We start from the raw sequence: 72,089 nt of genomic DNA, 5'->3' as shown, positions 1-72,089 counted from the left end.
AAACAGCTGCAAAACCTGTTTTCCCAGCATGGAGACCTTGAGTTCTATAAGATAAAGCCATAAACATGTGTATCCGAGTCTTCTATCAAAAGTTACAGCTATTTATATGAAGTTGTACAAAATAGCTTTCTTTCGCCAAGACAGTGCGTTTCTCACTGTTACATGCATTTGAATGGAGAACTCGACCGAAACAAAGTATAGGTTTTCATTATGTGAATAACTTGGAAATCTTAGCTCAAACAGCTGCAAAACCTGTTTGCCCAGCACGGGAACCTTGAGTTCTATAAGATAAAGCCATAAACATGTGTATCCGAGGCTTCTATCAAAAGTTACAGCTATTTATATGAAGTTGTACAAAAACGCTTTCTTTCGCCAAGACAGTGCGTTTCTCACTGTTACATGCATTTGAATGGGGAACTCGACCGAAACAAAGTATAGGTTTTCATTATGTGAATAACTTGGAAATCTTAGCTCAAACAGCTGCAAAGCCTGTTTGCCAAGCACGGGAACCTTGAGTTCTATAAGATAAAGCCATAAACATGTGTATCCGAGGCTTCTATCAAAAGTTACAGCTATTCATATGAAGTTGTACAAAAACGCTTTCTTTCGCCAAGACAGTGCGTTTCTCACTGTTACATGCATTTGAATGGGGAACTCGACCGAAACAAAGTATAGGTTTTCATTATGTGAATAACTTGGAAATCTTAGCTCAAACAGCTGCAAAACCTGTTTGCCCAGCACGGGAACCTTGAGTTCTATAAGATAAAGCCATAAACATGTGTATCCGAGGCTTCTATCAAAAGTTACAGCTATTCATATGAAGTTGTACAAAAACGCTTTCTTTCGCCAAGACAGTGCGTTTCTCACTGTTACATGCATTTGAATGGGGAACTCGACCGAAACAAAGTATAGGTTTTCATTATGTGAATAATTTGGAAATCTTAGCTCAAACAGCTGCAAAACCTGTTTGCCCAGCACGGAGACCTTGAGTTCTATAAGATAAAGCCATAAACATGTGTATCCGAGGCTTCTATCAAAAGTTACAGCTATTCATATGAAGTTGTACAAAAACGCTTTCTTTCGCCAAGACAGTGCGTTTCTCACTGTTACATGCATTTGAATGGGGAACTCGAACGAAGCAAAGTATAGGTTTTCATTATGTGAATAACTTGGAAATCTTAGCTCAAACAGCTGCAAAACCTGTTTTCCCAGCACGGAGACCTTGAGTTCTATAAGATAAAGCCATAAACATGTTTGTCTGAGTCTTCTATCAAAAGTTACAGCTATTTCTATGAAGTTGTACAAAAACGCTTTCTTTCGCCAAGACAGTGCGTTTCTCACTGTTACATGCATTTGAATGGGGAACTCGACCGAAACAAAGTATAGGTTTTCATTATGTGAATAACTTGGAAATCTTAGCTCAAACAGCTGCAAAACCTGTTTGCCCAGCACGGGAACCTTGAGTTCTATAAGATAAAGCCATAAACATGTGTATCCGAGTCTTCTATCAAAAGTTACAGCTATTTATATGAAGTTGTACAAAAACGCTTTCTTTCGCCAAGACAGTGCGTTTCTCACTGTTACATGCATTTGAATGGGGAACTCCACCGAAACAAAGTATAGGTTTTCATTATGTGAATAACTTGGAAATCTTAGCTCAAACAGCTGCAAAGCCTGTTTGCCCAGCACGGGAACCTTGAGTTCTATAAGATAAAGCCATAAACATGTGTATCCGAGGCTTCTATCAAAAGTTACAGCTATTCATATGAAGTTGTACAAAAACGCTTTCTTTCGCCAAGACAGTGCGTTTCTCACTGTTACATGCATTTGAATGGGGAACTCGACCGAAACAAAGTATAGGTTTTCATTATGTGAATAACTTGGAAATCTTAGCTCAAACAGCTGCAAAACCTGTTTTCCCAGCACGGAGACCTTGAGTTCTATAATATAAGGCCATAAACATGTTTGTCTGAGTCTTCTATCAAAAGTTACAGCTATTTCTATGAAGTTGTACAAAAACGCTTTCTTTCGCCAAGACAGTGCGTTTCTCACTGTTACATGCATTTGAATGGGGAACTCGACCGAAACAAAGTATAGGTTTTCATTATGTGAATAACTTGGAAATCTTAGCTCAAACAGCTGCAAAACCTGTTTGCCCAGCACGGGAACCTTGAGTTCTATAAGATAAAGCCATAAACATGTGTATCCGAGGCTTCTATCAAAAGTTACAGCTATTCATATGAAGTTGTACAAAAACGCTTTCTTTCGCCAAGACAGTGCGTTTCTCACTGTTACATGCATTTGAATGGGGAACTCGACCGAAACAAAGTATAGGTTTTCATTATGTGAATAACTTGGAAATCTTAGCTCAAACAGCTGCAAAACCTGTTTGCCCAGCACGGGAACCTTGAGTTCTATAAGATAAAGCCATAAACATGTGTATCCGAGGCTTCTATCAAAAGTTACAGCTATTCATATGAAGTTGTACAAAAACGCTTTCTTTCGCCAAGACAGTGCGTTTCTCACTGTTACATGCATTTGAATGGGGAACTCGACCGAAACAAAGTATAGGTTTTCATTATGTGAATAACTTGGAAATCTTAGCTCAAACAGCTGCAAAACCTGTTTTCCCAGCACGGAGAGCTTGAGTTCTATAATATAAGGCCATAAACATGTTTGTCTGAGTCTTCTATCAAAAGTTACAGCTATTTCTATGAAGTTGTACAAAAACGCTTTCTTTCGCCAAGACAGTGCGTTTCTCACTGTTACATGCATTTGAATGGGGAACTCGACCGAAACAAAGTATAGGTTTTCATTATGTGAATAACTTGGAAATCTTAGCTCAAACAGCTGCAAAACCTGTTTTCCCAGCACGGAGACCTTGAGTTCTATAATATAAGGCCATAAACATGTTTGTCTGAGTCTTCTATCAAAAGTTACAGCTATTTCTATGAAGTTGTACAAAAACGCTTTCTTTCGCCAAGACAGTGCGTTTCTCACTGTTACATGCATTTGAATGAGGAACGCGACCGAAACAAAGTATAGGTTTTCATTATGTGAATAACTTGGAAATCTTAGCTCAAACAGCTGCAAAACCTGTTTGCCCAGCACGGGAACCTTGAGTTCTATAAGATAAAGCCATAAACATGTGTATCCGAGGCTTCTATCAAAAGTTACAGCTATTCATATGAAGTTGTACAAAAACGCTTTCTTTCGCCAAGACAGTGCGTTTCTCACTGTTACATGCATTTGAATGGGGAACTCGACCGAAACAAAGTATAGGTTTTCATTATGTGAATAACTTGGAAATCTTAGCTCAAACAGCTGCAAAACCTGTTTGCCCAGCACGGGTACCTTGAGTTCTATAAGATAAAGCCATAAACATGTGTATCCGAGGCTTCTATCAAAAGTTACAGCTATTCATATGAAGTTGTACAAAAACGCTTTCTTTCGCCAAGACAGTGCGTTTCTCACTGTTACATGCATTTGAATGGGGAACTCGACCGAAACAAAGTATAGGTTTTCATTATGTGAATAACTTGGAAATCTTAGCTCAAACAGCTGCAAAACCTGTTTGCCCAGCACGGGAACCTTGAGTTCTATAAGATAAAGCCATAAACATGTGTATCCGAGGCTTCTATCAAAAGTTACAGCTATTCATATGAAGTTGTACAAAAACGCTTTCTTTCGCCAAGACAGTGCGTTTCTCACTGTTACATGCATTTGAATGGGGAACTCGACCGAAACAAAGTATAGGTTTTCATTATGTGAATAATTTGGAAATCTTAGCTCAAACAGCTGCAAAACCTGTTTGCCCAGCACGGAGACCTTGAGTTCTATAAGATAAAGCCATAAACATGTGTATCCGAGGCTTCTATCAAAAGTTACAGCTATTCATATGAAGTTGTACAAAAACGCTTTCTTTCGCCAAGACAGTGCGTTTCTCACTGTTACATGCATTTGAATGGGGAACTCGACCGAAACAAAGTATAGGTTTTCATTATGTGAATAACTTGGAAATCTTAGCTCAAACAGCTGCAAAACCTGTTTGCCCAGCACGGGAACCTTGAGTTCTATAAGATAAAGCCATAAACATGTGTATCCGAGGTTTCTATCAAAAGTTACAGCTATTCATATGAAGTTGTACAAAAACGCTTTCTTTCGCCAAGACAGTGCGTTTCTCACTGTTACATGCATTTGAATGGGGAACTCGACCGAAACAAAGTATAGGTTTTCATTATGTGAATAACTTGGAAATCTTAGCTCAAACAGCTGCAAAACCTGTTTGCCCAGCACGGGAACCTTGAGTTCTATAAGATAAAGCCATAAACATGTGTATCCGAGGCTTCTATCAAAAGTTACAGCTATTCATATGAAGTTGTACAAAAACGCTTTCTTTCGCCAAGACAGTGCGTTTCTCACTGTTACATGCATTTGAATAGGGAACTCGACCGAAACAAAGTATAGGTTTTCATTATGTGAATAATTTGGAAATCTTAGCTCAAACAGCTGCAAAACCTGTTTGCCCAGCACGGAGACCTTGAGTTCTATAAGATAAAGCCATAAACATGTGTATCCGAGGCTTCTATCAAAAGTTACAGCTATTCATATGAAGTTGTACAAAAACGCTTTCTTTCGCCAAGACAGTGCGTTTCTCACTGTTACATGCATTTGAATGGGGAACTCGACCGAAACAAAGTATAGGTTTTCATTATGTGAATAACTTGGAAATCTTAGCTCAAACAGCTGCAAAACCTGTTTTCCCAGCACGGAGACCTTGAGTTCTATAATATAAGGCCATAAACATGTGTATCCGAGTCTTCTATCAAAAGTTACAGCTATTTCTATGAAGTTGTACAAAAACGCTTTCTTTCGCCAAGACAGTGCGTTTCTCACTGTTACATGCATTTGAATAGGGAACTCGACCGAAACAAAGTATAGGTTTTCATTATGTGAATAATTTGGAAATCTTAGCTCAAACAGCTGCAAAACCTGTTTGCCCAGCACGGAGACCTTGAGTTCTATAAGATAAAGCCATAAACATGTGTATCCGAGGCTTCTATCAAAAGTTACAGCTATTCATATGAAGTTGTACAAAAACGCTTTCTTTCGCCAAGACAGTGCGTTTCTCACTGTTACATGCATTTGAATGGGGAACTCGACCGAAACAAAGTATAGGTTTTCATTATGTGAATAACTTGGAAATCTTAGCTCAAACAGCTGCAAAACCTGTTTTCCCAGCATGGAGACCTTGAGTTCTATAAGATAAAGCCATAAACATGTGTATCCGAGTCTTCTATCAAAAGTTACAGCTATTTATATGAAGTTGTACAAAATAGCTTTCTTTCGCCAAGACAGTGCGTTTCTCACTGTTACATGCATTTGAATGGAGAACTCGACCGAAACAAAGTATAGGTTTTCATTATGTGAATAACTTGGAAATCTTAGCTCAAACAGCTGCAAAACCTGTTTGCCCAGCACGGGAACCTTGAGTTCTATAAGATAAAGCCATAAACATGTGTATCCGAGGCTTCTATCAAAAGTTACAGCTATTTATATGAAGTTGTACAAAAACGCTTTCTTTCGCCAAGACAGTGCGTTTCTCACTGTTACATGCATTTGAATGGGGAACTCGACCGAAACAAAGTATAGGTTTTCATTATGTGAATAACTTGGAAATCTTAGCTCAAACAGCTGCAAAGCCTGTTTGCCAAGCACGGGAACCTTGAGTTCTATAAGATAAAGCCATAAACATGTGTATCCGAGGCTTCTATCAAAAGTTACAGCTATTCATATGAAGTTGTACAAAAACGCTTTCTTTCGCCAAGACAGTGCGTTTCTCACTGTTACATGCATTTGAATGGGGAACTCGACCGAAACAAAGTATAGGTTTTCATTATGTGAATAACTTGGAAATCTTAGCTCAAACAGCTGCAAAACCTGTTTGCCCAGCACGGGAACCTTGAGTTCTATAAGATAAAGCCATAAACATGTGTATCCGAGGCTTCTATCAAAAGTTACAGCTATTCATATGAAGTTGTACAAAAACGCTTTCTTTCGCCAAGACAGTGCGTTTCTCACTGTTACATGCATTTGAATGGGGAACTCGACCGAAACAAAGTATAGGTTTTCATTATGTGAATAATTTGGAAATCTTAGCTCAAACAGCTGCAAAACCTGTTTGCCCAGCACGGAGACCTTGAGTTCTATAAGATAAAGCCATAAACATGTGTATCCGAGGCTTCTATCAAAAGTTACAGCTATTCATATGAAGTTGTACAAAAACGCTTTCTTTCGCCAAGACAGTGCGTTTCTCACTGTTACATGCATTTGAATGGGGAACTCGAACGAAGCAAAGTATAGGTTTTCATTATGTGAATAACTTGGAAATCTTAGCTCAAACAGCTGCAAAACCTGTTTTCCCAGCACGGAGACCTTGAGTTCTATAAGATAAAGCCATAAACATGTTTGTCTGAGTCTTCTATCAAAAGTTACAGCTATTTCTATGAAGTTGTACAAAAACGCTTTCTTTCGCCAAGACAGTGCGTTTCTCACTGTTACATGCATTTGAATGGGGAACTCGACCGAAACAAAGTATAGGTTTTCATTATGTGAATAACTTGGAAATCTTAGCTCAAACAGCTGCAAAACCTGTTTGCCCAGCACGGGAACCTTGAGTTCTATAAGATAAAGCCATAAACATGTGTATCCGAGTCTTCTATCAAAAGTTACAGCTATTTATATGAAGTTGTACAAAAACGCTTTCTTTCGCCAAGACAGTGCGTTTCTCACTGTTACATGCATTTGAATGGGGAACTCCACCGAAACAAAGTATAGGTTTTCATTATGTGAATAACTTGGAAATCTTAGCTCAAACAGCTGCAAAGCCTGTTTGCCCAGCACGGGAACCTTGAGTTCTATAAGATAAAGCCATAAACATGTGTATCCGAGGCTTCTATCAAAAGTTACAGCTATTCATATGAAGTTGTACAAAAACGCTTTCTTTCGCCAAGACAGTGCGTTTCTCACTGTTACATGCATTTGAATGGGGAACTCGACCGAAACAAAGTATAGGTTTTCATTATGTGAATAACTTGGAAATCTTAGCTCAAACAGCTGCAAAACCTGTTTTCCCAGCACGGAGACCTTGAGTTCTATAATATAAGGCCATAAACATGTTTGTCTGAGTCTTCTATCAAAAGTTACAGCTATTTCTATGAAGTTGTACAAAAACGCTTTCTTTCGCCAAGACAGTGCGTTTCTCACTGTTACATGCATTTGAATGGGGAACTCGACCGAAACAAAGTATAGGTTTTCATTATGTGAATAACTTGGAAATCTTAGCTCAAACAGCTGCAAAACCTGTTTGCCCAGCACGGGAACCTTGAGTTCTATAAGATAAAGCCATAAACATGTGTATCCGAGGCTTCTATCAAAAGTTACAGCTATTCATATGAAGTTGTACAAAAACGCTTTCTTTCGCCAAGACAGTGCGTTTCTCACTGTTACATGCATTTGAATGGGGAACTCGACCGAAACAAAGTATAGGTTTTCATTATGTGAATAACTTGGAAATCTTAGCTCAAACAGCTGCAAAACCTGTTTGCCCAGCACGGGAACCTTGAGTTCTATAAGATAAAGCCATAAACATGTGTATCCGAGGCTTCTATCAAAAGTTACAGCTATTCATATGAAGTTGTACAAAAACGCTTTCTTTCGCCAAGACAGTGCGTTTCTCACTGTTACATGCATTTGAATGGGGAACTCGACCGAAACAAAGTATAGGTTTTCATTATGTGAATAACTTGGAAATCTTAGCTCAAACAGCTGCAAAACCTGTTTTCCCAGCACGGAGACCTTGAGTTCTATAATATAAGGCCATAAACATGTTTGTCTGAGTCTTCTATCAAAAGTTACAGCTATTTCTATGAAGTTGTACAAAAACGCTTTCTTTCGCCAAGACAGTGCGTTTCTCACTGTTACATGCATTTGAATGGGGAACTCGACCGAAACAAAGTATAGGTTTTCATTATGTGAATAACTTGGAAATCTTAGCTCAAACAGCTGCAAAACCTGTTTTCCCAGCACGGAGACCTTGAGTTCTATAATATAAGGCCATAAACATGTTTGTCTGAGTCTTCTATCAAAAGTTACAGCTATTTCTATGAAGTTGTACAAAAACGCTTTCTTTCGCCAAGACAGTGCGTTTCTCACTGTTACATGCATTTGAATGAGGAACGCGACCGAAACAAAGTATAGGTTTTCATTATGTGAATAACTTGGAAATCTTAGCTCAAACAGCTGCAAAACCTGTTTGCCCAGCACGGGAACCTTGAGTTCTATAAGATAAAGCCATAAACATGTGTATCCGAGGCTTCTATCAAAAGTTACAGCTATTCATATGAAGTTGTACAAAAACGCTTTCTTTCGCCAAGACAGTGCGTTTCTCACTGTTACATGCATTTGAATGGGGAACTCGACCGAAACAAAGTATAGGTTTTCATTATGTGAATAACTTGGAAATCTTAGCTCAAACAGCTGCAAAACCTGTTTGCCCAGCACGGGTACCTTGAGTTCTATAAGATAAAGCCATAAACATGTGTATCCGAGGCTTCTATCAAAAGTTACAGCTATTCATATGAAGTTGTACAAAAACGCTTTCTTTCGCCAAGACAGTGCGTTTCTCACTGTTACATGCATTTGAATGGGGAACTCGACCGAAACAAAGTATAGGTTTTCATTATGTGAATAACTTGGAAATCTTAGCTCAAACAGCTGCAAAACCTGTTTGCCCAGCACGGGAACCTTGAGTTCTATAAGATAAAGCCATAAACATGTGTATCCGAGGCTTCTATCAAAAGTTACAGCTATTCATATGAAGTTGTACAAAAACGCTTTCTTTCGCCAAGACAGTGCGTTTCTCACTGTTACATGCATTTGAATGGGGAACTCGACCGAAACAAAGTATAGGTTTTCATTATGTGAATAATTTGGAAATCTTAGCTCAAACAGCTGCAAAACCTGTTTGCCCAGCACGGAGACCTTGAGTTCTATAAGATAAAGCCATAAACATGTGTATCCGAGGCTTCTATCAAAAGTTACAGCTATTCATATGAAGTTGTACAAAAACGCTTTCTTTCGCCAAGACAGTGCGTTTCTCACTGTTACATGCATTTGAATGGGGAACTCGACCGAAACAAAGTATAGGTTTTCATTATGTGAATAACTTGGAAATCTTAGCTCAAACAGCTGCAAAACCTGTTTGCCCAGCACGGGAACCTTGAGTTCTATAAGATAAAGCCATAAACATGTGTATCCGAGGTTTCTATCAAAAGTTACAGCTATTCATATGAAGTTGTACAAAAACGCTTTCTTTCGCCAAGACAGTGCGTTTCTCACTGTTACATGCATTTGAATGGGGAACTCGACCGAAACAAAGTATAGGTTTTCATTATGTGAATAACTTGGAAATCTTAGCTCAAACAGCTGCAAAACCTGTTTGCCCAGCACGGGAACCTTGAGTTCTATAAGATAAAGCCATAAACATGTGTATCCGAGGCTTCTATCAAAAGTTACAGCTATTCATATGAAGTTGTACAAAAACGCTTTCTTTCGCCAAGACAGTGCGTTTCTCACTGTTACATGCATTTGAATAGGGAACTCGACCGAAACAAAGTATAGGTTTTCATTATGTGAATAATTTGGAAATCTTAGCTCAAACAGCTGCAAAACCTGTTTGCCCAGCACGGAGACCTTGAGTTCTATAAGATAAAGCCATAAACATGTGTATCCGAGGCTTCTATCAAAAGTTACAGCTATTCATATGAAGTTGTACAAAAACGCTTTCTTTCGCCAAGACAGTGCGTTTCTCACTGTTACATGCATTTGAATGGGGAACTCGACCGAAACAAAGTATAGGTTTTCATTATGTGAATAACTTGGAAATCTTAGCTCAAACAGCTGCAAAACCTGTTTTCCCAGCACGGAGACCTTGAGTTCTATAATATAAGGCCATAAACATGTGTATCCGAGTCTTCTATCAAAAGTTACAGCTATTTCTATGAAGTTGTACAAAAACGCTTTCTTTCGCCAAGACAGTGCGTTTCTCACTGTTACATGCATTTGAATGGGGAACTCGACCGAAACAAAGTATAGGTTTTCATTATGTGAATAACTTGGAAATCTTAGCTCAAACAGCTGCAAAACCTGTTTTCCCAGCATGGAGACCTTGAGTTCTATAAGATAAAGCCATAAACATGTGTATCCGAGTCTTCTATCAAAAGTTACAGCTATTTATATGAAGTTGTACAAAATAGCTTTCTTTCGCCAAGACAGTGCGTTTCTCACTGTTACATGCATTTGAATGGAGAACTCGACCGAAACAAAGTATAGGTTTTCATTATGTGAATAACTTGGAAATCTTAGCTCAAACAGCTGCAAAACCTGTTTGCCCAGCACGGGAACCTTGAGTTCTATAAGATAAAGCCATAAACATGTGTATCCGAGTCTTCTATCAAAAGTTACAGCTATTTATATGAAGTTGTACAAAAACGCTTTCTTTCGCCAAGACAGTGCGTTTCTCACTGTTACATGCATTTGAATGGGGAACTCGACCGAAACAAAGTATAGGTTTTCATTATGTGAATAACTTGGAAATCTTAGCTCAAACAGCTGCAAAGCCTGTTTGCCCAGCACGGGAACCTTGAGTTCTATAAGATAAAGCCATAAACATGTGTATCCGAGGCTTCTATCAAAAGTTACAGCTATTCATATGAAGTTGTACAAAAACGCTTTCTTTCGCCAAGACAGTGCGTTTCTCACTGTTACATGCATTTGAATGGGGAACTCGACCGAAACAAAGTATAGGTTTTCATTATGTGAATAATTTGGAAATCTTAGCTCAAACAGCTGCAAAACCTGTTTGCCCAGCACGGAGACCTTGAGTTCTATAAGATAAAGCCATAAACATGTGTATCCGAGGCTTCTATCAAAAGTTACAGCTATTCATATGAAGTTGTACAAAAACGCTTTCTTTCGCCAAGACAGTGCGTTTCTCACTGTTACATGCATTTGAATGGGGAACTCGACCGAAACAAAGTATAGGTTTTCATTATGTGAATAACTTGGAAATCTTAGCTCAAACAGCTGCAAAACCTGTTTTCCCAGCACGGAGACCTTGAGTTCTATAATATAAGGCCATAAACATGTTTGTCTGAGTCTTCTATCAAAAGTTACAGCTATTTCTATGAAGTTGTACAAAAACGCTTTCTTTCGCCAAGACAGTGCGTTTCTCACTGTTACATGCATTTGAATGGGGAACTCGACCGAAACAAAGTATAGGTTTTCATTATGTGAATAACTTGGAAATCTTAGCTCAAACAGCTGCAAAACCTGTTTTCCCAGCATGGAGACCTTGAGTTCTATAAGATAAAGCCATAAACATGTGTATCCGAGTCTTCTATCAAAAGTTACAGCTATTTATATGAAGTTGTACAAAATAGCTTTCTTTCGCCAAGACAGTGCGTTTCTCACTGTTACATGCATTTGAATGGAGAACTCGACCGAAACAAAGTATAGGTTTTCATTATGTGAATAACTTGGAAATCTTAGCTCAAACAGCTGCAAAACCTGTTTGCCCAGCACGGGAACCTTGAGTTCTATAAGATAAAGCCATAAACATGTGTATCCGAGTCTTCTATCAAAAGTTACAGCTATTTATATGAAGTTGTACAAAAACGCTTTCTTTCGCCAAGACAGTGCGTTTCTCACTGTTACATGCATTTGAATGGGGAACTCCACCGAAACAAAGTATAGGTTTTCATTATGTGAATAACTTGGAAATCTTAGCTCAAACAGCTGCAAAGCCTGTTTGCCCAGCACGGGAACCTTGAGTTCTATAAGATAAAGCCATAAACATGTGTATCCGAGGCTTCTATCAAAAGTTACAGCTATTCATATGAAGTTGTACAAAAACGCTTTCTTTCGCCAAGACAGTGCGTTTCTCACTGTTACATGCATTTGAATGGGGAACTCGACCGAAACAAAGTATAGGTTTTCATTATGTGAATAATTTGGAAATCTTAGCTCAAACAGCTGCAAAACCTGTTTTCCCAGCACGGAGACCTTGAGTTCTATAATATAAGGCCATAAACATGTTTGTCTGAGTCTTCTATCAAAAGTTACAGCTATTTCTATGAAGTTGTACAAAAACGCTTTCTTTCGCCAAGACAGTGCGTTTCTCACTGTTACATGCATTTGAATGGGGAACTCGACCGAAACAAAGTATAGGTTTTCATTATGTGAATAACTTGGAAATCTTAGCTCAAACAGCTGCAAAGCCTGTTTGCCCAGCACGGGAACCTTGAGTTCTATAAGATAAAGCCATAAACATGTGTATCCGAGGCTTCTATCAAAAGTTACAGCTATTCATATGAAGTTGTACAAAAACGCTTTCTTTCGCCAAGACAGTGCGTTTCTCACTGTTACATGCATTTGAATGGGGAACTCGACCGAAACAAAGTATAGGTTTTCATTATGTGAATAACTTGGAAATCTTAGCTCAAACAGCTGCAAAACCTGTTTTCCCAGCACGGAGACCTTGAGTTCTATAATATAAGGCCATAAACATGTTTGTCTGAGTCTTCTATCAAAAGTTACAGCTATTTCTATGAAGTTGTACAAAAACGCTTTCTTTCGCCAAGACAGTGCGTTTCTCACTGTTACATGCATTTGAATGGGGAACTCGACCGAAACAAAGTATAGGTTTTCATTATGTGAATAACTTGGAAATCTTAGCTCAAACAGCTGCAAAACCTGTTTGCCCAGCACGGGAACCTTGAGTTCTATAAGATAAAGCCATAAACATGTGTATCCGAGGCTTCTATCAAAAGTTGCAGCTATTCATATGAAGTTGTACAAAAACGCTTTCTTTCGCCAAGACAGTGCGTTTCTCACTGTTACATGCATTTGAATGGGGAACTCCACCGAAACAAAGTATAGGTTTTCATTATGTGAATAACTTGGAAATCTTAGCTCAAACAGCTGCAAAACCTGTTTTCCCAGCACGGAGACCTTGAGTTCTATAATATAAGGCCATAAACATGTGTATCCGAGGCTTCTATCAAAAGTTACAGCTATTTCTATGAAGTTGTACAAAAACGCTTTCTTTCGCCAAGACAGTGCGTTTCTCACTGTTACATGCATTTGAATGGGGAACTCGACCGAAACAAAGTATAGGTTTTCATTATGTGAATAACTTGGAAATCTTAGCTCAAACAGCTGCAAAACCTGTTTTCCCAGCACGGGAACCTTGAGTTCTATAAGATAAAGCCATAAACATGTGTATCCGAGGCTTCTATCAAAAGTTACAGCTATTCATATGAAGTTGTACAAAAACGCTTTCTTTCGCCAAGACAGTGCGTTTCTCACTGTTACATGCATTTGAATGGGGAACTCGACCGAAACAAAGTATAGGTTTTCATTATGTGAATAACTTGGAAATCTTAGCTCAAACAGCTGCAAAACCTGTTTTCCCAGCACGGAGACCTTGAGTTCTATAATATAAGGCCATAAACATGTTTGTCTGAGTCTTCTATCAAAAGTTACAGCTATTTCTATGAAGTTGTACAAAAACGCTTTCTTTCGCCAAGACAGTGCGTTTCTCACTGTTACATGCATTTGAATGGGGAACTCGACCGAAACAAAGTATAGGTTTTCATTATGTGAATAACTTGGAAATCTTAGCTCAAACAGCTGCAAAACCTGTTTGCCCAGCACGGGAACCTTGAGTTCTATAAGATAAAGCCATAAACATGTGTATCCGAGGCTTCTATCAAAAGTTACAGCTATTCATATGAAGTTGTACAAAAACGCTTTCTTTCGCCAAGACAGTGCGTTTCTCACTGTTACATGCATTTGAATGGGGAACTCGACCGAAACAAAGTATAGGTTTTCATTATGTGAATAATTTGGAAATCTTAGCTCAAACAGCTGCAAAACCTGTTTGCCCAGCACGGAGACCTTGAGTTCTATAAGATAAAGCCATAAACATGTGTATCCGAGGCTTCTATCAAAAGTTACAGCTATTCATATGAAGTTGTACAAAAACGCTTTCTTTCGCCAAGACAGTGCGTTTCTCACTGTTACATGCATTTGAATGGGGAACTCCACCGAAACAAAGTATAGGTTTTCATTATGTGAATAACTTGGAAATCTTAGCTCAAACAGCTGCAAAACCTGTTTTCCCAGCACGGAGACCTTGAGTTCTATAATATAAGGCCATAAACATGTGTATCCGAGGCTTCTATCAAAAGTTACAGCTATTTCTATGAAGTTGTACAAAAACGCTTTCTTTCGCCAAGACAGTGCGTTTCTCACTGTTACATGCATTTGAATGGGGAACTCGACCGAAACAAAGTATAGGTTTTCATTATGTGAATAACTTGGAAATCTTAGCTCAAACAGCTGCAAAACCTGTTTTCCCAGCACGGGAACCTTGAGTTCTATAAGATAAAGCCATAAACATGTGTATCCGAGGCTTCTATCAAAAGTTACAGCTATTCATATGAAGTTGTACAAAAACGCTTTCTTTCGCCAAGACAGTGCGTTTCTCACTGTTACATGCATTTGAATGGGGAACTCGACCGAAACAAAGTATAGGTTTTCATTATGTGAATAACTTGGAAATCTTAGCTCAAACAGCTGCAAAACCTGTTTTCCCAGCACGGAGACCTTGAGTTCTATAATATAAGGCCATAAACATGTTTGTCTGAGTCTTCTATCAAAAGTTACAGCTATTTCTATGAAGTTGTACAAAAACGCTTTCTTTCGCCAAGACAGTGCGTTTCTCACTGTTACATGCATTTGAATGGGGAACTCGACCGAAACAAAGTATAGGTTTTCATTATGTGAATAACTTGGAAATCTTAGCTCAAACAGCTGCAAAACCTGTTTGCCCAGCACGGGAACCTTGAGTTCTATAAGATAAAGCCATAAACATGTGTATCCGAGGCTTCTATCAAAAGTTACAGCTATTCATATGAAGTTGTACAAAAACGCTTTCTTTCGCCAAGACAGTGCGTTTCTCACTGTTACATGCATTTGAATGGGGAACTCGACCGAAACAAAGTATAGGTTTTCATTATGTGAATAATTTGGAAATCTTAGCTCAAACAGCTGCAAAACCTGTTTGCCCAGCACGGAGACCTTGAGTTCTATAAGATAAAGCCATAAACATGTGTATCCGAGGCTTCTATCAAAAGTTACAGCTATTCATATGAAGTTGTACAAAAACGCTTTCTTTCGCCAAGACAGTGCGTTTCTCACTGTTACATGCATTTGAATGGGGAACTCCACCGAAACAAAGTATAGGTTTTCATTATGTGAATAACTTGGAAATCTTAGCTCAAACAGCTGCAAAACCTGTTTTCCCAGCACGGAGACCTTGAGTTCTATAATATAAGGCCATAAACATGTGTATCCGAGGCTTCTATCAAAAGTTACAGCTATTTCTATGAAGTTGTACAAAAACGCTTTCTTTCGCCAAGACAGTGCGTTTCTCACTGTTACATGCATTTGAATGGGGAACTCGACCGAAACAAAGTATAGGTTTTCATTATGTGAATAACTTGGAAATCTTAGCTCAAACAGCTGCAAAACCTGTTTTCCCAGCACGGAGACCTTGAGTTCTATAATATAAGGCCATAAACATGTTTGTCTGAGTCTTCTATCAAAAGTTACAGCTATTTCTATGAAGTTGTACAAAAACGCTTTCTTTCGCCAAGACAGTGCGTTTCTCACTGTTACATGCATTTGAATGGGGAACTCGACCGAAACAAAGTATAGGTTTTCATTATGTGAATAACTTGGAAATCTTAGCTCAAACAGCTGCAAAGCCTGTTTGCCCAGCACGGGAACCTTGAGTTCTATAAGATAAAGCCATAAACATGTGTATCCGAGGCTTCTATCAAAAGTTACAGCTATTCATATGAAGTTGTACAAAAACGCTTTCTTTCGCCAAGACAGTGCGTTTCTCACTGTTACATGCATTTGAATGGGGAACTCGACCGAAACAAAGTATAGGTTTTCATTATGTGAATAACTTGGAAATCTTAGCTCAAACAGCTGCAAAACCTGTTTGCCCAGCATGGGAACCTTGAGTTCTATAAGATAAAGCCATAAACATGTGTATCCGAGGCTTCTATCAAAAGTTACAGCTATTCATATGAAGTTGTACAAAAACGCTTTCTTTCGCCAAGACAGTGCGTTTCTCACTGTTACATGCATTTGAATGGGGAACTCGACCGAAACAAAGTATAGGTTTTCATTATGTGAATAACTTGGAAATCTTAGCTCAAACAGCTGCAAAACCTGTTTTCCCAGCACGGAGACCTTGAGTTCTATAATATAAGGCCATAAACATGTTTGTCTGAGTCTTCTATCAAAAGTTACAGCTATTTCTATGAAGTTGTACAAAAACGCTTTCTTTCGCCAAGACAGTGCGTTTCTCACTGTTACATGCATTTGAATGGGGAACTCGACCGAAACAAAGTATAGGTTTTCATTATGTGAATAACTTGGAAATCTTAGCTCAAACAGCTGCAAAACCTGTTTGCCCAGCACGGGAACCTTGAGTTCTATAAGATAAAGCCATAAACATGTGTATCCGAGGCTTCTATCAAAAGTTACAGCTATTCATATGAAGTTGTACAAAAACGCTTTCTTTCGCCAAGACAGTGCGTTTCTCACTGTTACATGCATTTGAATGGGGAACTCGACCGAAACAAAGTATAGGTTTTCATTATGTGAATAACTTGGAAATCTTAGCTCAAACAGCTGCAAAACCTGTTTTCCCAGCACGGAGACCTTGAGTTCTATAATATAAGGCCATAAACATGTTTGTCTGAGTCTTCTATCAAAAGTTACAGCTATTTCTATGAAGTTGTACAAAAACGCTTTCTTTCGCCAAGACAGTGCGTTTCTCACTGTTACATGCATTTGAATGGGGAACTCGACCGAAACAAAGTATAGGTTTTCATTATGTGAATAACTTGGAAATCTTAGCTCAAACAGCTGCAAAACCTGTTTGCCCAGCACGGGAACCTTGAGTTCTATAAGATAAAGCCATAAACATGTGTATCCGAGGCTTCTATCAAAAGTTACAGCTATTCATATGAAGTTGTACAAAAACGCTTTCTTTCGCCAAGACAGTGCGTTTCTCACTGTTACATGCATTTGAATGGGGAACTCGACCGAAACAAAGTATAGGTTTTCATTATGTGAATAACTTGGAAATCTTAGCTCAAACAGCTGCAAAACCTGTTTGCCCAGCACGGGAACCTTGAGTTCTATAAGATAAAGCCATAAACATGTGTATCCGAGGCTTCTATCAAAAGTTACAGCTATTCATATGAAGTTGTACAAAAACGCTTTCTTTCGCCAAGACAGTGCGTTTCTCACTGTTACATGCATTTGAATGGGGAACTCGACCGAAACAAAGTATAGGTTTTCATTATGTGAATAACTTGGAAATCTTAGCTCAAACAGCTGCAAAACCTGTTTTCCCAGCACGGAGACCTTGAGTTCTATAATATAAGGCCATAAACATGTTTGTCTGAGTCTTCTATCAAAAGTTACAGCTATTTCTATGAAGTTGTACAAAAACGCTTTCTTTCGCCAAGACAGTGCGTTTCTCACTGTTACATGCATTTGAATGGGGAACTCGACCGAAACAAAGTATAGGTTTTCATTATGTGAATAACTTGGAAATCTTAGCTCAAACAGCTGCAAAACCTGTTTGCCCAGCACGGGAACCTTGAGTTCTATAAGATAAAGCCATAAACATGTGTATCCGAGGCTTCTATCAAAAGTTACAGCTATTCATATGAAGTTGTACAAAAACGCTTTCTTTCGCCAAGACAGTGCGTTTCTCACTGTTACATGCATTTGAATGGGGAACTCGACCGAAACAAAGTATAGGTTTTCATTATGTGAATAACTTGGAAATCTTAGCTCAAACAGCTGCAAAACCTGTTTTCCCAGCACGGAGACCTTGAGTTCTATAATATAAGGCCATAAACATGTTTGTCTGAGTCTTCTATCAAAAGTTACAGCTATTTCTATGAAGTTGTACAAAAACGCTTTCTTTCGCCAAGACAGTGCGTTTCTCACTGTTACATGCATTTGAATGGGGAACTCGACCGAAACAAAGTATAGGTTTTCATTATGTGAATAACTTGGAAATCTTAGCTCAAACAGCTGCAAAACCTGTTTTCCCAGCACGGAGACCTTGAGTTCTATAATATAAGGCCATAAACATGTTTGTCTGAGTCTTCTATCAAAAGTTACAGCTATTTCTATGAAGTTGTACAAAAACGCTTTCTTTCGCCAAGACAGTGCGTTTCTCACTGTTACATGCATTTGAATGGGGAACTCGACCGAAACAAAGTATAGGTTTTCATTATGTGAATAACTTGGAAATCTTAGCTCAAACAGCTGCAAAACCTGTTTGCCCAGCACGGGAACCTTGAGTTCTATAAGATAAAGCCATAAACATGTGTATCCGAGGCTTCTATCAAAAGTTACAGCTATTCATATGAAGTTGTACAAAAACGCTTTCTTTCGCCAAGACAGTGCGTTTCTCACTGTTACATGCATTTGAATGGGGAACTCGACCGAAACAAAGTATAGGTTTTCATTATGTGAATAATTTGGAAATCTTAGCTCAAACAGCTGCAAAACCTGTTTGCCCAGCACGGAGACCTTGAGTTCTATAAGATAAAGCCATAAACATGTGTATCCGAGGCTTCTATCAAAAGTTACAGCTATTCATATGAAGTTGTACAAAAACGCTTTCTTTCGCCAAGACAGTGCGTTTCTCACTGTTACATGCATTTGAATGGGGAACTCGACCGAAACAAAGTATAGGTTTTCATTATGTGAATAACTTGGAAATCTTAGCTCAAACAGCTGCAAAACCTGTTTGCCCAGCACGGGAACCTTGAGTTCTATAAGATAAAGCCATAAACATGTGTATCCGAGGCTTCTATCAAAAGTTACAGCTATTCATATGAAGTTGTACAAAAACGCTTTCTTTCGCCAAGACAGTGCGTTTCTCACTGTTACATGCATTTGAATGGGGAACTCGACCGAAACAAAGTATAGGTTTTCATTATGTGAATAACTTGGAAATCTTAGCTCAAACAGCTGCAAAACCTGTTTTCCCAGCACGGAGACCTTGAGTTCTATAATATAAGGCCATAAACATGTTTGTCTGAGTCTTCTATCAAAAGTTACAGCTATTTCTATGAAGTTGTACAAAAACGCTTTCTTTCGCCAAGACAGTGCGTTTCTCACTGTTACATGCATTTGAATGGGGAACTCGACCGAAACAAAGTATAGGTTTTCATTATGTGAATAACTTGGAAATCTTAGCTCAAACAGCTGCAAAACCTGTTTGCCCAGCACGGGAACCTTGAGTTCTATAAGATAAAGCCATAAACATGTGTATCCGAGGCTTCTATCAAAAGTTACAGCTATTCATATGAAGTTGTACAAAAACGCTTTCTTTCGCCAAGACAGTGCGTTTCTCACTGTTACATGCATTTGAATGGGGAACTCGACCGAAACAAAGTATAGGTTTTCATTATGTGAATAACTTGGAAATCTTAGCTCAAACAGCTGCAAAACCTGTTTTCCCAGCACGGGAACCTTGAGTTCTATAAGATAAAGCCATAAACATGTGTATCCGAGGCTTCTATCAAAAGTTACAGCTATTCATATGAAGTTGTACAAAAACGCTTTCTTTCGCCAAGACAGTGCGTTTCTCACTGTTACATGCATTTGAATGGGGAACTCGACCGAAACAAAGTATAGGTTTTCATTATGTGAATAACTTGGAAATCTTAGCTCAAACAGCTGCAAAACCTGTTTTCCCAGCACGGAGACCTTGAGTTCTATAATATAAGGCCATAAACATGTTTGTCTGAGTCTTCTATCAAAAGTTACAGCTATTTCTATGAAGTTGTACAAAAACGCTTTCTTTCGCCAAGACAGTGCGTTTCTCACTGTTACATGCATTTGAATGGGGAACTCGACCGAAACAAAGTATAGGTTTTCATTATGTGAATAACTTGGAAATCTTAGCTCAAACAGCTGCAAAACCTGTTTTCCCAGCACGGAGACCTTGAGTTCTATAATATAAGGCCATAAACATGTTTGTCTGAGTCTTCTATCAAAAGTTACAGCTATTTCTATGAAGTTGTACAAAAACGCTTTCTTTCGCCAAGACAGTGCGTTTCTCACTGTTACATGCATTTGAATGGGGAACTCGACCGAAACAAAGTATAGGTTTTCATTATGTGAATAACTTGGAAATCTTAGCTCAAACAGCTGCAAAACCTGTTTTCCCAGCACGGAGACCTTGAGTTCTATAATATAAGGCCATAAACATGTTTGTCTGAGTCTTCTATCAAAAGTTACAGCTATTTCTATGAAGTTGTACAAAAACGCTTTCTTTCGCCAAGACAGTGCGTTTCTCACTGTTACATGCATTTGAATGAGGAACGCGACCGAAACAAAGTATAGGTTTTCATTATGTGAATAACTTGGAAATCTTAGCTCAAACAGCTGCAAAACCTGTTTGCCCAGCACGGGAACCTTGAGTTCTATAAGATAAAGCCATAAACATGTGTATCCGAGGCTTCTATCAAAAGTTACAGCTATTCATATGAAGTTGTACAAAAACGCTTTCTTTCGCCAAGACAGTGCGTTTCTCACTGTTACATGCATTTGAATGGGGAACTCGACCGAAACAAAGTATAGGTTTTCATTATGTGAATAACTTGGAAATCTTAGCTCAAACAGCTGCAAAACCTGTTTTCCCAGCACGGAGACCTTGAGTTCTATAATATAAGGCCATAAACATGTTTGTCTGAGTCTTCTATCAAAAGTTACAGCTATTTCTATGAAGTTGTACAAAAACGCTTTCTTTCGCCAAGACAGTGCGTTTCTCACTGTTACATGCATTTGAATGGGGAACTCGACCGAAACAAAGTATAGGTTTTCATTATGTGAATAACTTGGAAATCTTAGCTCAAACAGCTGCAAAACCTGTTTGCCCAGCACGGGAACCTTGAGTTCTATAAGATAAAGCCATAAACATGTGTATCCGAGGCTTCTATCAAAAGTTACAGCTATTCATATGAAGTTGTACAAAAACGCTTTCTTTCGCCAAGACAGTGCGTTTCTCACTGTTACATGCATTTGAATGGGGAACTCGACCGAAACAAAGTATAGGTTTTCATTATGTGAATAATTTGGAAATCTTAGCTCAAACAGCTGCAAAACCTGTTTGCCCAGCACGGAGACCTTGAGTTCTATAAGATAAAGCCATAAACATGTGTATCCGAGGCTTCTATCAAAAGTTACAGCTATTCATATGAAGTTGTACAAAAACGCTTTCTTTCGCCAAGACAGTGCGTTTCTCACTGTTACATGCATTTGAATGGGGAACTCGACCGAAACAAAGTATAGGTTTTCATTATGTGAATAACTTGGAAATCTTAGCTCAAACAGCTGCAAAACCTGTTTGCCCAGCACGGGAACCTTGAGTTCTATAAGATAAAGCCATAAACATGTGTATCCGAGGCTTCTATCAAAAGTTACAGCTATTCATATGAAGTTGTACAAAAACGCTTTCTTTCGCCAAGACAGTGCGTTTCTCACTGTTACATGCATTTGAATGGGGAACTCGACCGAAACAAAGTATAGGTTTTCATTATGTGAATAACTTGGAAATCTTAGCTCAAACAGCTGCAAAACCTGTTTTCCCAGCACGGAGACCTTGAGTTCTATAATATAAGGCCATAAACATGTTTGTCTGAGTCTTCTATCAAAAGTTACAGCTATTTCTATGAAGTTGTACAAAAACGCTTTCTTTCGCCAAGACAGTGCGTTTCTCACTGTTACATGCATTTGAATGGGGAACTCGACCGAAACAAAGTATAGGTTTTCATTATGTGAATAACTTGGAAATCTTAGCTCAAACAGCTGCAAAACCTGTTTGCCCAGCACGGGAACCTTGAGTTCTATAAGATAAAGCCATAAACATGTGTATCCGAGGCTTCTATCAAAAGTTACAGCTATTCATATGAAGTTGTACAAAAACGCTTTCTTTCGCCAAGACAGTGCGTTTCTCACTGTTACATGCATTTGAATGGGGAACTCGACCGAAACAAAGTATAGGTTTTCATTATGTGAATAACTTGGAAATCTTAGCTCAAACAGCTGCAAAACCTGTTTGCCCAGCACGGGAACCTTGAGTTCTATAAGATAAAGCCATAAACATGTGTATCCGAGGCTTCTATCAAAAGTTACAGCTATTCATATGAAGTTGTACAAAAACGCTTTCTTTCGCCAAGACAGTGCGTTTCTCACTGTTACATGCATTTGAATGGGGAACTCGACCGAAACAAAGTATAGGTTTTCATTATGTGAATAACTTGGAAATCTTAGCTCAAACAGCTGCAAAACCTGTTTTCCCAGCACGGAGACCTTGAGTTCTATAATATAAGGCCATAAACATGTTTGTCTGAGTCTTCTATCAAAAGTTACAGCTATTTCTATGAAGTTGTACAAAAACGCTTTCTTTCGCCAAGACAGTGCGTTTCTCACTGTTACATGCATTTGAATGGGGAACTCGACCGAAACAAAGTATAGGTTTTCATTATGTGAATAACTTGGAAATCTTAGCTCAAACAGCTGCAAAACCTGTTTGCCCAGCACGGGAACCTTGAGTTCTATAAGATAAAGCCATAAACATGTGTATCCGAGGCTTCTATCAAAAGTTACAGCTATTCATATGAAGTTGTACAAAAACGCTTTCTTTCGCCAAGACAGTGCGTTTCTCACTGTTACATGCATTTGAATGGGGAACTCGACCGAAACAAAGTATAGGTTTTCATTATGTGAATAACTTGGAAATCTTAGCTCAAACAGCTGCAAAACCTGTTTTCCCAGCACGGAGACCTTGAGTTCTATAATATAAGGCCATAAACATGTTTGTCTGAGTCTTCTATCAAAAGTTACAGCTATTTCTATGAAGTTGTACAAAAACGCTTTCTTTCGCCAAGACAGTGCGTTTCTCACTGTTACATGCATTTGAATGGGGAACTCGACCGAAACAAAGTATAGGTTTTCATTATGTGAATAACTTGGAAATCTTAGCTCAAACAGCTGCAAAACCTGTTTTCCCAGCACGGAGACCTTGAGTTCTATAATATAAGGCCATAAACATGTTTGTCTGAGTCTTCTATCAAAAGTTACAGCTATTTCTATGAAGTTGTACAAAAACGCTTTCTTTCGCCAAGACAGTGCGTTTCTCACTGTTACATGCATTTGAATGGGGAACGCGACCGAAACAAAGTATAGGTTTTCATTATGTGAATAACTTGGAAATCTTAGCTCAAACAGCTGCAAAACCTGTTTGCCCAGCACGGGAACCTTGAGTTCTATAAGATAAAGCCATAAACATGTGTATCCGAGGCTTCTATCAAAAGTTACAGCTATTCATATGAAGTTGTACAAAAACGCTTTCTTTCGCCAAGACAGTGCGTTTCTCACTGTTACATGCATTTGAATGGGGAACTCGACCGAAACAAAGTATAGGTTTTCATTATGTGAATAACTTGGAAATCTTAGCTCAAACAGCTGCAAAACCTGTTTGCCCAGCACGGGAACCTTGAGTTCTATAAGATAAAGCCATAAACATGTGTATCCGAGGCTTCTATCAAAAGTTACAGCTATTCATATGAAGTTGTACAAAAACGCTTTCTTTCGCCAAGACAGTGCGTTTCTCACTGTTACATGCATTTGAATGGGGAACTCGACCGAAACAAAGTATAGGTTTTCATTATGTGAATAACTTGGAAATCTTAGCTCAAACAGCTGCAAAACCTGTTTTCCCAGCACGGAGACCTTGAGTTCTATAATATAAGGCCATAAACATGTTTGTCTGAGTCTTCTATCAAAAGTTACAGCTATTTCTATGAAGTTGTACAAAAACGCTTTCTTTCGCCAAGACAGTGCGTTTCTCACTGTTACATGCATTTGAATGGGGAACTCGACCGAAACAAAGTATAGGTTTTCATTATGTGAATAACTTGGAAATCTTAGCTCAAACAGCTGCAAAACCTGTTTGCCCAGCACGGGAACCTTGAGTTCTATAAGATAAAGCCATAAACATGTGTATCCGAGGCTTCTATCAAAAGTTACAGCTATTCATATGAAGTTGTACAAAAACGCTTTCTTTCGCCAAGACAGTGCGTTTCTCACTGTTACATGCATTTGAATGGGGAACTCGACCGAAACAAAGTATAGGTTTTCATTATGTGAATAACTTGGAAATCTTAGCTCAAACAGCTGCAAAACCTGTTTGCCCAGCACGGGAACCTTGAGTTCTATAAGATAAAGCCATAAACATGTGTATCCGAGGCTTCTATCAAAAGTTACAGCTATTCATATGAAGTTGTACAAAAACGCTTTCTTTCGCCAAGACAGTGCGTTTCTCACTGTTACATGCATTTGAATGGGGAACTCGACCGAAACAAAGTATAGGTTTTCATTATGTGAATAACTTGGAAATCTTAGCTCAAACAGCTGCAAAACCTGTTTTCCCAGCACGGAGACCTTGAGTTCTATAATATAAGGCCATAAACATGTTTGTCTGAGTCTTCTATCAAAAGTTACAGCTATTTCTATGAAGTTGTACAAAAACGCTTTCTTTCGCCAAGACAGTGCGTTTCTCACTGTTACATGCATTTGAATGGGGAACTCGACCGAAACAAAGTATAGGTTTTCATTATGTGAATAACTTGGAAATCTTAGCTCAAACAGCTGCAAAACCTGTTTGCCCAGCACGGGAACCTTGAGTTCTATAAGATAAAGCCATAAACATGTGTATCCGAGGCTTCTATCAAAAGTTACAGCTATTCATATGAAGTTGTACAAAAACGCTTTCTTTCGCCAAGACAGTGCGTTTCTCACTGTTACATGCATTTGAATGGGGAACTCGACCGAAACAAAGTATAGGTTTTCATTATGTGAATAACTTGGAAATCTTAGCTCAAACAGCTGCAAAACCTGTTTTCCCAGCACGGAGACCTTGAGTTCTATAATATAAGGCCATAAACATGTTTGTCTGAGTCTTCTATCAAAAGTTACAGCTATTTCTATGAAGTTGTACAAAAACGCTTTCTTTCGCCAAGACAGTGCGTTTCTCACTGTTACATGCATTTGAATGGGGAACTCGACCGAAACAAAGTATAGGTTTTCATTATGTGAATAACTTGGAAATCTTAGCTCAAACAGCTGCAAAACCTGTTTTCCCAGCACGGAGACCTTGAGTTCTATAATATAAGGCCATAAACATGTTTGTCTGAGTCTTCTATCAAAAGTTACAGCTATTTCTATGAAGTTGTACAAAAACGCTTTCTTTCGCCAAGACAGTGCGTTTCTCACTGTTACATGCATTTGAATGGGGAACGCGACCGAAACAAAGTATAGGTTTTCATTATGTGAATAACTTGGAAATCTTAGCTCAAACAGCTGCAAAACCTGTTTGCCCAGCACGGGAACCTTGAGTTCTATAAGATAAAGCCATAAACATGTGTATCCGAGGCTTCTATCAAACGTTACAGCTATTCATATGAAGTTGTACAAAAACGCTTTCTTTCGCCAAGACAGTGCGTTTCTCACTGTTACATGCATTTGAATGGGGAACTCGACCGAAACAAAGTATAGGTTTTCATTATGTGAATAACTTGGAAATCTTAGCTCAAACAGCTGCAAAACCTGTTTGCCCAGCACGGGAACCTTGAGTTCTATAAGATAAAGCCATAAACATGTGTATCCGAGGCTTCTATCAAAAGTTACAGCTATTCATATGAAGTTGTACAAAAACGCTTTCTTTCGCCAAGACAGTGCGTTTCTCACTGTTACATGCATTTGAATGGGGAACTCGACCGAAACAAAGTATAGGTTTTCATTATGTGAATAACTTGGAAATCTTAGCTCAAACAGCTGCAAAACCTGTTTTCCCAGCACGGAGACCTTGAGTTCTATAATATAAGGCCATAAACATGTTTGTCTGAGTCTTCTACCAAAAGTTACAGCTATTTCTATGAAGTTGTACAAAAACGCTTTCTTTCGCCAAGACAGTGCGTTTCTGACTGTTACATGCATTTGAATGGGGAACTCGACCGAAACAAAGTATAGGTTTTCATTATGTGAATAACTTGGAAATCTTAGCTCAAACAGCTGCAAAACCTGTTTGCCCAGCACGGGAACCTTGAGTTCTATAAGATAAAGCCATAAACATGTGTATCCGAGGCTTCTATCAAAAGTTACAGCTATTCATATGAAGTTGTACAAAAACGCTTTCTTTCGCCAAGACAGTGCGTTTCTCACTGTTACATGCATTTGAATGGGGAACTCGACCGAAACAAAGTATAGGTTTTCATTATGTGAATAATTTGGAAATCTTAGCTCAAACAGCTGCAAAACCTGTTTGCCCAGCACGGAGACCTTGAGTTCTATAAGATAAAGCCATAAACATGTGTATCCGAGGCTTCTATCAAAAGTTACAGCTATTCATATGAAGTTGTACAAAAACGCTTTCTTTCGCCAAGACAGTGCGTTTCTCACTGTTACATGCATTTGAATGGGGAACTCGACCGAAACAAAGTATAGGTTTTCATTATGTGAATAACTTGGAAATCTTAGCTCAAACAGCTGCAAAACCTGTTTTCCCAGCACGGAGACCTTGAGTTCTATAATATAAGGCCATAAACATGTTTGTCTGAGTCTTCTATCAAAAGTTACAGCTATTTCTATGAAGTTGTACAAAAACGCTTTCTTTCGCCAAGACAGTGCGTTTCTCACTGTTACATGCATTTGAATGGGGAACTCGACCGAAACAAAGTATAGGTTTTCATTATGTGAATAACTTGGAAATCTTAGCTCAAACAGCTGCAAAACCTGTTTTCCCAGCACGGAGACCTTGAGTTCTATAATATAAGGCCATAAACATGTTTGTCTGAGTCTTCTATCAAAAGTTACAGCTATTTCTATGAAGTTGTACAAAAACGCTTTCTTTCGCCAAGACAGTGCGTTTCTCACTGTTACATGCATTTGAATGGGGAACTCGACCGAAACAAAGTATAGGTTTTCATTATGTGAATAACTTGGAAATCTTATCTCAAACAGCTGCAAAACCTGTTTTCCCAGCACGGAGACCTTGAGTTCTATAATATAAGGCCATAAACATGTTTGTCTGAGTCTTCTATCAAAAGTTACAGCTATTTCTATGAAGTTGTACAAAAACGCTTTCTTTCGCCAAGACAGTGCGTTTCTCACTGTTACATGCATTTGAATGGGGAACTCGACCGAAACAAAGTATAGGTTTTCATTATGTGAATAACTTGGAAATCTTAGCTCAAACAGCTGCAAAACCTGTTTTCCCAGCACGGAGACCTTGAGTTCTATAATATAAGGCCATAAACATGTTTGTCCGAGTCTTCTATCAAAAGTTACAGCTATTTCTATGAAGTTGTACAAAAACGCTTTCTTTCGCCAAGACAGTGCGTTTCTCACTGTTACATGCATTTGAATGGGGAACGCGACCGAAACAAAGTATAGGTTTTCATTATGTGAATAACTTGGAAATCTTAGCTCAAACAGCTGCAAAACCTGTTTTCCCAGCACGGGAACCTTGAGTTCTATAAGATAAAGCCATAAACATGTGTATCCGAGGCTTCTATCAAACGTTACAGCTATTCATATGAAGTTGTACAAAAACGCTTTCTTTCGCCAAGACAGTGCGTTTCTCACTGTTACATGCATTTGAATGGGGAACTCGACCGAAACAAAGTATAGGTTTTCATTATGTGAATAACTTGGAAATCTTAGCTCAAACAGCTGCAAAACCTGTTTGCCCAGCACGGGAACCTTGAGTTCTATAAGATAAAGCCATAAACATGTGTATCCGAGGCTTCTATCAAAAGTTACAGCTATTCATATGAAGTTGTACAAAAACGCTTTCTTTCGCCAAGACAGTGCGTTTCTCACTGTTACATGCATTTGAATGGGGAACTCGACCGAAACAAAGTATAGGTTTTCATTATGTGAATAACTTGGAAATCTTAGCTCAAACAGCTGCAAAACCTGTTTGCCCAGCACGGGAACCTTGAGTTCTATAAGATAAAGCCATAAACATGTGTATCCGAGGCTTCTATCAAAAGTTACAGCTATTCATATGAAGTTGTACAAAAACGCTTTCTTTCGCCAAGACAGTGCGTTTCTCACTGTTACATGCATTTGAATGGGGAACTCGACCGAAACAAAGTATAGGTTTTCATTATGTGAATAACTTGGAAATCTTAGCTCAAACAGCTGCAAAACCTGTTTTCCCAGCACGGAGACCTTGAGTTCTATAATATAAGGCCATAAACATGTTTGTCTGAGTCTTCTACCAAAAGTTACAGCTATTTCTATGAAGTTGTACAAAAACGCTTTCTTTCGCCAAGACAGTGCGTTTCTCACTGTTACATGCATTTGAATGGGGAACTCGACCGAAACAAAGTATAGGTTTTCATTATGTGAATAACTTGGAAATCTTAGCTCAAACAGCTGCAAAACCTGTTTGCCCAGCACGGGAACCTTGAGTTCTATAAGATAAAGCCATAAACATGTGTATCCGAGGCTTCTATCAAAAGTTACAGCTATTCATATGAAGTTGTACAAAAACGCTTTCTTTCGCCAAGACAGTGCGTTTCTCACTGTTACATGCATTTGAATGGGGAACTCGACCGAAACAAAGTATAGGTTTTCATTATGTGAATAACTTGGAAATCTTAGCTCAAACAGCTGCAAAACCTGTTTGCCCAGCACGGGAACCTTGAGTTCTATAAGATAAAGCCATAAACATGTGTATCCGAGGCTTCTATCAAAAGTTACAGCTATTCATATGAAGTTGTACAAAAACGCTTTCTTTCGCCAAGACAGTGCGTTTCTCACTGTTACATGCATTTGAATGGGGAACTCGACCGAAACAAAGTATAGGTTTTCATTATGTGAATAACTTGGAAATCTTAGCTCAAACAGCTGCAAAACCTGTTTTCCCAGCACGGAGACCTTGAGTTCTATAATATAAGGCCATAAACATGTTTGTCTGAGTCTTCTATCAAAAGTTACAGCTATTTCTATGAAGTTGTACAAAAACGCTTTCTTTCGCCAAGACAGTGCGTTTCTCACTGTTACATGCATTTGAATGGGGAACTCGACCGAAACAAAGTATAGGTTTTCATTATGTGAATAACTTGGAAATCTTAGCTCAAACAGCTGCAAAACCTGTTTGCCCAGCACGGGAACCTTGAGTTCTATAAGATAAAGCCATAAACATGTGTATCCGAGGCTTCTATCAAAAGTTACAGCTATTCATATGAAGTTGTACAAAAACGCTTTCTTTCGCCAAGACAGTGCGTTTCTCACTGTTACATGCATTTGAATGGGGAACTCGACCGAAACAAAGTATAGGTTTTCATTATGTGAATAACTTGGAAATCTTAGCTCAAACAGCTGCAAAACCTGTTTTCCCAGCACGGAGACCTTGAGTTCTATAATATAAGGCCATAAACATGTTTGTCTGAGTCTTCTATCAAAAGTTACAGCTATTTCTATGAAGTTGTACAAAAACGCTTTCTTTCGCCAAGACAGTGCGTTTCTCACTGTTACATGCATTTGAATGGGGAACTCGACCGAAACAAAGTATAGGTTTTCATTATGTGAATAACTTGGAAATCTTAGCTCAAACAGCTGCAAAACCTGTTTGCCCAGCACGGGAACCTTGAGTTCTATAAGATAAAGCCATAAACATGTGTATCCGAGGCTTCTATCAAAAGTTACAGCTATTCATATGAAGTTGTACAAAAATGCTTTCTTTCGCCAAGACAGTGCGTTTCTCACTGTTACATGCATTTGAATGGGGAACTCGACCGAAACAAAGTATAGGTTTTCATTATGTGAATAACTTGGAAATCTTAGCTCAAACAGCTGCAAAACCTGTTTTCCCAGCACGGAGACCTTGAGTTCTATAATATAAGGCCATAAACATGTTTGTCTGAGTCTTCTATCAAAAGTTACAGCTATTTCTATGAAGTTGTACAAAAACGCTTTCTTTCGCCAAGACAGTGCGTTTCTCACTGTTACATGCATTTGAATGGGGAACTCGACCGAAACAAAGTATAGGTTTTCATTATGTGAATAACTTGGAAATCTTAGCTCAAACAGCTGCAAAACCTGTTTTCCCAGCACGGAGACCTTGAGTTCTATAATATAAGGCCATAAACATGTTTGTCTGAGTCTTCTATCAAAAGTTACAGCTATTTCTATGAAGTTGTACAAAAACGCTTTCTTTCGCCAAGACAGTGCGTTTCTCACTGTTACATGCATTTGAATGGGGAACGCGACCGAAACAAAGTATAGGTTTTCATTATGTGAATAACTTGGAAATCTTAGCTCAAACAGCTGCAAAACCTGTTTGCCCAGCACGGGAACCTTGAGTTCTATAAGATAAAGCCATAAACATGTGTATCCGAGGCTTCTATCAAAAGTTACAGCTATTCATATGAAGTTGTACAAAAACGCTTTCTTTCGCCAAGACAGTGCGTTTCTCACTGTTACATGCATTTGAATGGGGAACTCGACCGAAACAAAGTATAGGTTTTCATTATGTGAATAACTTGGAAATCTTAGCTCAAACAGCTGCAAAACCTGTTTTCCCAGCACGGAGACCTTGAGTTCTATAATATAAGGCCATAAACATGTTTGTCTGAGTCTTCTATCAAAAGTTACAGCTATTTCTATGAAGTTGTACAAAAACGCTTTCTTTCGCCAAGACAGTGCGTTTCTCACTGTTACATGCATTTGAATGGGGAACTCGACCGAAACAAAGTATAGGTTTTCATTATGTGAATAACTTGGAAATCTTAGCTCAAACAGCTGCAAAACCTGTTTTCCCAGCACGGAGACCTTGAGTTCTATAATATAAGGCCATAAACATGTTTGTCTGAGTCTTCTATCAAAAGTTACAGCTATTTCTATGAAGTTGTACAAAAACGCTTTCTTTCGCCAAGACAGTGCGTTTCTCACTGTTACATGCATTTGAATGGGGAACTCGACCGAAACAAAGTATAGGTTTTCATTATGTGAATAACTTGGAAATCTTATCTCAAACAGCTGCAAAACCTGTTTTCCCAGCACGGAGACCTTGAGTTCTATAATATAAGGCCATAAACATGTTTGTCTGAGTCTTCTATCAAAAGTTACAGCTATTTCTATGAAGTTGTACAAAAACGCTTTCTTTCGCCAAGACAGTGCGTTTCTCACTGTTACATGCATTTGAATGGGGAACTCGACCGAAACAAAGTATAGGTTTTCATTATGTGAATAACTTGGAAATCTTAGCTCAAACAGCTGCAAAACCTGTTTTCCCAGCACGGAGACCTTGAGTTCTATAATATAAGGCCATAAACATGTTTGTCTGAGTCTTCTATCAAAAGTTACAGCTATTTCTATGAAGTTGTACAAAAACGCTTTCTTTTGCCAAGACAGTGCGTTTCTCACTGTTACATGCATTTGAATGGGGAACTCGACCGAAACAAAGTATAGGTTTTCATTATGTGAATAACTTGGAAATCTTAGCTCAAACAGCTGCAAAACCTGTTTTCCCAGCACGGAGACCTTGAGTTCTATAATATAAGGCCATAAACATGTTTGTCTGAGTCTTCTATCAAAAGTTACAGCTATTTCTATGAAGTTGTACAAAAACGCTTTCTTTCGCCAAGACAGTGCGTTTCTCACTGTTACATGCATTTGAATGGGGAACTCGACCGAAACAAAGTATAGGTTTTCATTATGTGAATAACTTGGAAATCTTAGCTCAAACAGCTGCAAAACCTGTTTGCCCAGCACGGGAACCTTGAGTTCTATAAGATAAAGCCATAAACATGTGTATCCGAGGCTTCTATCAAAAGTTACAGCTATTCATATGAAGTTGTACAAAAACGCTTTCTTTCGCCAAGACAGTGCGTTTCTCACTGTTACATGCATTTGAATGGGGAACTCGACCGAAACAAAGTATAGGTTTTCATTATGTGAATAACTTGGAAATCTTAGCTCAAACAGCTGCAAAACCTGTTTGCCCAGCACGGGAACCTTGAGTTCTATAAGATAAAGCCATAAACATGTGTATCTGAGGCTTCTATCAAAAGTTACAGCTATTCATATGAAGTTGTACAAAAACGCTTTCTTTCGCCAAGACAGTGCGTTTCTCACTGTTACATGCATTTGAATGGGGAACTCGACCGAAACAAAGTATAGGTTTTCATTATGTGAATAACTTGGAAATCTTAGCTCAAACAGCTGCAAAACCTGTTTTCCCAGCACGGAGACCTTGAGTTCTATAATATAAGGCCATAAACATGTTTGTCTGAGTCTTCTATCAAAAGTTACAGCTATTTCTATGAAGTTGTACAAAAACGCTTTCTTTCGCCAAGACAGTGCGTTTCTCACTGTTACATGCATTTGAATGGGGAACGCGACCGAAACAAAGTATAGGTTTTCATTATGTGAATAACTTGGAAATCTTAGCTCAAACAGCTGCAAAACCTGTTTGCCCAGCACGGGAACCTTGAGTTCTATAAGATAAAGCCATAAACATGTGTATCCGAGGCTTCTATCAAAAGTTACAGCTATTCATATGAAGTTGTACAAAAACGCTTTCTTTCGCCAAGACAGTGCGTTTCTCACTGTTACATGCATTTGAATGGGGAACTCGACCGAAACAAAGTATAGGTTTTCATTATGTGAATAACTTGGAAATCTTAGCTCAAACAGCTGCAAAACCTGTTTGCCCAGCACGGGAACCTTGAGTTCTATAAGATAAAGCCATAAACATGTGTATCCGAGGCTTCTATCAAAAGTTACAGCTATTCATATGAAGTTGTACAAAAACGCTTTCTTTCGCCAAGACAGTGCGTTTCTCACTGTTACATGCATTTGAATGGGGAACTCGACCGAAACAAAGTATAGGTTTTCATTATGTGAATAACTTGGAAATCTTAGCTCAAACAGCTGCAAAACCTGTTTTCCCAGCACGGAGACCTTGAGTTCTATAATATAAGGCCATAAACATGTTTGTCTGAGTCTTCTATCAAAAGTTACAGCTATTTCTATGAAGTTGTACAAAAACGCTTTCTTTCGCCAAGACAGTGCGTTTCTCACTGTTACATGCATTTGAATGGGGAACTCGACCGAAACAAAGTATAGGTTTTCATTATGTGAATAACTTGGAAATCTTAGCTCAAACAGCTGCAAAACCTGTTTTCCCAGCACGGAGACCTTGAGTTCTATAATATAAGGCCATAAACATGTTTGTCTGAGTCTTCTATCAAAAGTTACAGCTATTTCTATGAAGTTGTACAAAAACGCTTTCTTTCGCCAAGACAGTGCGTTTCTCACTGTTACATGCATTTGAATGGGGAACGCGACCGAAACAAAGTATAGGTTTTCATTATGTGAATAACTTGGAAATCTTAGCTCAAACAGCTGCAAAACCTGTTTTCCCAGCACGGGAACCTTGAGTTCTATAAGATAAAGCCATAAACATGTGTATCCGAGGCTTCTATCAAACGTTACAGCTATTCATATGAAGTTGTACAAAAACGCTTTCTTTCGCCAAGACAGTGCGTTTCTCACTGTTACATGCATTTGAATGGGGAACTCGACCGAAACAAAGTATAGGTTTTCATTATGTGAATAACTTGGAAATCTTAGCTCAAACAGCTGCAAAACCTGTTTTCCCAGCACGGAGACCTTGAGTTCTATAATATAAGGCCATAAACATGTTTGTCTGAGTCTTCTACCAAAAGTTACAGCTATTTCTATGAAGTTGTACAAAAACGCTTTCTTTCGCCAAGACAGTGCGTTTCTCACTGTTACATGCATTTGAATGGGGAACTCGACCGAAACAAAGTATAGGTTTTCATTATGTGAATAACTTGGAAATCTTAGCTCAAACAGCTGCAAAACCTGTTTGCCCAGCACGGGAACCTTGAGTTCTATAAGATAAAGCCATAAACATGTGTATCCGAGGCTTCTATCAAAAGTTACAGCTATTCATATGAAGTTGTACAAAAACGCTTTCTTTCGCCAAGACAGTGCGTTTCTCACTGTTACATGCATTTGAATGGGGAACTCGACCGAAACAAAGTATAGGTTTTCATTATGTGAATAACTTGGAAATCTTAGCTCAAACAGCTGCAAAACCTGTTTTCCCAGCACGGAGACCTTGAGTTCTATAATATAAGGCCATAAACATGTTTGTCTGAGTCTTCTATCAAAAGTTACAGCTATTTCTATGAAGTTGTACAAAAACGCTTTCTTTCGCCAAGACAGTGCGTTTCTCACTGTTACATGCATTTGAATGGGGAACTCGACCGAAACAAAGTATAGGTTTTCATTATGTGAATAACTTGGAAATCTTATCTCAAACAGCTGCAAAACCTGTTTTCCCAGCACGGAGACCTTGAGTTCTATAATATAAGGCCATAAACATGTTTGTCTGAGTCTTCTATCAAAAGTTACAGCTATTTCTATGAAGTTGTACAAAAACGCTTTCTTTCGCCAAGACAGTGCGTTTCTCACTGTTACATGCATTTGAATGGGGAACTCGACCGAAACAAAGTATAGGTTTTCATTATGTGAATAACTTGGAAATCTTAGCTCAAACAGCTGCAAAACCTGTTTTCCCAGCACGGAGACCTTGAGTTCTATAATATAAGGCCATAAACATGTTTGTCTGAGTCTTCTATCAAAAGTTACAGCTATTTCTATGAAGTTGTACAAAAACGCTTTCTTTCGCCAAGACAGTGCGTTTCTCACTGTTACATGCATTTGAATGGGGAACGCGACCGAAACAAAGTATAGGTTTTCATTATGTGAATAACTTGGAAATCTTAGCTCAAACAGCTGCAAAACCTGTTTGCCCAGCACGGGAACCTTGAGTTCTATAAGATAAAGCCATAAACATGTGTATCCGAGGCTTCTATCAAACGTTACAGCTATTCATATGAAGTTGTACAAAAACGCTTTCTTTCGCCAAGACAGTGCGTTTCTCACTGTTACATGCATTTGAATGGGGAACTCGACCGAAACAAAGTATAGGTTTTCATTATGTGAATAACTTGGAAATCTTAGCTCAAACAGCTGCAAAACCTGTTTGCCCAGCACGGGAACCTTGAGTTCTATAAGATAAAGCCATAAACATGTGTATCCGAGGCTTCTATCAAAAGTTACAGCTATTCATATGAAGTTGTACAAAAACGCTTTCTTTCGCCAAGACAGTGCGTTTCTCACTGTTACATGCATTTGAATGGGGAACTCGACCGAAACAAAGTATAGGTTTTCATTATGTGAATAACTTGGAAATCTTAGCTCAAACAGCTGCAAAACCTGTTTTCCCAGCACGGAGACCTTGAGTTCTATAATATAAGGCCATAAACATGTTTGTCTGAGTCTTCTACCAAAAGTTACAGCTATTTCTATGAAGTTGTACAAAAACGCTTTCTTTCGCCAAGACAGTGCGTTTCTCACTGTTACATGCATTTGAATGGGGAACTCGACCGAAACAAAGTATAGGTTTTCATTATGTGAATAACTTGGAAATCTTAGCTCAAACAGCTGCAAAACCTGTTTGCCCAGCACGGGAACCTTGAGTTCTATAAGATAAAGCCATAAACATGTGTATCCGAGGCTTCTATCAAAAGTTACAGCTATTCATATGAAGTTGTACAAAAACGCTTTCTTTCGCCAAGACAGTGCGTTTCTCACTGTTACATGCATTTGAATGGGGAACTCGACCGAAACAAAGTATAGGTTTTCATTATGTGAATAATTTGGAAATCTTAGCTCAAACAGCTGCAAAACCTGTTTGCCCAGCACGGAGACCTTGAGTTCTATAAGATAAAGCCATAAACATGTGTATCCGAGGCTTCTATCAAAAGTTACAGCTATTCATATGAAGTTGTACAAAAACGCTTTCTTTCGCCAAGACAGTGCGTTTCTCACTGTTACATGCATTTGAATGGGGAACTCGACCGAAACAAAGTATAGGTTTTCATTATGTGAATAACTTGGAAATCTTAGCTCAAACAGCTGCAAAACCTGTTTTCCCAGCACGGAGACCTTGAGTTCTATAATATAAGGCCATAAACATGTTTGTCTGAGTCTTCTATCAAAAGTTACAGCTATTTCTATGAAGTTGTACAAAAACGCTTTCTTTCGCCAAGACAGTGCGTTTCTCACTGTTACATGCATTTGAATGGGGAACTCGACCGAAACAAAGTATAGGTTTTCATTATGTGAATAACTTGGAAATCTTAGCTCAAACAGCTGCAAAACCTGTTTTCCCAGCACGGAGACCTTGAGTTCTATAATATAAGGCCATAAACATGTTTGTCTGAGTCTTCTATCAAAAGTTACAGCTATTTCTATGAAGTTGTACAAAAACGCTTTCTTTCGCCAAGACAGTGCGTTTCTCACTGTTACATGCATTTGAATGGGGAACTCGACCGAAACAAAGTATAGGTTTTCATTATGTGAATAACTTGGAAATCTTAGCTCAAACAGCTGCAAAACCTGTTTTCCCAGCACGGAGACCTTGAGTTCTATAATATAAGGCCATAAACATGTTTGTCTGAGTCTTCTATCAAAAGTTACAGCTATTTCTATGAAGTTGTACAAAAACGCTTTCTTTCGCCAAGACAGTGCGTTTCTCACTGTTACATGCATTTGAATGGGGAACTCGACCGAAACAAAGTATAGGTTTTCATTATGTGAATAACTTGGAAATCTTAGCTCAAACAGCTGCAAAACCTGTTTTCCCAGCACGGAGACCTTGAGTTCTATAATATAAGGCCATAAACATGTTTGTCTGAGTCTTCTATCAAAAGTTACAGCTATTTCTATGAAGTTGTACAAAAACGCTTTCTTTCGCCAAGACAGTGCGTTTCTCACTGTTACATGCATTTGAATGGGGAACGCGACCGAAACAAAGTATAGGTTTTCATTATGTGAATAACTTGGAAATCTTAGCTCAAACAGCTGCAAAACCTGTTTGCCCAGCACGGGAACCTTGAGTTCTATAAGATAAAGCCATAAACATGTGTATCCGAGGCTTCTATCAAAAGTTACAGCTATTCATATGAAGTTGTACAAAAACGCTTTCTTTCGCCAAGACAGTGCGTTTCTCACTGTTACATGCATTTGAATGGGGAACTCGACCGAAACAAAGTATAGGTTTTCATTATGTGAATAACTTGGAAATCTTAGCTCAAACAGCTGCAAAACCTGTTTGCCCAGCACGGGAACCTTGAGTTCTATAAGATAAAGCCATAAACATGTGTATCCGAGGCTTCTATCAAAAGTTACAGCTATTCATATGAAGTTGTACAAAAACGCTTTCTTTCGCCAAGACAGTGCGTTTCTCACTGTTACATGCATTTGAATGGGGAACTCGACCGAAACAAAGTATAGGTTTTCATTATGTGAATAACTTGGAAATCTTAGCTCAAACAGCTGCAAAACCTGTTTTCCCAGCACGGAGACCTTGAGTTCTATAATATAAGGCCATAAACATGTTTGTCTGAGTCTTCTATCAAAAGTTACAGCTATTTCTATGAAGTTGTACAAAAACGCTTTCTTTCGCCAAGACAGTGCGTTTCTCACTGTTACATGCATTTGAATGGGGAACTCGACCGAAACAAAGTATAGGTTTTCATTATGTGAATAACTTGGAAATCTTAGCTCAAACAGCTGCAAAACCTGTTTGCCCAGCACGGGAACCTTGAGTTCTATAAGATAAAGCCATAAACATGTGTATCCGAGGCTTCTATCAAAAGTTACAGCTATTCATATGAAGTTGTACAAAAACGCTTTCTTTCGCCAAGACAGTGCGTTTCTCACTGTTACATGCATTTGAATGGGGAACTCGACCGAAACAAAGTATAGGTTTTCATTATGTGAATAACTTGGAAATCTTAGCTCAAACAGCTGCAAAACCTGTTTGCCCAGCACGGGAACCTTGAGTTCTATAAGATAAAGCCATAAACATGTGTATCCGAGGCTTCTATCAAAAGTTACAGCTATTCATATGAAGTTGTACAAAAACGCTTTCTTTCGCCAAGACAGTGCGTTTCTCACTGTTACATGCATTTGAATGGGGAACTCGACCGAAACAAAGTATAGGTTTTCATTATGTGAATAACTTGGAAATCTTAGCTCAAACAGCTGCAAAACCTGTTTTCCCAGCACGGAGACCTTGAGTTCTATAATATAAGGCCATAAACATGTTTGTCTGAGTCTTCTATCAAAAGTTACAGCTATTTCTATGAAGTTGTACAAAAACGCTTTCTTTCGCCAAGACAGTGCGTTTCTCACTGTTACATGCATTTGAATGGGGAACTCGACCGAAACAAAGTATAGGTTTTCATTATGTGAATAACTTGGAAATCTTAGCTCAAACAGCTGCAAAACCTGTTTGCCCAGCACGGGAACCTTGAGTTCTATAAGATAAAGCCATAAACATGTGTATCCGAGGCTTCTATCAAAAGTTACAGCTATTCATATGAAGTTGTACAAAAATGCTTTCTTTCGCCAAGACAGTGCGTTTCTCACTGTTACATGCATTTGAATGGGGAACTCGACCGAAACAAAGTATAGGTTTTCATTATGTGAATAACTTGGAAATCTTAGCTCAAACAGCTGCAAAACCTGTTTTCCCAGCACGGAGACCTTGAGTTCTATAATATAAGGCCATAAACATGTTTGTCTGAGTCTTCTATCAAAAGTTACAGCTATTTCTATGAAGTTGTACAAAAACGCTTTCTTTCGCCAAGACAGTGCGTTTCTCACTGTTACATGCATTTGAATGGGGAACTCGACCGAAACAAAGTATAGGTTTTCATTATGTGAATAACTTGGAAATCTTAGCTCAAACAGCTGCAAAACCTGTTTTCCCAGCACGGAGACCTTGAGTTCTATAATATAAGGCCATAAACATGTTTGTCTGAGTCTTCTATCAAAAGTTACAGCTATTTCTATGAAGTTGTACAAAAACGCTTTCTTTCGCCAAGACAGTGCGTTTCTCACTGTTACATGCATTTGAATGGGGAACGCGACCGAAACAAAGTATAGGTTTTCATTATGTGAATAACTTGGAAATCTTAGCTCAAACAGCTGCAAAACCTGTTTGCCCAGCACGGGAACCTTGAGTTCTATAAGATAAAGCCATAAACATGTGTATCCGAGGCTTCTATCAAAAGTTACAGCTATTCATATGAAGTTGTACAAAAACGCTTTCTTTCGCCAAGACAGTGCGTTTCTCACTGTTACATGCATTTGAATGGGGAACTCGACCGAAACAAAGTATAGGTTTTCATTATGTGAATAACTTGGAAATCTTAGCTCAAACAGCTGCAAAACCTGTTTTCCCAGCACGGAGACCTTGAGTTCTATAATATAAGGCCATAAACATGTTTGTCTGAGTCTTCTATCAAAAGTTACAGCTATTTCTATGAAGTTGTACAAAAACGCTTTCTTTTGCCAAGACAGTGCGTTTCTCACTGTTACATGCATTTGAATGGGGAACTCGACCGAAACAAAGTATAGGTTTTCATTATGTGAATAACTTGGAAATCTTAGCTCAAACAGCTGCAAAACCTGTTTTCCCAGCACGGAGACCTTGAGTTCTATAATATAAGGCCATAAACATGTTTGTCTGAGTCTTCTATCAAAAGTTACAGCTATTTCTATGAAGTTGTACAAAAACGCTTTCTTTCGCCAAGACAGTGCGTTTCTCACTGTTACATGCATTTGAATGGGGAACTCGACCGAAACAAAGTATAGGTTTTCATTATGTGAATAACTTGGAAATCTTAGCTCAAACAGCTGCAAAACCTGTTTTCCCAGCACGGAGACCTTGAGTTCTATAATATAAGGCCATAAACATGTTTGTCTGAGTCTTCTATCAAAAGTTACAGCTATTTCTATGAAGTTGTACAAAAACGCTTTCTTTCGCCAAGACAGTGCGTTTCTCACTGTTACATGCATTTGAATGGGGAACTCGACCGAAACAAAGTATAGGTTTTCATTATGTGAATAACTTGGAAATCTTAGCTCAAACAGCTGCAAAACCTGTTTGCCCAGCACGGGAACCTTGAGTTCTATAAGATAAAGCCATAAACATGTGTATCCGAGGCTTCTATCAAAAGTTACAGCTATTCATATGAAGTTGTACAAAAACGCTTTCTTTCGCCAAGACAGTGCGTTTCTCACTGTTACATGCATTTGAATGGGGAACTCGACCGAAACAAAGTATAGGTTTTCATTATGTGAATAACTTGGAAATCTTAGCTCAAACAGCTGCAAAACCTGTTTGCCCAGCACGGGAACCTTGAGTTCTATAAGATAAAGCCATAAACATGTGTATCCGAGGCTTCTATCAAAAGTTACAGCTATTCATATGAAGTTGTACAAAAACGCTTTCTTTCGCCAAGACAGTGCGTTTCTCACTGTTACATGCATTTGAATGGGGAACTCGACCGAAACAAAGTATAGGTTTTCATTATGTGAATAACTTGGAAATCTTAGCTCAAACAGCTGCAAAACCTGTTTTCCCAGCACGGAGACCTTGAGTTCTATAATATAAGGCCATAAACATGTTTGTCTGAGTCTTCTATCAAAAGTTACAGCTATTTCTATGAAGTTGTACAAAAACGCTTTCTTTCGCCAAGACAGTGCGTTTCTCACTGTTACATGCATTTGAATGGGGAACTCGACCGAAACAAAGTATAGGTTTTCATTATGTGAATAACTTGGAAATCTTAGCTCAAACAGCTGCAAAACCTGTTTTCCCAGCACGGAGACCTTGAGTTCTATAATATAAGGCCATAAACATGTTTGTCTGAGTCTTCTATCAAAAGTTACAGCTATTTCTATGAAGTTGTACAAAAACGCTTTCTTTCGCCAAGACAGTGCGTTTCTCACTGTTACATGCATTTGAATGGGGAACTCGACCGAAACAAAGTATAGGTTTTCATTATGTGAATAACTTGGAAATCTTAGCTCAAACAGCTGCAAAACCTGTTTGCCCAGCACGGGAACCTTGAGTTCTATAAGATAAAGCCATAAACATGTGTATCCGAGGCTTCTATCAAAAGTTACAGCTATTCATATGAAGTTGTACAAAAACGCTTTCTTTCGCCAAGACAGTGCGTTTCTCACTGTTACATGCATTTGAATGGGGAACTCGACCGAAACAAAGTATAGGTTTTCATTATGTGAATAACTTGGAAATCTTAGCTCAAACAGCTGCAAAACCTGTTTGCCCAGCACGGGAACCTTGAGTTCTATAAGATAAAGCCATAAACATGTGTATCCGAGGCTTCTATCAAAAGTTACAGCTATTCATATGAAGTTGTACAAAAACGCTTTCTTTCGCCAAGACAGTGCGTTTCTCACTGTTACATGCATTTGAATGGGGAACTCGACCGAAACAAAGTATAGGTTTTCATTATGTGAATAACTTGGAAATCTTAGCTCAAACAGCTGCAAAACCTGTTTTCCCAGCACGGAGACCTTGAGTTCTATAATATAAGGCCATAAACATGTTTGTCTGAGTCTTCTATCAAAAGTTACAGCTATTTCTATGAAGTTGTACAAAAACGCTTTCTTTCGCCAAGACAGTGCGTTTCTCACTGTTACATGCATTTGAATGGGGAACTCGACCGAAACAAAGTATAGGTTTTCATTATGTGAATAACTTGGAAATCTTAGCTCAAACAGCTGCAAAACCTGTTTGCCCAGCACGGGAACCTTGAGTTCTATAAGATAAAGCCATAAACATGTGTATCCGAGGCTTCTATCAAAAGTTACAGCTATTCATATGAAGTTGTACAAAAACGCTTTCTTTCGCCAAGACAGTGCGTTTCTCACTGTTACATGCATTTGAATGGGGAACTCGACCGAAACAAAGTATAGGTTTTCATTATGTGAATAACTTGGAAATCTTAGCTCAAACAGCTGCAAAACCTGTTTTCCCAGCACGGAGACCTTGAGTTCTATAATATAAGGCCATAAACATGTTTGTCTGAGTCTTCTATCAAAAGTTACAGCTATTTCTATGAAGTTGTACAAAAACGCTTTCTTTCGCCAAGACAGTGCGTTTCTCACTGTTACATGCATTTGAATGGGGAACTCGACCGAAACAAAGTATAGGTTTTCATTATGTGAATAACTTGGAAATCTTAGCTCAAACAGCTGCAAAACCTGTTTGCCCAGCACGGGAACCTTGAGTTCTATAAGATAAAGCCATAAACATGTGTATCCGAGGCTTCTATCAAAAGTTACAGCTATTCATATGAAGTTGTACAAAAACGCTTTCTTTCGCCAAGACAGTGCGTTTCTCACTGTTACATGCATTTGAATGGGGAACTCGACCGAAACAATGTATAGGTTTTCATTATGTGAATAACTTGGAAATCTTAGCTCAAACAGCTGCAAAACCTGTTTTCCCAGCACGGAGACCTTGAGTTCTATAATATAAGGCCATAAACATGTTTGTCTGAGTCTTCTATCAAAAGTTACAGCTATTTCTATGAAGTTGTACAAAAACGCTTTCTTTCGCCAAGACAGTGCGTTTCTCACTGTTACATGCATTTGAATGGGGAACTCGACCGAAACAAAGTATAGGTTTTCATTATGTGAATAACTTGGAAATCTTAGCTCAAACAGCTGCAAAACCTGTTTTCCCAGCACGGAGACCTTGAGTTCTATAATATAAGGCCATAAACATGTTTGTCTGAGTCTTCTATCAAAAGTTACAGCTATTTCTATGAAGTTGTACAAAAACGCTTTCTTTCGCCAAGACAGTGCGTTTCTCACTGTTACATGCATTTGAATGGGGAACGCGACCGAAACAAAGTATAGGTTTTCATTATGTGAATAACTTGGAAATCTTAGCTCAAACAGCTGCAAAACCTGTTTGCCCAGCACGGGAACCTTGAGTTCTATAAGATAAAGCCATAAACATGTGTATCCGAGGCTTCTATCAAAAGTTACAGCTATTCATATGAAGTTGTACAAAAACGCTTTCTTTCGCCAAGACAGTGCGTTTCTCACTGTTACATGCATTTGAATGGGGAACTCGACCGAAACAAAGTATAGGTTTTCATTATGTGAATAACTTGGAAATCTTAGCTCAAACAGCTGCAAAACCTGTTTGCCCAGCACGGGAACCTTGAGTTCTATAAGATAAAGCCATAAACATGTGTATCCGAGGCTTCTATCAAAAGTTACAGCTATTCATATGAAGTTGTACAAAAACGCTTTCTTTCGCCAAGACAGTGCGTTTCTCACTGTTACATGCATTTGAATGGGGAACTCGACCGAAACAAAGTATAGGTTTTCATTATGTGAATAACTTGGAAATCTTAGCTCAAACAGCTGCAAAACCTGTTTTCCCAGCACGGAGACCTTGAGTTCTATAATATAAGGCCATAAACATGTTTGTCTGAGTCTTCTATCAAAAGTTACAGCTATTTCTATGAAGTTGTACAAAAACGCTTTCTTTCGCCAAGACAGTGCGTTTCTCACTGTTACATGCATTTGAATGGGGAACGCGACCGAAACAAAGTATAGGTTTTCATTATGTGAATAACTTGGAAATCTTAGCTCAAACAGCTGCAAAACCTGTTTGCCCAGCACGGGAACCTTGAGTTCTATAAGATAAAGCCATAAACATGTGTATCCGAGGCTTCTATCAAAAGTTACAGCTATTCATATGAAGTTGTACAAAAACGCTTTCTTTCGCCAAGACAGTGCGTTTCTCACTGTTACATGCATTTGAATGGGGAACTCGACCGAAACAAAGTATAGGTTTTCATTATGTGAATAACTTGGAAATCTTAGCTCAAACAGCTGCAAAACCTGTTTGCCCAGCACGGGAACCTTGAGTTCTATAAGATAAAGCCATAAACATGTGTATCCGAGGCTTCTATCAAAAGTTACAGCTATTCATATGAAGTTGTACAAAAACGCTTTCTTTCGCCAAGACAGTGCGTTTCTCACTGTTACATGCATTTGAATGGGGAACTCGACCGAAACAAAGTATAGGTTTTCATTATGTGAATAACTTGGAAATCTTAGCTCAAACAGCTGCAAAACCTGTTTTCCCAGCACGGAGACCTTGAGTTCTATAATATAAGGCCATAAACATGTTTGTCTGAGTCTTCTATCAAAAGTTACAGCTATTTCTATGAAGTTGTACAAAAACGCTTTCTTTCGCCAAGACAGTGCGTTTCTCACTGTTACATGCATTTGAATGGGGAACTCGACCGAAACAAAGTATAGGTTTTCATTATGTGAATAACTTGGAAATCTTAGCTCAAACAGCTGCAAAACCTGTTTTCCCAGCACGGAGACCTTGAGTTCTATAATATAAGGCCATAAACATGTTTGTCTGAGTCTTCTATCAAAAGTTACAGCTATTTCTATGAAGTTGTACAAAAACGCTTTCTTTCGCCAAGACAGTGCGTTTCTCACTGTTACATGCATTTGAATGGGGAACGCGACCGAAACAAAGTATAGGTTTTCATTATGTGAATAACTTGGAAATCTTAGCTCAAACAGCTGCAAAACCTGTTTGCCCAGCACGGGAACCTTGAGTTCTATAAGATAAAGCCATAAACATGTGTATCCGAGGCTTCTATCAAAAGTTACAGCTATTCATATGAAGTTGTACAAAAACGCTTTCTTTCGCCAAGACAGTGCGTTTCTCACTGTTACATGCATTTGAATGGGGAACTCGACCGAAACAAAGTATAGGTTTTCATTATGTGAATAACTTGGAAATCTTAGCTCAAACAGCTGCAAAACCTGTTTGCCCAGCACGGGAACCTTGAGTTCTATAAGATAAAGCCATAAACATGTGTATCCGAGGCTTCTATCAAAAGTTACAGCTATTCATATGAAGTTGTACAAAAACGCTTTCTTTCGCCAAGACAGTGCGTTTCTCACTGTTACATGCATTTGAATGGGGAACTCGACCGAAACAAAGTATAGGTTTTCATTATGTGAATAACTTGGAAATCTTAGCTCAAACAGCTGCAAAACCTGTTTGCCCAGCACGGGAACCTTGAGTTCTATAAGATAAAGCCATAAACATGTGTATCCGAGGCTTCTATCAAAAGTTACAGCTATTCATATGAAGTTGTACAAAAACGCTTTCTTTCGCCAAGACAGTGCGTTTCTCACTGTTACATGCATTTGAATGGGGAACTCGACCGAAACAAAGTATAGGTTTTCATTATGTGAATAACTTGGAAATCTTAGCTCAAACAGCTGCAAAACCTGTTTTCCCAGCACGGAGACCTTGAGTTCTATAATATAAGGCCATAAACATGTTTGTCTGAGTCTTCTATCAAAAGTTACAGCTATTTCTATGAAGTTGTACAAAAACGCTTTCTTTCGCCAAGACAGTGCGTTTCTCACTGTTACATGCATTTGAATGGGGAACTCGACCGAAACAAAGTATAGGTTTTCATTATGTGAATAACTTGGAAATCTTAGCTCAAACAGCTGCAAAACCTGTTTGCCCAGCACGGGAACCTTGAGTTCTATAAGATAAAGCCATAAACATGTGTATCCGAGGCTTCTATCAAAAGTTACAGCTATTCATATGAAGTTGTACAAAAACGCTTTCTTTCGCCAAGACAGTGCGTTTCTCACTGTTACATGCATTTGAATGGGGAACTCGACCGAAACAAAGTATAGGTTTTCATTATGTGAATAACTTGGAAATCTTAGCTCAAACAGCTGCAAAACCTGTTTTCCCAGCACGGAGACCTTGAGTTCTATAATATAAGGCCATAAACATGTTTGTCTGAGTCTTCTATCAAAAGTTACAGCTATTTCTATGAAGTTGTACAAAAACGCTTTCTTTCGCCAAGACAGTGCGTTTCTCACTGTTACATGCATTTGAATGGGGAACTCGACCGAAACAAAGTATAGGTTTTCATTATGTGAATAACTTGGAAATCTTAGCTCAAACAGCTGCAAAACCTGTTTTCCCAGCACGGAGACCTTGAGTTCTATAATATAAGGCCATAAACATGTTTGTCTGAGTCTTCTATCAAAAGTTACAGCTATTTCTATGAAGTTGTACAAAAACGCTTTCTTTCGCCAAGACAGTGCGTTTCTCACTGTTACATGCATTTGAATGGGGAACGCGACCGAAACAAAGTATAGGTTTTCATTATGTGAATAACTTGGAAATCTTAGCTCAAACAGCTGCAAAACCTGTTTGCCCAGCACGGGAACCTTGAGTTCTATAAGATAAAGCCATAAACATGTGTATCCGAGGCTTCTATCAAAAGTTACAGCTATTCATATGAAGTTGTACAAAAACGCTTTCTTTCGCCAAGACAGTGCGTTTCTCACTGTTACATGCATTTGAATGGGGAACTCGACCGAAACAAAGTATAGGTTTTCATTATGTGAATAACTTGGAAATCTTAGCTCAAACAGCTGCAAAACCTGTTTGCCCAGCACGGGAACCTTGAGTTCTATAATATAAGGCCATAAACATGTTTGTCTGAGTCTTCTATCAAAAGTTACAGCTATTTCTATGAAGTTGTACAAAAACGCTTTCTTTCGCCAAGACAGTGCGTTTCTCACTGTTACATGCATTTGAATGGGGAACTCGACCGAAACAAAGTATAGGTTTTCATTATGTGAATAACTTGGAAATCTTAGCTCAAACAGCTGCAAAACCTGTTTTCCCAGCACGGAGACCTTGAGTTCTATAATATAAGGCCATAAACATGTTTGTCTGAGTCTTCTATCAAAAGTTACAGCTATTTCTATGAAGTTGTACAAAAACGCTTTCTTTCGCCAAGACAGTGCGTTTCTCACTGTTACATGCATTTGAATGGGGAACTCGACCGAAACAAAGTATAGGTTTTCATTATGTGAATAACTTGGAAATCTTAGCTCAAACAGCTGCAAAACCTGTTTGCCCAGCACGGAGACCTTGAGTTCTATAATATAAGGCCATAAACATGTTTGTCTGAGTCTTCTATCAAAAGTTACAGCTATTTCTATGAAGTTGTACAAAAACGCTTTCTTTCGCCAAGACAGTGCGTTTCTCACTGTTACATGCATTTGAATGGGGAACGCGACCGAAACAAAGTATAGGTTTTCATTATGTGAATAACTTGGAAATCTTAGCTCAAACAGCTGCAAAACCTGTTTGCCCAGCACGGGAACCTTGAGTTCTATAAGATAAAGCCATAAACATGTGTATCCGAGGCTTCTATCAAAAGTTACAGCTATTCATATGAAGTTGTACAAAAACGCTTTCTTTCGCCAAGACAGTGCGTTTCTCACTGTTACATGCATTTGAATGGGGAACTCGACCGAAACAAAGTATAGGTTTTCATTATGTGAATAACTTGGAAATCTTAGCTCAAACAGCTGCAAAACCTGTTTTCCCAGCACGGAGACCTTGAGTTCTATAATATAAGGCCATAAACATGTTTGTCTGAGTCTTCTATCAAAAGTTACAGCTATTTCTATGAAGTTGTACAAAAACGCTTTCTTTCGCCAAGACAGTGCGTTTCTCACTGTTACATGCATTTGAATGGGGAACTCGACCGAAACAAAGTATAGGTTTTCATTATGTGAATAACTTGGAAATCTTAGCTCAAACAGCTGCAAAACCTGTTTTCCCAGCACGGAGACCTTGAGTTCTATAATATAAGGCCATAAACATGTTTGTCTGAGTCTTCTATCAAAAGTTACAGCTATTTCTATGAAGTTGTACAAAAACGCTTTCTTTCGCCAAGACAGTGCGTTTCTCACTGTTACATGCATTTGAATGGGGAACGCGACCGAAACAAAGTATAGGTTTTCATTATGTGAATAACTTGGAAATCTTAGCTCAAACAGCTGCAAAACCTGTTTGCCCAGCACGGGAACCTTGAGTTCTATAAGATAAAGCCATAAACATGTGTATCCGAGGCTTCTATCAAAAGTTACAGCTATTCATATGAAGTTGTACAAAAACGCTTTCTTTCGCCAAGACAGTGCGTTTCTCACTGTTACATGCATTTGAATGGGGAACTCGACCGAAACAAAGTATAGGTTTTCATTATGTGAATAACTTGGAAATCTTAGCTCAAACAGCTGCAAAACCTGTTTGCCCAGCACGGGAACCTTGAGTTCTATAAGATAAAGCCATAAACATGTGTATCCGAGGCTTCTATCAAAAGTTACAGCTATTCATATGAAGTTGTACAAAAACGCTTTCTTTCGCCAAGACAGTGCGTTTCTCACTGTTACATGCATTTGAATGGGGAACTCGACCGAAACAAAGTATAGGTTTTCATTATGTGAATAACTTGGAAATCTTAGCTCAAACAGCTGCAAAACCTGTTTTCCCAGCACGGAGACCTTGAGTTCTATAATATAAGGCCATAAACATGTTTGTCTGAGTCTTCTATCAAAAGTTACAGCTATTTCTATGAAGTTGTACAAAAACGCTTTCTTTCGCCAAGACAGTGCGTTTCTCACTGTTACATGCATTTGAATGGGGAACGCGACCGAAACAAAGTATAGGTTTTCATTATGTGAATAACTTGGAAATCTTAGCTCAAACAGCTGCAAAACCTGTTTGCCCAGCACGGGAACCTTGAGTTCTATAAGATAAAGCCATAAACATGTGTATCCGAGGCTTCTATCAAAAGTTACAGCTATTCATATGAAGTTGTACAAAAACGCTTTCTTTCGCCAAGACAGTGCGTTTCTCACTGTTACATGCATTTGAATGGGGAACTCGACCGAAACAAAGTATAGGTTTTCATTATGTGAATAACTTGGAAATCTTAGCTCAAACAGCTGCAAAACCTGTTTGCCCAGCACGGGAACCTTGAGTTCTATAAGATAAAGCCATAAACATGTGTATCCGAGGCTTCTATCAAAAGTTACAGCTATTCATATGAAGTTGTACAAAAACGCTTTCTTTCGCCAAGACAGTGCGTTTCTCACTGTTACATGCATTTGAATGGGGAACTCGACCGAAACAAAGTATAGGTTTTCATTATGTGAATAACTTGGAAATCTTAGCTCAAACAGCTGCAAAACCTGTTTGCCCAGCACGGGAACCTTGAGTTCTATAAGATAAAGCCATAAACATGTGTATCCGAGGCTTCTATCAAAAGTTACAGCTATTCATATGAAGTTGTACAAAAACGCTTTCTTTCGCCAAGACAGTGCGTTTCTCACTGTTACATGCATTTGAATGGGGAACTCGACCGAAACAAAGTATAGGTTTTCATTATGTGAATAACTTGGAAATCTTAGCTCAAACAGCTGCAAAACCTGTTTTCCCAGCACGGAGACCTTGAGTTCTATAATATAAGGCCATAAACATGTTTGTCTGAGTCTTCTATCAAAAGTTACAGCTATTTCTATGAAGTTGTACAAAAACGCTTTCTTTCGCCAAGACAGTGCGTTTCTCACTGTTACATGCATTTGAATGGGGAACTCGACCGAAACAAAGTATAGGTTTTCATTATGTGAATAACTTGGAAATCTTAGCTCAAACAGCTGCAAAACCTGTTTTCCCAGCACGGAGACCTTGAGTTCTATAATATAAGGCCATAAACATGTTTGTCTGAGTCTTCTATCAAAAGTTACAGCTATTTCTATGAAGTTGTACAAAAACGCTTTCTTTCGCCAAGACAGTGCGTTTCTCACTGTTACATGCATTTGAATGGGGAACGCGACCGAAACAAAGTATAGGTTTTCATTATGTGAATAACTTGGAAATCTTAGCTCAAACAGCTGCAAAACCTGTTTGCCCAGCACGGGAACCTTGAGTTCTATAAGATAAAGCCATAAACATGTGTATCCGAGGCTTCTATCAAAAGTTACAGCTATTCATATGAAGTTGTACAAAAACGCTTTCTTTCGCCAAGACAGTGCGTTTCTCACTGTTACATGCATTTGAATGGGGAACTCGACCGAAACAAAGTATAGGTTTTCATTATGTGAATAACTTGGAAATCTTAGCTCAAACAGCTGCAAAACCTGTTTGCCCAGCACGGGAACCTTGAGTTCTATAAGATAAAGCCATAAACATGTGTATCCGAGGCTTCTATCAAAAGTTACAGCTATTCATATGAAGTTGTACAAAAACGCTTTCTTTCGCCAAGACAGTGCGTTTCTCACTGTTACATGCATTTGAATGGGGAACTCGACCGAAACAAAGTATAGGTTTTCATTATGTGAATAACTTGGAAATCTTAGCTCAAACAGCTGCAAAACCTGTTTTCCCAGCACGGAGACCTTGAGTTCTATAATATAAGGCCATAAACATGTTTGTCTGAGTCTTCTATCAAAAGTTACAGCTATTTCTATGAAGTTGTACAAAAACGCTTTCTTTCGCCAAGACAGTGCGTTTCTCACTGTTACATGCATTTGAATGGGGAACTCGACCGAAACAAAGTATAGGTTTTCATTATGTGAATAACTTGGAAATCTTAGCTCAAACAGCTGCAAAACCTGTTTTCCCAGCACGGAGACCTTGAGTTCTATAATATAAGGCCATAAACATGTTTGTCTGAGTCTTCTATCAAAAGTTACAGCTATTTCTATGAAGTTGTACAAAAACGCTTTCTTTCGCCAAGACAGTGCGTTTCTCACTGTTACATGCATTTGAATGGGGAACGCGACCGAAACAAAGTATAGGTTTTCATTATGTGAATAACTTGGAAATCTTAGCTCAAACAGCTGCAAAACCTGTTTGCCCAGCACGGGAACCTTGAGTTCTATAAGATAAAGCCATAAACATGTGTATCCGAGGCTTCTATCAAAAGTTACAGCTATTCATATGAAGTTGTACAAAAATGCTTTCTTTCGCCAAGACAGTGCGTTTCTCACTGTTACATGCATTTGAATGGGGAACTCGACCGAAACAAAGTATAGGTTTTCATTATGTGAATAACTTGGAAATCTTAGCTCAAACAGCTGCAAAACCTGTTTGCCCAGCACGGGAACCTTGAGTTCTATAAGATAAAGCCATAAACATGTGTATCCGAGGCTTCTATCAAAAGTTACAGCTATTCATATGAAGTTGTACAAAAACGCTTTCTTTCGCCAAGACAGTGCGTTTCTCACTGTTACATGCATTTGAATGGGGAACTCGACCGAAACAAAGTATAGGTTTTCATTATGTGAATAACTTGGAAATCTTAGCTCAAACAGCTGCAAAACCTGTTTGCCCAGCACGGGAACCTTGAGTTCTATAAGATAAAGCCATAAACATGTGTATCCGAGGCTTCTATCAAAAGTTACAGCTATTCATATGAAGTTGTACAAAAACGCTTTCTTTCGCCAAGACAGTGCGTTTCTCACTGTTACATGCATTTGAATGGGGAACTCGACCGAAACAAAGTATAGGTTTTCATTATGTGAATAACTTGGAAATCTTAGCTCAAACAGCTGCAAAACCTGTTTTCCCAGCACGGAGACCTTGAGTTCTATAATATAAGGCCATAAACATGTTTGTCTGAGTCTTCTATCAAAAGTTACAGCTATTTCTATGAAGTTGTACAAAAACGCTTTCTTTCGCCAAGACAGTGCGTTTCTCACTGTTACATGCATTTGAATGGGGAACTCGACCGAAACAAAGTATAGGTTTTCATTATGTGAATAACTTGGAAATCTTAGCTCAAACAGCTGCAAAACCTGTTTTCCCAGCACGGAGACCTTGAGTTCTATAATATAAGGCCATAAACATGTTTGTCTGAGTCTTCTATCAAAAGTTACAGCTATTTCTATGAAGTTGTACAAAAACGCTTTCTTTCGCCAAGACAGTGCGTTTCTCACTGTTACATGCATTTGAATGGGGAACTCGACCGAAACAAAGTATAGGTTTTCATTATGTGAATAACTTGGAAATCTTAGCTCAAACAGCTGCAAAACCTGTTTTCCCAGCACGGAGACCTTGAGTTCTATAATATAAGGCCATAAACATGTTTGTCTGAGTCTTCTATCAAAAGTTACAGCTATTTCTATGAAGTTGTACAAAAACGCTTTCTTTCGCCAAGACAGTGCGTTTCTCACTGTTACATGCATTTGAATGGGGAACGCGACCGAAACAAAGTATAGGTTTTCATTATGTGAATAACTTGGAAATCTTAGCTCAAACAGCTGCAAAACCTGTTTGCCCAGCACGGGAACCTTGAGTTCTATAAGATAAAGCCATAAACATGTGTATCCGAGGCTTCTATCAAAAGTTACAGCTATTCATATGAAGTTGTACAAAAACGCTTTCTTTCGCCAAGACAGTGCGTTTCTCACTGTTACATGCATTTGAATGGGGAACTCGACCGAAACAAAGTATAGGTTTTCATTATGTGAATAACTTGGAAATCTTAGCTCAAACAGCTGCAAAACCTGTTTGCCCAGCACGGGAACCTTGAGTTCTATAAGATAAAGCCATAAACATGTGTATCCGAGGCTTCTATCAAAAGTTACAGCTATTCATATGAAGTTGTACAAAAACGCTTTCTTTCGCCAAGACAGTGCGTTTCTCACTGTTACATGCATTTGAATGGGGAACTCGACCGAAACAAAGTATAGGTTTTCATTATCTGAATAACTTGGAAATCTTAGCTCAAACAGCTGCAAAACCTGTTTTCCCAGCACGGAGACCTTGAGTTCTATAATATAAGGCCATAAACATGTTTGTCTGAGTCTTCTATCAAAAGTTACAGCTATTTCTATGAAGTTGTACAAAAACGCTTTCTTTCGCCAAGACAGTGCGTTTCTCACTGTTACATGCATTTGAATGGGGAACTCGACCGAAACAAAGTATAGGTTTTCATTATGTGAATAACTTGGAAATCTTAGCTCAAACAGCTGCAAAACCTGTTTGCCCAGCACGGGAACCTTGAGTTCTATAAGATAAAGCCATAAACATGTGTATCCGAGGCTTCTATCAAAAGTTACAGCTATTCATATGAAGTTGTACAAAAACGCTTTCTTTCGCCAAGACAGTGCGTTTCTCACTGTTACATGCATTTGAATGGGGAACTCGACCGAAACAAAGTATAGGTTTTCATTATGTGAATAACTTGGAAATCTTAGCTCAAACAGCTGCAAAACCTGTTTTCCCAGCACGGAGACCTTGAGTTCTATAATATAAGGCCATAAACATGTTTGTCTGAGTCTTCTATCAAAAGTTACAGCTATTTCTATGAAGTTGTACAAAAACGCTTTCTTTCGCCAAGACAGTGCGTTTCTCACTGTTACATGCATTTGAATGGGGAACTCGACCGAAACAAAGTATAGGTTTTCATTATGTGAATAACTTGGAAATCTTAGCTCAAACAGCTGCAAAACCTGTTTTCCCAGCACGGAGACCTTGAGTTCTATAATATAAGGCCATAAACATGTTTGTCTGAGTCTTCTATCAAAAGTTACAGCTATTTCTATGAAGTTGTACAAAAACGCTTTCTTTCGCCAAGACAGTGCGTTTCTCACTGTTACATGCATTTGAATGGGGAACTCGACCGAAACAAAGTATAGGTTTTCATTATGTGAATAACTTGGAAATCTTAGCTCAAACAGCTGCAAAACCTGTTTGCCCAGCACGGGAACCTTGAGTTCTATAAGATAAAGCCATAAACATGTGTATCCGAGGCTTCTATCAAAAGTTACAGCTATTCATATGAAGTTGTACAAAAACGCTTTCTTTCGCCAAGACAGTGCGTTTCTCACTGTTACATGCATTTGAATGGGGAACTCGACCGAAACAAAGTATAGGTTTTCATTATGTGAATAACTTGGAAATCTTAGCTCAAACAGCTGCAAAACCTGTTTGCCCAGCACGGGAACCTTGAGTTCTATAAGATAAAGCCATAAACATGTGTATCCGAGGCTTCTATCAAAAGTTACAGCTATTTCTATGAAGTTGTACAAAAACGCTTTCTTTCGCCAAGACAGTGCGTTTCTCACTGTTACATGCATTTGAATGGGGAACTCGACCGAAACAAAGTATAGGTTTTCATTATGTGAATAACTTGGAAATCTTAGCTCAAACAGCTGCAAAACCTGTTTGCCCAGCACGGGAACCTTGAGTTCTATAAGATAAAGCCATAAACATGTGTATCCGAGGCTTCTATCAAAAGTTACAGCTATTCATATGAAGTTGTACAAAAACGCTTTCTTTCGCCAAGACAGTGCGTTTCTCACTGTTACATGCATTTGAATGGGGAACTCGACCGAAACAAAGTATAGGTTTTCATTATGTGAATAACTTGGAAATCTTAGCTCAAACAGCTGCAAAACCTGTTTTCCCAGCACGGAGACCTTGAGTTCTATAATATAAGGCCATAAACATGTTTGTCTGAGTCTTCTATCAAAAGTTACAGCTATTTCTATGAAGTTGTACAAAAACGCTTTCTTTCGCCAAGACAGTGCGTTTCTCACTGTTACATGCATTTGAATGGGGAACTCGACCGAAACAAAGTATAGGTTTTCATTATGTGAATAACTTGGAAATCTTAGCTCAAACAGCTGCAAAACCTGTTTTCCCAGCACGGAGACCTTGAGTTCTATAATATAAGGCCATAAACATGTTTGTCTGAGTCTTCTATCAAAAGTTACAGCTATTTCTATGAAGTTGTACAAAAACGCTTTCTTTCGCCAAGACAGTGCGTTTCTCACTGTTACATGCATTTGAATGGGGAACTCGACCGAAACAAAGTATAGGTTTTCATTATGTGAATAACTTGGAAATCTTAGCTCAAACAGCTGCAAAACCTGTTTGCCCAGCACGGGAACCTTGAGTTCTATAAGATAAAGCCATAAACATGTGTATCCGAGGCTTCTATCAAAAGTTACAGCTATTCATATGAAGTTGTACAAAAACGCTTTCTTTCGCCAAGACAGTGCGTTTCTCACTGTTACATGCATTTGAATGGGGAACTCGACCGAAACAAAGTATAGGTTTTCATTATGTGAATAACTTGGAAATCTTAGCTCAAACAGCTGCAAAACCTGTTTGCCCAGCACGGGAACCTTGAGTTCTATAAGATAAAGCCATAAACATGTGTATCCGAGGCTTCTATCAAAAGTTACAGCTATTCATATGAAGTTGTACAAAAACGCTTTCTTTCGCCAAGACAGTGCGTTTCTCACTGTTACATGCATTTGAATGGGGAACTCGACCGAAACAAAGTATAGGTTTTCATTATGTGAATAACTTGGAAATCTTAGCTCAAACAGCTGCAAAACCTGTTTTCCCAGCACGGAGACCTTGAGTTCTATAATATAAGGCCATAAACATGTTTGTCTGAGTCTTCTATCAAAAGTTACAGCTATTTCTATGAAGTTGTACAAAAACGCTTTCTTTCGCCAAGACAGTGCGTTTCTCACTGTTACATGCATTTGAATGGGGAACTCGACCGAAACAAAGTATAGGTTTTCATTATGTGAATAACTTGGAAATCTTAGCTCAAACAGCTGCAAAACCTGTTTTCCCAGCACGGAGACCTTGAGTTCTATAATATAAGGCCATAAACATGTTTGTCTGAGTCTTCTATCAAAAGTTACAGCTATTTCTATGAAGTTGTACAAAAACGCTTTCTTTCGCCAAGACAGTGCGTTTCTCACTGTTACATGCATTTGAATGGGGAACGCGACCGAAACAAAGTATAGGTTTTCATTATGTGAATAACTTGGAAATCTTAGCTCAAACAGCTGCAAAACCTGTTTGCCCAGCACGGGAACCTTGAGTTCTATAAGATAAAGCCATAAACATGTTTGTCTGAGTCTTCTATCAAAAGTTACAGCTATTTCTATGAAGTTGTACAAAAACGCTTTCTTTCGCCAAGACAGTGCGTTTCTCACTGTTACATGCATTTGAATGGGGAACTCGACCGAAACAAAGTATAGGTTTTCATTATGTGAATAACTTGGAAATCTTAGCTCAAACAGCTGCAAAACCTGTTTGCCCAGCACGGGAACCTTGAGTTCTATAAGATAAAGCCATAAACATGTGTATCCGAGGCTTCTATCAAAAGTTACAGCTATTCATATGAAGTTGTACAAAAACGCTTTCTTTCGCCAAGACAGTGCGTTTCTCACTGTTACATGCATTTGAATGGGGAACTCGACCGAAACAAAGTATAGGTTTTCATTATGTGAATAACTTGGAAATCTTAGCTCAAACAGCTGCAAAACCTGTTTGCCCAGCACGGGAACCTTGAGTTCTATAAGATAAAGCCATAAACATGTGTATCCGAGGCTTCTATCAAAAGTTACAGCTATTCATATGAAGTTGTACAAAAACGCTTTCTTTCGCCAAGACAGTGCGTTTCTCACTGTTACATGCATTTGAATGGGGAACTCGACCGAAACAAAGTATAGGTTTTCATTATGTGAATAACTTGGAAATCTTAGCTCAAACAGCTGCAAAACCTGTTTTCCCAGCACGGAGACCTTGAGTTCTATAATATAAGGCCATAAACATGTTTGTCTGAGTCTTCTATCAAAAGTTACAGCTATTTCTATGAAGTTGTACAAAAACGCTTTCTTTCGCCAAGACAGTGCGTTTCTCACTGTTACATGCATTTGAATGGGGAACTCGACCGAAACAAAGTATAGGTTTTCATTACGTGAATAACTTGGAAATCTTAGCTCAAACAGCTGCAAAACCTGTTTTCCCAGCACGGAGACCTTGAGTTCTATAATATAAGGCCATAAACATGTTTGTCTGAGTCTTCTATCAAAAGTTACAGCTATTTCTATGAAGTTGTACAAAAACGCTTTCTTTCGCCAAGACAGTGCGTTTCTCACTGTTACATGCATTTGAATGGGGAACTCGACCGAAACAAAGTATAGGTTTTCATTATGTGAATAACTTGGAAATCTTAGCTCAAACAGCTGCAAAACCTGTTTGCCCAGCACGGGAACCTTGAGTTCTATAAGATAAAGCCATAAACATGTGTATCCGAGGCTTCTATCAAAAGTTACAGCTATTCATATGAAGTTGTACAAAAACGCTTTCTTTCGCCAAGACAGTGCGTTTCTCACTGTTACATGCATTTGAATGGGGAACTCGACCGAAACAAAGTATAGGTTTTCATTATGTGAATAATTTGGAAATCTTAGCTCAAACAGCTGCAAAACCTGTTTGCCCAGCACGGAGACCTTGAGTTCTATAAGATAAAGCCATAAACATGTGTATCCGAGGCTTCTATCAAAAGTTACAGCTATTTCTATGAAGTTGTACAAAAACGCTTTCTTTCGCCAAGACAGTGCGTTTCTCACTGTTACATGCATTTGAATGGGGAACTCGACCGAAACAAAGTATAGGTTTTCATTATGTGAATAACTTGGAAATCTTAGCTCAAACAGCTGCAAAACCTGTTTGCCCAGCACGGGAACCTTGAGTTCTATAAGATAAAGCCATAAACATGTGTATCCGAGGCTTCTATCAAAAGTTACAGCTATTCATATGAAGTTGTACAAAAACGCTTTCTTTCGCCAAGACAGTGCGTTTCTCACTGTTACATGCATTTGAATGGGGAACTCGACCGAAACAAAGTATAGGTTTTCATTATGTGAATAACTTGGAAATCTTAGCTCAAACAGCTGCAAAACCTGTTTGCCCAGCACGGGAACCTTGAGTTCTATAAGATAAAGCCATAAACATGTTTGTCTGAGTCTTCTATCAAAAGTTACAGCTATTTCTATGAAGTTGTACAAAAACGCTTTCTTTCGCCAAGACAGTGCGTTTCTCACTGTTACATGCATTTGAATGGGGAACTCGACCGAAACAAAGTATAGGTTTTCATTATGTGAATAACTTGGAAATCTTAGCTCAAACAGCTGCAAAACCTGTTTGCCCAGCATGGGAACCTTGAGTTCTATAAGATAAAGCCATAAACATGTGTATCCGAGGCTTCTATCAAAAGTTACAGCTATTCATATGAAGTTGTACAAAAACGCTTTCTTTCGCCAAGACAGTGCGTTTCTCACTGTTACATGCATTTGAATGGGGAACTCGACCGAAACAAAGTATAGGTTTTCATTATGTGAATAATTTGGAAATCTTAGCTCAAACAGCTGCAAAACCTGTTTGCCCAGCACGGAGACCTTGAGTTCTATAAGATAAAGCCATAAACATGTGTATCCGAGGCTTCTATCAAAAGTTACAGCTATTCATATGAAGTTGTACAAAAACGCTTTCTTTCGCCAAGACAGTGCGTTTCTCACTGTTACATGCATTTGAATGGGGAACTCGACCGAAACAAAGTATAGGTTTTCATTATGTGAATAACTTGGAAATCTTAGCTCAAACAGCTGCAAAACCTGTTTTCCCAGCACGGAGACCTTGAGTTCTATAATATAAGGCCATAAACATGTTTGTCTGAGTCTTCTATCAAAAGTTACAGCTATTTCTATGAAGTTGTACAAAAACGCTTTCTTTCGCCAAGACAGTGCGTTTCTCACTGTTACATGCATTTGAATGGGGAACTCGACCGAAACAAAGTATAGGTTTTCATTACGTGAATAACTTGGAAATCTTAGCTCAAACAGCTGCAAAACCTGTTTTCCCAGCACGGAGACCTTGAGTTCTATAATATAAGGCCATAAACATGTTTGTCTGAGTCTTCTATCAAAAGTTACAGCTATTTCTATGAAGTTGTACAAAAACGCTTTCTTTCGCCAAGACAGTGCGTTTCTCACTGTTACATGCATTTGAATGGGGAACTCGACCGAAACAAAGTATAGGTTTTCATTATGTGAATAACTTGGAAATCTTAGCTCAAACAGCTGCAAAACCTGTTTGCCCAGCACGGGAACCTTGAGTTCTATAAGATAAAGCCATAAACATGTGTATCCGAGGCTTCTATCAAAAGTTACAGCTATTCATATGAAGTTGTACAAAAACGCTTTCTTTCGCCAAGACAGTGCGTTTCTCACTGTTACATGCATTTGAATGGGGAACTCGACCGAAACAAAGTATAGGTTTTCATTATGTGAATAATTTGGAAATCTTAGCTCAAACAGCTGCAAAACCTGTTTGCCCAGCACGGAGACCTTGAGTTCTATAAGATAAAGCCATAAACATGTGTATCCGAGGCTTCTATCAAAAGTTACAGCTATTCATATGAAGTTGTACAAAAACGCTTTCTTTCGCCAAGACAGTGCGTTTCTCACTGTTACATGCATTTGAATGGGGAACTCGACCGAAACAAAGTATAGGTTTTCATTATGTGAATAACTTGGAAATCTTAGCTCAAACAGCTGCAAAACCTGTTTGCCCAGCACGGGAACCTTGAGTTCTATAAGATAAAGCCATAAACATGTGTATCCGAGGCTTCTATCAAAAGTTACAGCTATTCATATGAAGTTGTACAAAAACGCTTTCTTTCGCCAAGACAGTGCGTTTCTCACTGTTACATGCATTTGAATGGGGAACTCGACCGAAACAAAGTATAGGTTTTCATTATGTGAATAACTTGGAAATCTTAGCTCAAACAGCTGCAAAACCTGTTTGCCCAGCACGGGAACCTTGAGTTCTATAAGATAAAGCCATAAACATGTTTGTCTGAGTCTTCTATCAAAAGTTACAGCTATTTCTATGAAGTTGTACAAAAACGCTTTCTTTCGCCAAGACAGTGCGTTTCTCACTGTTACATGCATTTGAATGGGGAACTCGACCGAAACAAAGTATAGGTTTTCATTATGTGAATAACTTGGAAATCTTAGCTCAAACAGCTGCAAAACCTGTTTGCCCAGCACGGGAACCTTGAGTTCTATAAGATAAAGCCATAAACATGTGTATCCGAGGCTTCTATCAAAAGTTACAGCTATTCATATGAAGTTGTACAAAAACGCTTTCTTTCGCCAAGACAGTGCGTTTCTCACTGTTACATGCATTTGAATGGGGAACTCGACCGAAACAAAGTATAGGTTTTCATTATGTGAATAATTTGGAAATCTTAGCTCAAACAGCTGCAAAACCTGTTTGCCCAGCACGGAGACCTTGAGTTCTATAAGATAAAGCCATAAACATGTGTATCCGAGGCTTCTATCAAAAGTTACAGCTATTCATATGAAGTTGTACAAAAACGCTTTCTTTCGCCAAGACAGTGCGTTTCTCACTGTTACATGCATTTGAATGGGGAACTCGACCGAAACAAAGTATAGGTTTTCATTATGTGAATAATTTGGAAATCTTAGCTCAAACAGCTGCAAAACCTGTTTGCCCAGCACGGAGACCTTGAGTTCTATAAGATAAAGCCATAAACATGTGTATCCGAGGCTTCTATCAAAAGTTACAGCTATTTCTATGAAGTTGTACAAAAACGCTTTCTTTCGCCAAGACAGTGCGTTTCTCACTGTTACATGCATTTGAATGGGGAACTCGACCGAAACAAAGTATAGGTTTTCATTATGTGAATAACTTGGAAATCTTAGCTCAAACAGCTGCAAAACCTGTTTGCCCAGCACGGGAACCTTGAGTTCTATAAGATAAAGCCATAAACATGTGTATCCGAGGCTTCTATCAAAAGTTACAGCTATTCATATGAAGTTGTACAAAAACGCTTTCTTTCGCCAAGACAGTGCGTTTCTCACTGTTACATGCATTTGAATGGGGAACTCGACCGAAACAAAGTATAGGTTTTCATTATGTGAATAACTTGGAAATCTTAGCTCAAACAGCTGCAAAACCTGTTTGCCCAGCACGGGAACCTTGAGTTCTATAAGATAAAGCCATAAACATGTTTGTCTGAGTCTTCTATCAAAAGTTACAGCTATTTCTATGAAGTTGTACAAAAACGCTTTCTTTCGCCAAGACAGTGCGTTTCTCACTGTTACATGCATTTGAATGGGGAACTCGACCGAAACAAAGTATAGGTTTTCATTATGTGAATAACTTGGAAATCTTAGCTCAAACAGCTGCAAAACCTGTTTGCCCAGCACGGGAACCTTGAGTTCTATAAGATAAAGCCATAAACATGTGTATCCGAGGCTTCTATCAAAAGTTACAGCTATTCATATGAAGTTGTACAAAAACGCTTTCTTTCGCCAAGACAGTGCGTTTCTCACTGTTACATGCATTTGAATGGGGAACTCGACCGAAACAAAGTATAGGTTTTCATTATGTGAATAACTTGGAAATCTTAGCTCAAACAGCTGCAAAACCTGTTTTCCCAGCACGGAGACCTTGAGTTCTATAATATAAGGCCATAAACATGTTTGTCTGAGTCTTCTATCAAAAGTTACAGCTATTTCTATGAAGTTGTACAAAAACGCTTTCTTTCGCCAAGACAGTGCGTTTCTCACTGTTACATGCATTTGAATGGGGAACTCGACCGAAACAAAGTATAGGTTTTCATTACGTGAATAACTTGGAAATCTTAGCTCAAACAGCTGCAAAACCTGTTTTCCCAGCACGGAGACCTTGAGTTCTATAATATAAGGCCATAAACATGTTTGTCTGAGTCTTCTATCAAAAGTTACAGCTATTTCTATGAAGTTGTACAAAAACGCTTTCTTTCGCCAAGACAGTGCGTTTCTCACTGTTACATGCATTTGAATGGGGAACTCGACCGAAACAAAGTATAGGTTTTCATTATGTGAATAACTTGGAAATCTTAGCTCAAACAGCTGCAAAACCTGTTTGCCCAGCACGGGAACCTTGAGTTCTATAAGATAAAGCCATAAACATGTGTATCCGAGGCTTCTATCAAAAGTTACAGCTATTCATATGAAGTTGTACAAAAACGCTTTCTTTCGCCAAGACAGTGCGTTTCTCACTGTTACATGCATTTGAATGGGGAACTCGACCGAAACAAAGTATAGGTTTTCATTATGTGAATAATTTGGAAATCTTAGCTCAAACAGCTGCAAAACCTGTTTGCCCAGCACGGAGACCTTGAGTTCTATAAGATAAAGCCATAAACATGTGTATCCGAGGCTTCTATCAAAAGTTACAGCTATTTCTATGAAGTTGTACAAAAACGCTTTCTTTCGCCAAGACAGTGCGTTTCTCACTGTTACATGCATTTGAATGGGGAACTCGACCGAAACAAAGTATAGGTTTTCATTATGTGAATAACTTGGAAATCTTAGCTCAAACAGCTGCAAAACCTGTTTGCCCAGCACGGGAACCTTGAGTTCTATAAGATAAAGCCATAAACATGTGTATCCGAGGCTTCTATCAAAAGTTACAGCTATTCATATGAAGTTGTACAAAAACGCTTTCTTTCGCCAAGACAGTGCGTTTCTCACTGTTACATGCATTTGAATGGGGAACTCGACCGAAACAAAGTATAGGTTTTCATTATGTGAATAATTTGGAAATCTTAGCTCAAACAGCTGCAAAACCTGTTTGCCCAGCACGGAGACCTTGAGTTCTATAAGATAAAGCCATAAACATGTGTATCCGAGGCTTCTATCAAAAGTTACAGCTATTCATTTGAAGTTGTACAAAAACGCTTTCTTTCGCCAAGACAGTGCGTTTCTCACTGTTACATGCATTTGAATGGGGAACTCGACCGAAACAAAGTATAGGTTTTCATTATGTGAATAACTTGGAAATCTTAGCTCAAACAGCTGCAAAACCTGTTTTCCCAGCACGGAGACCTTGAGTTCTATAATATAAGGCCATAAACATGTTTGTCTGAGTCTTCTATCAAAAGTTACAGCTATTTCTATGAAGTTGTACAAAAACGCTTTCTTTCGCCAAGACAGTGCGTTTCTCACTGTTACATGCATTTGAATGGGGAACTCGACCGAAACAAAGTATAGGTTTTCATTATGTGAATAATTTGGAAATCTTAGCTCAAACAGCTGCAAAACCTGTTTTCCCAGCACGGAGACCTTGAGTTCTATAATATAAGGCCATAAACATGTTTGTCTGAGTCTTCTATCAAAAGTTACAGCTATTTCTATGAAGTTGTACAAAAACGCTTTCTTTCGCCAAGACAGTGCGTTTCTCACTGTTACATGCATTTGAATGGGGAACTCGACCGAAACAAAGTATAGGTTTTCATTATGTGAATAACTTGGAAATCTTAGCTCAAACAGCTGCAAAACCTGTTTTCCCAGCACGGAGACCTTGAGTTCTATAATATAAGGCCATAAACATGTTTGTCTGAGTCTTCTATCAAAAGTTACAGCTATTTCTATGAAGTTGTACAAAAACGCTTTCTTTCGCCAAGACAGTGCGTTTCTCACTGTTACATGCATTTGAATGGGGAACTCGACCGAAACAAAGTATAGGTTTTCATTATGTGAATAACTTGGAAATCTTAGCTCAAACAGCTGCAAAACCTGTTTTCCCAGCACGGAGACCTTGAGTTCTATAATATAAGGCCATAAACATGTTTGTCTGAGTCTTCTATCAAAAGTTACAGCTATTTCTATGAAGTTGTACAAAAACGCTTTCTTTCGCCAAGACAGTGCGTTTCTCACTGTTACATGCATTTGAATGGGGAACTCGACCGAAACAAAGTATAGGTTTTCATTATGTGAATAACTTGGAAATCTTAGCTCAAACAGCTGCAAAACCTGTTTTCCCAGCACGGAGACCTTGAGTTCTATAATATAAGGCCATAAACATGTTTGTCTGAGTCTTCTATCAAAAGTTACAGCTATTTCTATGAAGTTGTACAAAAACGCTTTCTTTCGCCAAGACAGTGCGTTTCTCACTGTTACATGCATTTGAATGGGGAACTCGACCGAAACAAAGTATAGGTTTTCATTATGTGAATAACTTGGAAATCTTAGCTCAAACAGCTGCAAAACCTGTTTGCCCAGCACGGGAACCTTGAGTTCTATAAGATAAAGCCATAAACATGTGTATCCGAGGCTTCTATCAAAAGTTACAGCTATTCATATGAAGTTGTACAAAAACGCTTTCTTTCGCCAAGACAGTGCGTTTCTCACTGTTACATGCATTTGAATGGGGAACTCGACCGAAACAAAGTATAGGTTTTCATTATGTGAATAACTTGGAAATCTTACCTCAAACAGCTGCAAAACCTGTTTTCCCAGCACGGAGACCTTGAGTTCTATAATATAAGGCCATAAACATGTTTGTCTGAGTCTTCTATCAAAAGTTACAGCTATTTCTATGAAGTTGTACAAAAACGCTTTCTTTCGCCAAGACAGTGCGTTTCTCACTGTTACATGCATTTGAATGGGGAACTCGACCGAAACAAAGTATAGGTTTTCATTATGTGAATAACTTGGAAATCTTAGCTCAAACAGCTGCAAAACCTGTTTTCCCAGCACGGGAACCTTGAGTTCTATAAGATAAAGCCATAAACATGTGTATCCGAGGCTTCTATCAAACGTTACAGCTATTCATATGAAGTTGTACAAAAACGCTTTCTTTCGCCAAGACAGTGCGTTTCTCACTGTTACATGCATTTGAATGGGGAACTCGACCGAAACAAAGTATAGGTTTTCATTATGTGAATAACTTGGAAATCTTAGCTCAAACAGCTGCAAAACCTGTTTTCCCAGCACGGAGACCTTGAGTTCTATAATATAAGGCCATAAACATGTTTGTCTGAGTCTTCTATCAAAAGTTACAGCTATTTCTATGAAGTTGTACAAAAACGCTTTCTTTCGCCAAGACAGTGCGTTTCTCACTGTTACATGCATTTGAATGGGGAACTCGACCGAAACAAAGTATAGGTTTTCATTATGTGAATAACTTGGAAATCTTAGCTCAAACAGCTGCAAAACCTGTTTGCCCAGCACGGGAACCTTGAGTTCTATAAGATAAAGCCATAAACATGTGTATCCGAGGCTTCTATCAAAAGTTACAGCTATTCATATGAAGTTGTACAAAAACGCTTTCTTTCGCCAAGACAGTGCGTTTCTCACTGTTACATGCATTTGAATGGGGAACTCGACCGAAACAAAGTATAGGTTTTCATTATGTGAATAACTTGGAAATCTTAGCTCAAACAGCTGCAAAACCTGTTTGCCCAGCACGGAGACCTTGAGTTCTATAAGATAAAGCCATAAATATGTGTATCCGAGGCTTCTATCAAAAGTTACAGCTATTCATATGAAGTTGTACAAAAACGCTTTCTTTCGCCAAGACAGTGCGTTTCTCACTGTTACATGCATTTGAATGGGGAACTCGACCGAAACAAAGTATAGGTTTTCATTATGTGAATAATTTGGAAATCTTAGCTCAAACAGCTGCAAAACCTGTTTTCCCAGCACGGAGACCTTGAGTTCTATAATATAAGGCCATAAACATGTTTGTCTGAGTCTTCTATCAAAAGTTACAGCTATTTCTATGAAGTTGTACAAAAACGCTTTCTTTCGCCAAGACAGTGCGTTTCTCACTGTTACATGCATTTGAATGGGGAACTCGACCGAAACAAAGTATAGGTTTTCATTATGTGAATAACTTGGAAATCTTAGCTCAAACAGCTGCAAAACCTGTTTGCCCAGCACGGGACCCTTGAGTTCTATAAGATAAAGCCATAAACATGTGTATCCGAGGCTTCTATCAAAAGTTACAGCTATTCATATGAAGTTGTACAAAAACGCTTTCTTTCGCCAAGACAGTGCGTTTCTCACTGTTACATGCATTTGAATGGGGAACTCGACCGAAACAAAGTATAGGTTTTCATTATGTGAATAATTTGGAAATCTTAGCTCAAACAGCTGCAAAACCTGTTTGCCCAGCACGGAGACCTTGAGTTCTATAAGATAAAGCCATAAACATGTGTATCCGAGGCTTCTATCAAAAGTTACAGCTATTCATATGAAGTTGTACAAAAACGCTTTCTTTCGCCAAGACAGTGCGTTTCTCACTGTTACATGCATTTGAATGGGGAACTCGACCGAAACAAAGTATAGGTTTTCATTATGTGAATAATTTGGAAATCTTAGCTCAAACAGCTGCAAAACCTGTTTTCCCAGCACGGAGACCTTGAGTTCTATAATATAAGGCCATAAACATGTTTGTCTGAGTCTTCTATCAAAAGTTACAGCTATTTCTATGAAGTTGTACAAAAACGCTTTCTTTCGCCAAGACAGTGCGTTTCTCACTGTTACATGCATTTGAATGGGGAACTCGACCGAAACAAAGTATAGGTTTTCATTATGTGAATAACTTGGAAATCTTAGCTCAAACAGCTGCAAAACCTGTTTGCCCAGCACGGGAACCTTGAGTTCTATAAGATAAAGCCATAAACATGTGTATCCGAGGCTTCTATCAAAAGTTACAGCTATTCATATGAAGTTGTACAAAAACGCTTTCTTTCGCCAAGACAGTGCGTTTCTCACTGTTACATGCATTTGAATGGGGAACTCGACCGAAACAAAGTATAGGTTTTCATTATGTGAATAACTTGGAAATCTTAGCTCAAACAGCTGCAAAACCTGTTTTCCCAGCACGGAGACCTTGAGTTCTATAATATAAGGCCATAAACATGTTTGTCTGAGTCTTCTATCAAAAGTTACAGCTATTTCTATGAAGTTGTACAAAAACGCTTTCTTTCGCCAAGACAGTGCGTTTCTCACTGTTACATGCATTTGAATGGGGAACTCGACCGAAACAAAGTATAGGTTTTCATTATGTGAATAACTTGGAAATCTTAGCTCAAACAGCTGCAAAACCTGTTTGCCCAGCACGGGAACCTTGAGTTCTATAAGATAAAGCCATAAACATGTGTATCCGAGTCTTCTATCAAAAGTTACAGCTATTCATATGAAGTTGTACAAAAACGCTTTCTTTCGCCAAGACAGTGCGTTTCTCACTGTTACATGCATTTGAATGGGGAACTCGACCGAAACAAAGTATAGGTTTTCATTATGTGAATAACTTGGAAATCTTAGCTCAAACAGCTGCAAAACCTGTTTTCCCAGCACGGAGACCTTGAGTTCTATAATATAAGGCCATAAACATGTTTGTCTGAGTCTTCTATCAAAAGTTACAGCTATTTCTATGAAGTTGTACAAAAACGCTTTCTTTCGCCAAGACAGTGCGTTTCTCACTGTTACATGCATTTGAATGGGGAACTCGACCGAAACAAAGTATAGGTTTTCATTATGTGAATAACTTGGAAATCTTAGCTCAAACAGCTGCAAAACCTGTTTGCCCAGCACGGGAACCTTGAGTTCTATAAGATAAAGCCATAAACATGTGTATCCGAGGCTTCTATCAAAAGTTACAGCTATTCATATGAAGTTGTACAAAAACGCTTTCTTTCGCCAAGACAGTGCGTTTCTCACTGTTACATGCATTTGAATGGGGAACTCGACCGAAACAAAGTATAGGTTTTCATTATGTGAATAACTTGGAAATCTTAGCTCAAACAGCTGCAAAACCTGTTTTCCCAGCACGGAGACCTTGAGTTCTATAATATAAGGCCATAAACATGTTTGTCTGAGTCTTCTATCAAAAGTTACAGCTATTTCTATGAAGTTGTACAAAAACGCTTTCTTTCGCCAAGACAGTGCGTTTCTCACTGTTACATGCATTTGAATGGGGAACTCGACCGAAACAAAGTATAGGTTTTCATTATGTGAATAACTTGGAAATCTTAGCTCAAACAGCTGCAAAACCTGTTTTCCCAGCACGGAGACCTTGAGTTCTATAATATAAGGCCATAAACATGTTTGTCTGAGTCTTCTATCAAAAGTTACAGCTATTTCTATGAAGTTGTACAAAAACGCTTTCTTTCGCCAAGACAGTGCGTTTCTCACTGTTACATGCATTTGAATGGGGAACTCGACCGAAACAAAGTATAGGTTTTCATTATGTGAATAACTTGGAAATCTTAGCTCAAACAGCTGCAAAACCTGTTTTCCCAGCACGGGAACCTTGAGTTCTATAAGATAAAGCCATAAACATGTGTATCCGAGTCTTCTATCAAAAGTTACAGCTATTTCTATGAAGTTGTACAAAAACGCTTTCTTTCACCAAGACAGTGCGTTTCTCACTGTTACATGCATTTGAATGGGGAACTCGACCGAAACAAAGTATAGGTTTTCATTATGTGAATAACTTGGAAATCTTAGCTCAAACAGCTGCAAAACCTGTTTGCCCAGCACGGGAACCTTGAGTTCTATAAGATAAAGCCATAAACATGTGTATCCGAGTCTTCTATCAAAAGTTACAGCTATTCATATGAAGTTGTACAAAAACGCTTTCTTTCGCCAAGACAGTGCGTTTCTCACTGTTACATGCATTTGAATGGGGAACTCGACCGAAACAAAGTATAGGTTTTCATTATGTGAATAATTTGGAAATCTTAGCTCAAACAGCTGCAAAACCTGTTTGCCCAGCACGGAGACCTTGAGTTCTATAAGATAAAGCCATAAACATGTGTATCCGAGGCTTCTATCAAAAGTTACAGCTATTCATATGAAGTTGTACAAAAACGCTTTCTTTCGCCAAGACAGTGCGTTTCTCACTGTTACATGCATTTGAATGGGGAACTCGACCGAAACAAAGTATAGGTTTTCATTATGTGAATAACTTGGAAATCTTAGCTCAAACAGCTGCAAAACCTGTTTTCCCAGCACGGGAACCTTGAGTTCTATAAGATAAAGCCATAAACATGTGTATCCGAGTCTTCTATCAAAAGTTACAGCTATTCATATGAAGTTGTACAAAAACGCTTTCTTTCGCCAAGACAGTGCGTTTCTCACTGTTACATGCATTTGAATGGGGAACTCGACCGAAACAAAGTATAGGTTTTCATTATGTGAATAACTTGGAAATCTTAGCTCAAACAGCTGCAAAACCTGTTTTCCCAGCACGGAGACCTTGAGTTCTATAATATAAGGCCATAAACATGTTTGTCTGAGTCTTCTATCAAAAGTTACAGCTATTTCTATGAAGTTGTACAAAAACGCTTTCTTTCGCCAAGACAGTGCGTTTCTCACTGTTACATGCATTTGAATGGGGAACTCGACCGAAACAAAGTATAGGTTTTCATTATGTGAATAACTTGGAAATCTTAGCTCAAACAGCTGCAAAACCTGTTTGCCCAGCACGGGAACCTTGAGTTCTATAAGATAAAGCCATAAACATGTGTATCCGAGGCTTCTATCAAAAGTTACAGCTATTCATATGAAGTTGTACAAAAACGCTTTCTTTCGCCAAGACAGTGCGTTTCTCACTGTTACATGCATTTGAATGGGGAACTCGACCGAAACAAAGTATAGGTTTTCATTATGTGAATAACTTGGAAATCTTAGCTCAAACAGCTGCAAAACCTGTTTTCCCAGCACGGAGACCTTGAGTTCTATAATATAAGGCCATAAACATGTTTGTCTGAGTCTTCTATCAAAAGTTACAGCTATTTCTATGAAGTTGTACAAAAACGCTTTCTTTCGCCAAGACAGTGCGTTTCTCACTGTTACATGCATTTGAATGGGGAACTCGACCGAAACAAAGTATAGGTTTTCATTATGTGAATAACTTGGAAATCTTAGCTCAAACAGCTGCAAAACCTGTTTGCCCAGCACGGGAACCTTGAGTTCTATAAGATAAAGCCATAAACATGTGTATCCGAGGCTTCTATCAAAAGTTACAGCTATTCATATGAAGTTGTACAAAAACGCTTTCTTTCGCCAAGACAGTGCGTTTCTCACTGTTACATGCATTTGAATGGGGAACTCGACCGAAACAAAGTATAGGTTTTCATTATGTGAATAACTTGGAAATCTTAGCTCAAACAGCTGCAAAACCTGTTTTCCCAGCACGGAGACCTTGAGTTCTATAATATAAGGCCATAAACATGTTTGTCTGAGTCTTCTATCAAAAGTTACAGCTATTTCTATGAAGTTGTACAAAAACGCTTTCTTTCGCCAAGACAGTGCGTTTCTCACTGTTACATGCATTTGAATGGGGAACTCGACCGAAACAAAGTATAGGTTTTCATTATGTGAATAACTTGGAAATCTTAGCTCAAACAGCTGCAAAACCTGTTTGCCCAGCACGGGAACCTTGAGTTCTATAAGATAAAGCCATAAACATGTGTATCCGAGGCTTCTATCAAAAGTTACAGCTATTCATATGAAGTTGTACAAAAACGCTTTCTTTCGCCAAGACAGTGCGTTTCTCACTGTTACATGCATTTGAATGGGGAACTCGACCGAAACAAAGTATAGGTTTTCATTATGTGAATAACTTGGAAATCTTAGCTCAAACAGCTGCAAAACCTGTTTTCCCAGCACGGGAACCTTGAGTTCTATAAGATAAAGCCATAAACATGTGTATCCGAGTCTTCTATCAAAAGTTACAGCTATTTCTATGAAGTTGTACAAAAACGCTTTCTTTCACCAAGACAGTGCGTTTCTCACTGTTACATGCATTTGAATGGGGAACTCGACCGAAACAAAGTATAGGTTTTCATTATGTGAATAACTTGGAAATCTTAGCTCAAACAGCTGCAAAACCTGTTTGCCCAGCACGGGAACCTTGAGTTCTATAAGATAAAGCCATAAACATGTGTATCCGAGGCTTCTATCAAAAGTTACAGCTATTCATATGAAGTTGTACAAAAACGCTTTCTTTCGCCAAGACAGTGCGTTTCTCACTGTTACATGCATTTGAATGGGGAACTCGACCGAAACAAAGTATAGGTTTTCATTATGTGAATAACTTGGAAATCTTAGCTCAAACAGCTGCAAAACCTGTTTGCCCAGCACGGGAACCTTGAGTTCTATAAGATAAAGCCATAAACATGTGTATCCGAGGCTTCTATCAAAAGTTACAGCTATTCATATGAAGTTGTACAAAAACGCTTTCTTTCGCCAAGACAGTGCGTTTCTCACTGTTACATGCATTTGAATGGGGAACTCGACCGAAACAAAGTATAGGTTTTCATTATGTGAATAACTTGGAAATCTTAGCTCAAACAGCTGCAAAACCTGTTTTCCCAGCACGGGAACCTTGAGTTCTATAAGATAAAGCCATAAACATGTGTATCCGAGTCTTCTATCAAAAGTTACAGCTATTCATATGAAGTTGTACAAAAACGCTTTCTTTTGCCAAGACAGTGCGTTTCTCACTGTTACATGCATTTGAATGGGGAACTCGACCGAAACAAAGTATAGGTTTTCATTACGTGAATAACTTGGAAATCTTAGCTCAAACAGCTGCAAAACCTGTTTTCCCAGCACGGAGACCTTGAGTTCTATAATATAAGGCCATAAACATGTTTGTCTGAGTCTTCTATCAAAAGTTACAGCTATTTCTATGAAGTTGTACAAAAACGCTTTCTTTCGCCAAGACAGTGCGTTTCTCACTGTTACATGCATTTGAATGGGGAACTCGACCGAAACAAAGTATAGGTTTTCATTATGTGAATAACTTGGAAATCTTAGCTCAAACAGCTGCAAAACCTGTTTTCCCAGCACGGGAACCTTGAGTTCTATAAGATAAAGCCATAAACATGTGTATCCGAGTCTTCTATCAAAAGTTACAGCTATTCATATGAAGTTGTACAAAAACGCTTTCTTTCGCCAAGACAGTGCGTTTCTCACTGTTACATGCATTTGAATGGGGAACTCGACCGAAACAAAGTATAGGTTTTCATTATGTGAATAATTTGGAAATCTTAGCTCAAACAGCTGCAAAACCTGTTTGCCCAGCACGGAGACCTTGAGTTCTATAAGATAAAGCCATAAACATGTGTATCCGAGGCTTCTATCAAAAGTTACAGCTATTCATTTGAAGTTGTACAAAAACGCTTTCTTTCGCCAAGACAGTGCGTTTCTCACTGTTACATGCATTTGAATGGGGAACTCGACCGAAACAAAGTATAGGTTTTCATTATGTGAATAATTTGGAAATCTTAGCTCAAACAGCTGCAAAACCTGTTTTCCCAGCACGGAGACCTTGA

Source organism: Maylandia zebra, linkage group LG8 (assembly GCF_041146795.1).
Source record: "Maylandia zebra isolate NMK-2024a linkage group LG8, Mzebra_GT3a, whole genome shotgun sequence".
In the NCBI taxonomy this organism is placed as follows: Eukaryota; Metazoa; Chordata; class Actinopteri; order Cichliformes; family Cichlidae; genus Maylandia; species Maylandia zebra.
Note: the sequence above shows the minus strand (reverse complement) of the source record.